Source organism: Triticum urartu, chromosome 5A (assembly GCF_056163025.1).
Source record: "Triticum urartu cultivar PI428250 chromosome 5A, HENAU_Tu73, whole genome shotgun sequence".
In the NCBI taxonomy this organism is placed as follows: domain Eukaryota; kingdom Viridiplantae; phylum Streptophyta; class Magnoliopsida; order Poales; family Poaceae; genus Triticum; species Triticum urartu.
The window spans coordinates 453,631,460-453,701,800 of record NC_141877.1 but is presented as its reverse complement, the minus strand read 5'-3'; the positions used below and the strand labels follow the sequence as shown (position 1 = coordinate 453,701,800).

Below are 70,341 nucleotides of genomic sequence, written 5' to 3'. Positions count from 1 at the left end.
GAAGGCACGCAAGAGAGACGACTCCGGCAAGGAGTCGGAACGGCCATGGAACGCCAACCTCCTTCGAAGATTTTACAGTTGAAAGGCAGTATGTATCACGCTAACTTTTGTATTAAGTACAAGACGATAGGCTCCCCGAGGAGGGCTCGGGGACTGCCATCCCTTATTTATGAATGAAAAGTATCATGCTTATGACCTTGTCGTACCATTTACTTATTCCGTCCGGCACCGAGTCCGACTAGTCGGCTCGGGGACTGGCCGACTGAAGTTATATTAGAAGTCCTACCCGCAATCAGACAAGTAGTGTGCCGGCTCTCAAGCCTTCCCTTGCCAAAAGTCGCAGTTCGAAGAACCGGCTGTCCGGCTGGCAAGGGTTAAAGGTAGGAACGACCGCCCACACGAAAAACGGCTAGGGACTAACGGACTAATATAACAAAAGCCGGTTTTTTCCCACACCGCCGACTGGCTACCAGAGTAACCGGCCGGCCGGTTTCCATTCACTCTACTTTAAATCCAAGAAAGCTCAAGTACTTGCCTCCCCAAAGAGGGAAGGCGGCAAAGGAAAAAGCCTAAGGATAAACAAGCATACGCGAATGGAAACCAAACATGCACATGATAATATTTACATAAAAAGACCTCCAAGAGGCCAGCATTTAACATAGTTTGGATACACCCCCAGTGGGTGGAGCTGCGAAACTTAACAAAAGATTGCTCAAAGACAACAAAGCAGGAAAGATAAAGACGGCAGGTCAGGCTGGCGGAGCGGCCGACTGGTTGGCGGAGACGGTCGCGCCGGCTGAAGGAGCGGCCGGCTGACGAACTTCGGCTTGGTCGCCGCCTCCCGCAGAGGGCGCGCTTCCATGCGCCTCGTTGCTGGAGGCACGGTCGGCCTGAGGTCGGCTGGTTGTTCCACCAGCCGGCTCGACATCTCCGCCGTCGTCGTCTTTGTCTTCTTCGCCCTCGTCGCTGGAGGCGATCTCCTCCACCGAGTCCTCGCCCACCGCCGGGTTCAGCCCGAACCACTCCTCCGGCTGCGCGACACCGTCATCATCGATTTCGGGCGCGAAAACGCTGATGTCGGTGCACTCGGCGATCGTTGAAGCCCGCTGGGCGATAGCCGGCCTCACCGCCTCCAGCTCCGCGTCGGCCTCCATCCGCCAAGTGCGTAGCTGGTCCAGGCTCAGCCCTGGGTACCAAGCCCGGACGAATTCCAACGCCCGCCCGGCTCCGAGGCGGGCCGCTGACGCTTTCCAAGCTCGAAGCGACCAACTGCGACTTCCAGCCAGTCGGCGGTTCGGCTTGGAGTGCGGGGGATCGTCTCGCCGGGCCAGAGGGCGGCCAGCACTTGCGCCCCGGCACGTTGGAGCCGGCGAAGCATCCGATGAGCCGGCTGCAACCGTTCCTAGATAGCCAGAAGCTGCTCCTCAAGGGTCCGGTTTGCATCCGGCGCGATGTCGGCCCCCGCCTGCCGGCGCGCCTCGCGATGGGCCTCAATGCTTTGGGCGGCGAAGGCGGAGTAGCCTGGGAAGTAATCTGCAAGAAACAACAAGCAAGAGCTCAAGATAAGTCAAAAAACCCAAGCGGCAAGTGGCAGGAGGGGGCCGAGGAAGGCAGCTCACCGTCGATCAAGTCTTCGATCCGGCCGAAGCCTTCGTCCAGGCCTCGTCGGGTCTCAGACCAAGTCGCCGCCGCCATCTCATATTCCGCTAGCAAGGTGGCTTCGCTTTCCCGCGCCGCCTGCAGGGCCGTTTTGTGGCTTTCCTCTTGGTCGGCTAGCTTCTTGGCCAGGCGATCTCGTTCCTGGACCAAGGCGGCGCACTCAGCCTCTTTGGCGTAAAGGGCGGCTCTCGCTTCGCCAAGCTCCTTCCTCAAGTCGGCGTTGGCCCCTGAAGACAAAGAAGAAGAAAGATCAATAAGAAAAGAGTCGTCAAGAAAGATTCGACCCGACTGCGCAGCAGTCGGCCCGAATCTCGGGGACTACACCCAGTGGGTGCGCTGACGCGCCCCCGCAGGAAATAAACAAAACCAAGTACTTACTTCGGCTGTCGGCCAGGTCGTCGGTCCGCCGGCTCAACTCTCGAGCCTGGGAGTCGAAGGCGGCAGCACGAAGGTTGTGGTATTCCTGAAAGTTTAGAAAGAAAGCAAAGTAAGGTGGCCGTCGAGAAAGATCCGACCTGACTGCGCAGCAGTCGGCCCGAATCTCGGGGACTACACCCAGTGGGTGCGCTGACGCGCCCCCACGGAAGAAATCAAGAAAGCAAAGCAGCCAGAGCGAAGGGCTCACCCGGACAGTGGTTCGCGTCGACAAGAACTCTTGGTTGAGCTGTTGCAGCAGGGCGGCTTGAGCTCGTAGCCGGCTCCGGACCCCTTGAGCCGCCGCTTCCAGCTCGCCGGTCCCCCCGCTGGGGGCCCACTCGGACACGGCGGTGCCGGCCGCCTCCAGATCTCCAGCCGGCTGGCCTGCGCTCGCGGCTCGACGCAACTCCAGCGGAGCAGCGCCTCCTCCAGCACGCCAGCCCGTCGCCAGCTGCACCTTGAGGCCGGCCCTGCTCTCTGGCTCACCTCCGGCCGGCTCCTCCGGCGCCGCGGACGATTGACCGCCTTGGCCCGCTCCGGTTGGCGCCGCAGGCGGCGCTCTCCCGGCCAAGGCCACGGCCTCCTCCTCCCTCTCCAACAGTGGCGGGTCTTGGATGATCTCCTCCGCCAAGGGCAACGGGGTGTCGGGGGCCACGGCTCGGAGAGGAATGGCGAGCAGCGGAGGCTGGCTGCGTGAGCTTTCCGCCTCCGTCTCTGCGGGAGCCGCCTCCCTCTGGGCCTTGGCTACTGCTTTAGCCTGCCCCTTTGCCGCCTGGGCGGCTGCCTTCTCCGCCGCCTCGCGCTCTTCCCGCGCTTCACGGGCGTTCCGCTCTGTGGCCTCCCTAAGATCGGCGCGGGGGTCCACGCGACGGGAGCTCGAAGACCCTCCAGCCGGCCCCACGACGGAGCCGCCCGAGCCCCGCTCAAGAGAAAGCGGCACCCTGTCCAGCAAGCGAAGGAAAGTTAAGAAGACATTCGAAGAAAAGAGCACAACGACGAGACTGCGGCAAAGCAAGTAAAGACTTACGCCGAGACCGCCTGGGGCTGTTTTACGGCCTTGCGGAAGCGGGCCGCCTTCGCGGCCGCCTCTTCTCGCTTCGTCGCCGCGGCGGAAGGTTTGGACTTCTTCGGCCGACTGCCGTAGAGGCCTAGAGCGGCCCGACGCTTCTGCGCGCCGCCGTCAGCCGGCGCGACGGACGAGCCCGCGCCCTGTTGGTCGGCCGCCGGCTGGCGACTCGGAGCGACTTCGGCTTCAAAGTCGTCCGGCCAGTCCTCGAAGCTCGCGGTGAACCTCGAGCCTCCGGGCTCGGCGCTGTCCCCCACGACGGCGTCTTCCATGGCAGCCGCCCCCAAGTCCGGGTCGTCAACATCATCCACCGTGCGGTCGGGGGCGTACTGGCGTTCGATCCCTGCCGCCCCGGCCGGCGGCGCAAGAAGAGGGTTCTGCACAGAGAACCGGCTGGTCAGAAGCCGGCCGTCACGAAGCCGGCTGACGACGAAAAAGAAGATGAAGAGAGAAACTTACCACGGGTGGAGGATTTGCGCGAGAATACGGCGCCTTGCCGTACTGCCAGTCCCCGCTGAGCTTGCAATTGGCAATGTAGTTGACCATAAGCGCCACCTCCGCGTGGGGAATCTCCCATGTGCTCAGTCGGCTTGGGTCGAAGCGGCCGCTCATCTGACACATCATATGGGGCCGGCTCTGGAGAGGAAGGATCCGGCGCTCCACGAAGGCGGCCACCAAGTCGGCCCCGCGCAAGCCTTCCGACTGAATCAGCACCCGAAGCCGGGAGATGGCGGCGTTCCCGGCCGGAGACAACGACCGGGATTGGAAGCTCCATGAGGGCTGCCTCCCAGCCGGCGGGCCGGCTACGTAAGCCGGCAGGTTGATGTAGTCTTCTCGCTCGGCGACATTCTTCACATAGAAATAAGATCTCTGCCAGACCTTCACCGACTGGATCAGGGGGATAGGCGGGAACGGATTGTTCTCGCTCGTCCTCCTCATGGCGATGAAGGCTCCGCAGGGGGCAGGCACGCCGGCGACGACTGTGCCGAGCTTGCTTTGGAAGAACTCTCCCCAGAGCTCCAGCGTGGGGAGCAGCCCTAAGGAGCCTTCGCAGAGGGAGACGAAGGCCGACAGCAGCATCACCGCATTGGGCGTGAGGTGATGCGGCTAGAGGTTGTAGAATTCGAGGAAGGAACGCAGAAACCCACTCGCCGGGAGGCCGAAGCCGCGCAGGCAGTGCGAGCGGAAGACGACCCGCTCGCCCTCCTCCGGCGCCGGTGAGATCTCCCTCTCGGGCGCCAGGCGGACCTGAACGCGGTCGGCGCCGGGCAGGCGCCGGGTCTGGCGAAGGAACTCCACGTGGTCTTCATGGACGTTGGAGCCGTCCCAGGAGCTTGACAACGCCATGGGAGCGAGGTGGCGTGGAGACGCGACGGCGCTGAGACGGGAGGCTGCGGCGGCAGCGAAAGGAAGAAGACGAGAGTTGGGAGGGACGGAGTGGGAGGGAGCGTGCGAACCTCTGTCGCTCCCCCTCCTCCCCCTACTTATAGGCTCACGTGGCGGAGCCGAGGAGGCGTGGCGTGGGGAAGCGTGGGGGTCGATCGTGCCCACTTCCCACGCCCCGCGATTACCGATCCTTAATGGCGAGACGAAAACTGCCTTGAGAAGGCGAGCGGCCCTGTGGGCCACGGGAAATCCGCGCCCGGACCGAGGCTCGCGAGTGGCGGGCCCAGGCCTGCGGCGGCGTCCCATCGCGCGCGTGCGCCCGCAGGAACCTGCCGCCACGTGGCCGCGAGAGGGCCCGTGGTCAGCATGCAGGCCCCCTCTCCTCCCGCCTACGCGGGGTTATCTGAAGTCGGCGTACGCCCGCGAAGCCGGCTCTTCAGGATAGGAAGCTGACCAAGCTTCTCGTCCCCTTGTTCACCTCGGAGCTCGATCAGCTTCGGGGACTACTGTCGGAGTAAATAGCCATGGGTAGCCTAGCCGGCTTCCCCTGGCACTTCTGAGAAAATTACGAGCCAGCCCGGCTCTCAAGAATCCAAGACATGGGGCCGCCTTCCCCTAGCCAGCTGCGATCAAGGCCGGCTTTCGGAAGGCGGTCCGACTTTAGCCCTCAAGAGAGGGCCGACTCCAAGAAGCCGGCTGTGAGAAGGCCGACTCCTTCGAGCCGGCTCCTCGTAAAGCAGTCAAGACCGTACCCACAAAGTTTGCACCCACCTAACGGCGGTGCGACGGGGCGTGGCTACAGGAGAGCCTGCCACCCTCGAATCCCGGGGCACGCCTGGCACAGTGCGCCGTACGAGGTAGGCATGACCCGTCCGGCGCAGCACTGTTGCCATGTTGACCCTGGCGTCACCCACGACGAGCCGCCAGCGTGGCCCACAGGCGGTGGGCCCCTTAAGCTAGAGAGACGGCCGAAGGCGGCCACGCTTCCAACCAGCCGGCCCGAGACGGAGCCGGCTCCCCGCAGCCGGCTCGCCGCCTCCCTCGAAGAGGACGCCCCATTAAGGAGACAAGACGCGGTAAGGCTACAGCGATCGTCCGACAGGTGGCGGTACTGTAGCCGCGCTTACCACGATGAAGCTCACGTCAGCAAGATGAAGCCACAGTGACCAAGGAGTTGGCAGCCGTCAGTTTGGTTTGGCCTACTAGATTGATCTTTCTTGCAATGGGAGAAGTGCTTAGCTTTGGGTTCAATCTTGCTGTGTCCTTTCCCAGTGACAGTAAGGGCAGCAAGGCACGTATTGTATTGTTGCCATCGAGGATAACAAGATGGGGTTTTCTTCATATTGCATGAGTCTATCCCTCTACATCATGTCATCTAGCTTAAGGCGTTACTCTGTTTTTAACTTAATACTCTAGATGCATGCTGGATAGCGGTCGATGAGTGGAGTAATAGTAGTAGATGCAGGCAAGAGTCGGTCTACTTGTTTCAGACGTGATGCCTATATACATGATCATACCTAGATATTCTCATAACTATGCTCAATTCTGTCAATTGCTCAATAGTAATTTGTTCACCCACCGTAGAATACCTATGCTCTTGAGAGAAGCCACTGGTGAAACCTATGGGCCCTGGGTCTATCTTTATCATATTGATCTCCTACTACTTAGTTATTTCCTTTGCTATTTACTTTGCCTTTATTTTACTTTGCATCTTTTATCATAAAAATACCAAAAATATTATCTTATCATATCTATCAGATCTCACTCTCGTAAGTGGCCTTATAGGGATTGACAACCCCTATATGCATTGGTTGCGAGGATTTATTTGTTTTGTGCACGTGCGAGGGACTCGCGCGTAGCCTCCTACTGGATTGATACCTTGGTTCTCAAAAACTGAGGGAAATACTTACGCTACTTTGCTGCATCATCCCTTCCTCTTCGGGGAAAACCAATGTAGTGCTCAAGAGGTAGCATGCATGACCATAAAAGATATTACTCATATAAATAGAACAACCATTATTCTCTTATTTCAATGAATAGCCGTCTCGCATCAAACAAGATGCAGATATAATGTTCATGCTCAACGCTGGCACCAAATAACAATTATTCAGGTCGAAAACTAATCCCGAAGGTAGATGTAGAGGTAGCGTGCCGACGGCGATCACATCGACCTTGGAACCATTCCCGACGCGCATCATCACCTCGTCCTTAGCCAATCTTTGTTTAATCCATAGCCCCTATTTCGAGTTGCAAATATGAGCAACAAAACCAGTATCAAATACCCAGGCGCTACTACGAGCAGTAGTAAGGTACACATCAATAACATGTATATCAAATATACCTTTCACTTTGCCATCCTTCTTATCCACCAAATACTTGGAGCAGTTCCACTTCCAGTGACCAGTCCCTTTGCAGTAGAAGCACTCAGTTTCAGGCTTAGGTCCAGACTTGGGCTTCTTCCCGGGAGCAGCAACTTGCTTGCTATTCTTCTTGAAGTTCCCCTTCTTTCCTTTGCCCTTTTTCTTGGAACTAGTGGTATTGTTAACCATCAACACTTGATGCTCCTTCTTGATTTCTACCTCCGCAGCTTTGAGCATTGCGAAGAGCTTAGGAATAGTCTTTTCCATCCCTTGCATATTATAGTTCACCACGAAGCATTTATAGCTTGGTGGCAGTGACTGAAGAACTCTGTTAATGGCACTATCATCCGGAAGATTAACTCCCAGCTAAGTCAAGTGGTTATGGTACCCAGACATTCTGAGTATGTATTCACTGACAAAACTCTTCTCCTCCATCTTGCAGCTATAGAACTTGTTGGAGACTTCATATCTCTCAACTCGGACATTTGCTTGAAATATTAGCTTCAACTCCTAGAACATCTCATATGGTCCATGACGTTCAAAACGTCTTTGAAGTCCTGATTCTAAGCCGTAAAGCATGGCACACTGAACTATCGAGTAGTCATCAGATTTACCTTGCCAGAAGTTCATAACGTCTGGAGTTGCTCCTACAGCAGGCCTTGCACCTAGCGGTGCATCAAGGACGTAATTCTTTTGTGCAGCAATGAGGATAACCCTCAAGTTACGGACCCAGTCCGTGTAGTTGCTACCATCATCTTTCAACTTAGCTTTCTCTAGGAACGCATTAAAATTCAAGGGAACGGTAGCACGGGCCATTGATCTACAACATAGACATGCGAAAACTATCAGGACTAAGTTCATGATAAATTTAAGTTCAATTAATCATATTACTTAAGAACTCCCACTTAGATAGACATCCATCGAGTCATCTAACTGATCACATGATCCATATCAACTAAACCATGTCCGATCATCACATGAGATGGGGTAGTTTTCAATGGTGAACATCTCTATGTTGATCATATCTACTATATGATTCACGTTCGACCTTTCGGTCTCAGTGTTCCGAGGCCATGTCTGTACATGCTATGCTCGTCATGTTTAACCCGACTATTCTGCACGTGCAAAACTGTCTTACACCCGTTGTATGTGAACGTAGAGCTTATCACACCTGATCATCACGTGGTGTCTCGGCACGACGAACTGTCGCAATGGTGCATACTCAAGGAGAGCACTTATACCTTGAAATTTAGTGAGGGATTATCATATAATGCTACCGCCGTACTAAGCAAAATAAGATGCATAAAAGATAAACATCACATGCAATCAAAATATGTGACATGATATGGCCATCATCATCTTGTGCATTTGATCATCATCTTGTCAAGGTATTTATTTCCTTATATCATGATAAATGTTTATTATTCATGCTAGAATTGTATTAACCGGAAACATAATACATGTGTAAATACATAGACAAACAGAGTGTCACTAGTATGCCTCTACTAGACTAGCTCGTTAATCAAAGATGGTTATGTTTCCTAACCATGGACAAAGAGTTGTTATTTGATTAACGGGATCACATCATTAGGTGAATGATCTGATTGACATGACCCATTCCATTAGCTTAGCACCCGATCGTTTAGTATGTTGCTCTTGCTTTCTTCATGACTTATACATGTTCCTATGACTATGAGATTATGCAACTCCCGTTTACCGGAGGAACACTTTGTGTGCTACCAAACGTCACAACGTAACTGGGTGATTATAAAGGTGCTCTACAGGTGTCTCCAAAGGTACATGTTGGGTTGGCGTATTTCGAGATTAGGATTTGTCACTCCGATTGTCGGAGAGGTATCTCTGGGCCCTCTCGGTAATGCACATCACTATAAGCCTTGCAAGCATTGTAACTAATGAGTTAGTTGCGGGATGATGCATTACAGAATGAGTAAAGAGACTTGTCGGTAACGAGATTGAACTAGGTATTGAGATACCGGCGATCGAATCTCAGGCAAGTAACATACCGATGACAAAGGGAACAACGTATGTTGTTATGCGGTTTGACCGATAAAGATCTTCGTAGAATATGTGGGAACCAATATGAGCATCCAGGTTCCACTATTGGTTATTGACCAGAGACGTGTCTCGGTCATGTCTACATAGTTCTCGAACCCGTAGGGTCCGCATGCTTAAAGTTCGGTGACGATCGTATTATGAGTTTTTGTGTTTTAATGTACCGAAGGTAGTTCGGAGTCCCGGATATGATCACGGACATGACGAGGAGTCTCGAAATGGTCGAGACCTAAAGATCGATATATTGGACGACTATATTTGGATACCGAAATGGTTCCGGGTGAGATCGGGAATATACCGGAGCACCGGGAGGTTATCGGAACCCCCCCCCCCCGGGATGTATATGGGCCTTATTGGGCTTTAGTGGAAAGGAGGGGAAAGGAGCAAAGGAGGTGGCACCCCCCCCCCAAGCCCAATCCGAATTGGGAAGGGGGCCGACCCCCCCCCTTTCCTTCCTCCCTCCTTCCTCTTCCTTCCCTCTCCTACTCCAAGTTGGAAAGGAGGGAATCCTACTCCCGGTGGGAGTAGGACTCCCCATGGCACGCCCTAGAGAGGGTCGGCCCTCCCCTCCTCCACTCCTTTATATACGGGGGCAAGGGGCACCTCTAGACACACAAGTTGATCAGTTGATCTATTCCAGCCGTGTGCGGTGCCCCCCTCCACCATATTCCACCTCGGTTATATCGTAGTGGTGCTTAGGCGAAGCCCTGCGTCGGTAGCATCATCATCACCTTCACCACGCCGTCATGCTGACGAAACTCCCCTATGAAGCTTTGCTAGATCGGAGCTCACGGGATGTCATCGAGTTGAACGTGTGCAGAACTCGGAGGTGTTGTGCGTTGGTACTTGGATCGGTCGGATCGTGAAGACGTACGACTACATCAACCGCGTTGTGCTAGCGCTTCTACATTCGGTCTACGACGGTACGTGGACACACTCTCCCCTCTCATTGCTATGCATCACCATGATCCTGTGTGTGCGTAGGAAAAAATTTTCAATTACTACGTTCCCCAACAGTGGTATCAGAGCTTGGTTTTATGCGTAGATGTTATATGCACGAGTAGAACACAAGTGAGTTGTGGGAGATACAAGTCATACTGCTTACCAGCATGTCATACTTTGGTTCGGCGGTATTGTTGGATGAAGCGGCCTGGACCGACATTACGCGTACGCTTACGCGAGACTGGTTCTACCGACGTGCTTTGCACATAGGTGGCTGGCGGGTGTCAGTTTCTCCAACTTTAGTTGAACCGAGTGTGGCTACGCCCGGTCCTTGAGAAGGTTAAAATAGCACTAACTTGACGAACTACCGTTGTGGTTTTGATGCGTAGGTAAGAATGGTTCTTTCTCAGCCCGTAGCAGCCACGTAAAACTTGCAACAACAAAGTAGATGACGTCTAACTTGTTTTTGCAGGGCGTATTGTGATGTGATATGGTCAAGACATGATGCTATATTTTGTTGTATGAGGTGATCATGTTTTGTAACCGAGTTATCGGCAACTGGCAGGAGCCATATGGTTGTCGCTTTATTGTATGCAATGCAATCGCCCTGTAATTGCTTTATTTTATCACTAAGCGGTAGCGGTAGTCGTAGAAGCAATAATTGGCGAGATGACAACGATGCTACGATGTAGATCAAGGTGTCGCTCCAGTGATGATGGTGATCATGACGGTGCTTCGGAGATGGAGATCACAAGCACAAGATGATGATGGCCATATCATATCACTTATATTGATTGCATGTGATGTTTATCTTTTATGCATCTTATTTTTGCTTTAATTGACGGTAGCATTATAAGATGATCGCTCACTAAATTTCAAGATAAAAGTGTTCTCCCTGAGTATGCACCGTTGCCAAAGTTTGTCGTGCCGAGACACCACGTGATGATCGGGTGTGATAGGCTCTACGTTCATATACAACGGGTGCAAGCCAGTTTTGCACACGCAGAATACTCAGGTTAAACTTGACGAGCCTAGCATATGCAGATATGGCCTCGGAACACTGAGACCGAAAGGTCGAGCGTGAATCATATAGTAGATATGATCAACATAGTGATGTTCACCATTGAAAACTACTCCATCTCACGTGATGATCAGACATGGTTTAGTTGATTTGGATCACATGGTCACTTAGATGATTAGAGGGATGTCTATCTAAGTGGGAGTTCTTAAGTAATATGATTAATTGAACTTAAATTTATCATGAACTTAGTACCTGCAGATAGTATTTTGCTTGTCTATGTTGATTGTAGATAGATGGCCCATGCTGTTGTTCCGTTGAATTTTAATGCGCTCCTTGAGAAAGCAAGTTGAAAGATGATGGTAGCAATTACACAGACTGGGTCCGTAACTTGAGGATTATCCTCATTGCTGCACAGAAGAATTACGTCCTGGAAGCACCGCTGGGTGCCAGGCCTGCTGCAGATGCTGCTGATGACGTTAAGAACGCCTGGCAGAGTAAAGCTGATGACTACTCGATAGTTCAGTGTGCCATGCTTTACGGCTTAGAACCGGGACTTCAACGACGTTTTGAACGTCATGGAGCATATGAGATGTTCCAGGAGTTGAAGTTAATATTTCAAGCAAATGCCCGGATTGAGAGATGTGAAGTCTCCAATAAGTTCTATAGCTGCAAGATGGAGGAGAATAGTTCTGTCAGTGAACATATACTCAAAATGTTTGGGTATCATAATCACTTGACTCAGCTAGGAGTTAATCTTCCTGTTGATAGTGTCATTGACAAAGTTCTTCAATCACTGCCACCAAGCTACAAAAGCTTCGTGATGAACTATAATATGCAAGGGATGAACAAGACAATTCCCGAGCTCTTCGCAATGCTAAAGGTAGCGGAGGTAGAAATCAAGAAGGAGCATCAAGTGTTGATGGTCAACAAGACCACCAGTTTCAAGAAAAAGGGCAAAGGGAAGAAGAAGAAGGGGAACTTCAAGAAGAACAGCAAACAAGTTGCTGCTCAGGAGAAGAAACCCAAGTCTGGACCTAAGCCTGAGACTGAGTGCTTCTACTGCAAACAGATTGGTCACTGGAAGCGAAACTGCCCCAAGTATTTGGCGGATAAGAACGATGGCAAGGTGAACAAAGGTATATGTGATATACATGTTATTGATGTGTACCTTACCAGAGCTCACAGTAGCACCTGGGTATTTGATACTGGTTCTGTTGCTAATATTTGCAACTCCAAACAAGGACTACGGATTAAGCGAAGACTGGCTAAGGACGAGGTGACGATGCGCTGGGAAATGGTTCCAAAGTCGATGTGATCGCCGTCGGCACGCTACCTCTATATCTACCTTCAGGGATTAATTTTAGACCTAAATAATTGTTATTTGGTGCCAGCGTTAAGTATGAACATTATATCTGGATCTTGTTTGATGCGAGACAGTTATTCATTTAAAGTCACAGAATAATTGTTGTTCCGTTTACATGAATAAAACCTTCAATGGTCATACACCCAAGGTGAATGGTTTATTGAATCTCGATCGTAGTGATACACATATTCATAATATTGAAGCCAGAAGATGCAAAGTTAATAATGATAGTGCAACTTATTTGTGGCACTGCCGTTTAGGTCATATTGGTGTAAAGCGCATGAAGAAAATCCATGCTGATGGGCTTTTGGAATCACTTGATTATGAATCAGTTGATGCTTGAGAACCATGACTCATAGGCAAGATGACTAAGACTCCGTTCTCCGGAACAATGGAGCAAGCAACAGACTTATTGGAAATAATACATACTGATGTATGCAGTCCGATGAGTGTTGAGGCTCGCAGCAGGTATCGTTATTTTCTGACCTTCACAGATGATTTGAGTAAGATATGAGTATATCTTCTTGATGAGACATAAATCTGAAACATTTGAAAAGTTCAAAGAATTTCAGAGTGAAGTGGAAAATCATCGTAACAAGAAAATAAATTTTCTACGATCTGATCGCGGAGGCGAATATTTGAGTTACAAGTTTGGTCTTCATTTGAAACAATGCGGAATAGTTTCGCAACTCACGCCACCTGGAACACCACAGCGTAATGGTGTGTCCGAACATCGTAACCGTACTTTATTAGATATGGTACAATCTATGATGTCTCTTACCGATTTACCACTATGGTTTTGGGGTTATGCATTAGAGACAGCTGCATTCACGTTAAATAGGGCACCATCTAAATCTGTTGAGATGACACCATATGAACTATGGTTTGGCTAGAAACCTAAGCTATCGTTTCTTAAAGTTTGGGGCTGCGATGCTTATGTGAAAAAGTTTCAACTGATAAGCTCGAACCCAAATCGGAGAAATGTGTCTTCATAGAATACCCAAAGGAAAATGTTGGGTACACCTTCTATCACAGATCCAAAGGCAAGATCTTTGTTGCTAAAAGTGGATCCTTTCTAGAGAAGGAGTTTCTCTCGAAAGAAGTGAGTGGGAGGAATGTAGAACTTGATGAGGTAATTGTACCTTCTCCCAAATTGGAAAGTAATTCATCACAGAAATCAGTTCTAGTGATCTCTACACCAATTAGTGAGGAAGCTAATGATGATGATCATGAAACTTCAGATCAAGTTACTACCGAAACTCGTAGGACAACCAGAGTATGGTCCGAACCAGAGCGGTATGGTAATCCTTTTTGGAAGTCATGTTACTAGACCATGACGAACCTACGAACTATGAGGAAGCGATGATGAGCCCAGATTCCGCGAAATGGCTTGAGGCCATGAAATCTGAGATGGGATCCATGTATGAGAACAAAGTATGGACTTTGGTTAACTTGCCCGATGATCAGTGAGTCATTAAGAATAAATGGATCTTCAAGAGGAAGACGGACGCTGATAGTATTGTTACTATCTACAAAGCTCAAATTGTCGCAATTTTTTTTCGACAAGTTCAAGGTGTTGACTACGATGAGATTTTCTCACTCGTATCGATGCTTAAAAGCATGTCTGAATCATATTAGCAGTTGCCGTATTTTATGAAATCTAGCAAATGGATGACAAAACTGTATTCCTTCATGGATTTCTTAAAGAAGAGTTGTATATGATGCAACCAGAAGGTTTTGTCGATCCTAATGGTGCTAACAAAGTGAGCAAGCTCCAGTGATCCATCTATGGACTGGTGCAAGCATCTCGGAGTTGGAATATATGCTTTGATAAACTGATCAAAGCATATGGTTTTGTACAGACTTGCGGTGAAGCCTGTATTTACAAGAAAGTGAGTGGGAGCACTACAGCATTTCTGATAAGTATATGTGAATGACATATTGTTGATCGGAAATAATGTAGAATTTCTGGAAAGCATAAAGGAATGTTTGAAAAGAGTTTTTTTTAAGAAATACCTCAATGAAGCTGCTTACACATTGAGCATCAAGATCTATAGAGACAGATCAAGACGCTTGATAAGTCTTTTCAATAAGTACATACCTTGACAAGATTTTGAAGTAGTTCAAAATGGAACAGTCAAAGAAGGAGATCTTGCCTGTGTTGCAAGGTGTGAAGTTGAGTAGAGACTCAAAACCCGACCACAGCAGAAAATAGAAAGAGAATGAAAAGTCATTCCCTATGCCTCAGTCATAGGTTCTATAAAGTATGCTATGTTGTTACCAGTCCTATTGTATACCTTAGCATGATTCTGGCAAAGGAGAACAATAGTGATCTAGGAGTAGATCACTGGACAGCGGTCAAAATTATCCTTAGAGGACTAAGGAAATATTTCTCGATTATGGAGGTGATAAAAGAGTTCATCATAAAGAGTTACGTTGATGCAAACTTTTTACATCGATCTAGATGACTCTAAGTCTCGATCTGGATACATATTGAAAGTGGGAGCAATTAGCTAGAGTAGCTCTGTGCAGAGCATTGTAGACATAGAAATTTGTGAAATACATACGGATCTGAATGTTGCAGGCCCGTAGACTAAACTTCTCTCACAAGCAAAACATGATCACTCTTTTGGTTCTAATCACATAGCGATGTGAACTAGATTATTGACTCTAGCAAACCCTTTGGGTGTTAGTCACATGGAGATGTGAACTAATCACATAAAGATGTGAACTATTGGTGTTAAATCACATGACGATGTGAACTAGATTATTGACTCTAGTGCAAGTGGGAGACTGAAGGAAATATGCCCTAGAGGCAATAATAAAGTTATTATTTGTTTACTTATATCATGATAAATGTTTATTATTCATGCTAGAATTGTATTAACCGGAAACACAATACATGTGTGAATACATAGACAAACAGAGTGTCACTAGTATGCCTCTACTTGACTAGCTCGTTGATCAAAGATGGTTATGTTTCCTAGCCATAGACATGAGTTGTCATTTGATTAACGGGATCACATCATTAGGAGAATGATGTGATTGACTTGGCCCATTCCGTTAGCTTAGCACTTGATCGTTTTAGTATGTTGCTATTGCTTTCTTCATGACTTATACATGTTCCTATGACTATGAGATTGTGCAACTCCCGTTTACCGGAGGAACACTTTGTGTGCTACCAAACGTCACAACATAACTCGGTGATTATAAAGGTGCTCTACAGGTGTCTCCGAAGGTACTTGTTGAGTTAGCGTATTTCGAGATTAGGACTTGTCACTCCGATTGTCGGAGAGGTATCTCTGGGCCCTCTCGGTAATGCACATCACTATAATCCTTGCAAGCATTGTAACTAATGAGTTAGTTGCGGGATGATGCATTACAGAATGAGTAAAGAGACTTGTCGGTAACGAGATTGAACTAGGTAATGAGATACCGGCGACCGAATCTCAGGCAAGTAACATACCGATGACAAAGGGAACAACGTATGTTGTTATGCGGTTTGACCGATAAAGATCTTCGTAGAATATGTGGGAACCAATATGAGCATCCAGGTTCCGCTATTGGTTATTGACCAGAGACGTGTCTCGGTCATGTCTACATAGTTCTCGAACCCGTAGGGTCCGCATGCTTAAAGTTCGGTGACGATCGTATTATGAGTTTTTGTGTTTTAATGTACCAAAGGTAGTTCGGAGTCCCGGATATGATCACGGACATGACGAGGAGTCTCGAAATGGTCAAGACATAAAGATCGATATATTGGACGACTATATTTGGATACCAAAATGGTTCCGGGTGAGAACGGGAATATAGCGGAGCACCGGGAGGTTATCGGAACCCCCCCCCCCCGGGAGGTATATGGGCCTTATTGGGCTTTAGTGGAAAGGAGGGGAAAGGAGCAAGGGAGGTGGCGCCCCCCAAGCCCAATCCGAATTGGGAAGGGGGCCGGACCCCCCTTTCCTTCCTCTTCCTTTCCTCTCCTACTCCAAGTTGGAAAGGGGGGAATCCTACTCCTGTGGGAGTAGGACTCCCCATGGCGCGCCCTAGAGTGGGCCGGCCCTCCCCTCCTCCACTCCTTTATATACGGGGGCAGGGGGCACCTCTAGACACACAAGTTGGTCAGTTGATCTATTCCAGCCGTGTGCGGTGCCCCCCTCCACCATATTCCACCTCGATTATATCATAGCGGTGCTTAGGTGAAGCCCTGCGTCAGTAGCATCATCATCACCGTCACCACGCCGTCGTGCTGACAAAAATCCCCTGTGAAGCTTTGCTGGATCGAAGCTCACGGGACGTCATCGAGTTGAACGTGTGCAGAACTCGGAGGTGCCGTGCATTCGGTACTTGGATCGGTCGGATCATGAAGGCGTACGACTACATCAACCGCGTTGTGCTAACGCTTCCGCATTCGGTCTACGAGGGTACGTGGACACACTCTCCCCTCTCGTTGCTATGCATCACCATGATCCTGTGTGTGCGTAGGATTTTTTTTGAAATTACTACGTTCCCCAACAGCACCGTCATGATCTCCATCGTCACTGGCTTGACACCTTGATCTCCATCGTTGTCGTCTCACCAACTATTGCTACTACGACTATTGCTAACGCATAGTGATAAAGTAAAGCAATTACATGGCGATTGCATTTCATACAATAAAGCGACAACCATAAGGCTCCTACCAGTTGCCGATAACTTTTACAAAACATGATCATCTCATACAAAAACTTATATCACATCATGTCTTGACCATATCACATCACATCAAGCCCTGCAAAAACAAGTTAGACGTCCTCTACTTTGTTGTTGCAAGTTTTATGTGGCTACTACGGGCTTCTAGTAAGAACCGTTCTTACCTACGCATCAAAACCACAACGATTTTTCATCAATTGTGTTGTTTTAACCTTCAACAAGGATTGGCCGTAGTCAAATTCGATTCAACTAAAATTGGAGAAACAGACACCCGCCAGCCACCATTATGCAACAAGTTGCATGTCTGTCGATGGAACCGGTCTCATGAACGTGGTCATGTAAGGTTGGTCTGAGCTGCTTCATCCAACAACACTGCCGAATCAAAACAAGATGTTGGTGGTAAGCAATATGACTATGATCGCCCACAACTCTTTGTGTTCTACTCGTGCATATCATCTACGCATAAACCTGGCTCGGATGCCACTGTTGGGGAAGGTAGCATGCAATTTCAAAAAAATTCCTATGATCACGCAAGATCTATCTAGGAGATGCATAGCAACGAGAGCGGGAGAGTGTGTCCACGTACCCTAGTAGACAAAAGAGGAAGCGTTCGGCTAACATGGTTGATGTAGTCGAACGTCTTCGCGATCCAACCGATCAAGCACCGAACGTACGGCACCTTCGAGTTCAGCACACGTTCAGCTCGATGGTTTCCCTCGAACTCTTGATCCAGAAAAGTGTCGAGGAAGAGTTTCGTCAGCACGACGGCGTGGTGATGGTGATGGTGATGTGATCCGCACAGGGCTTCGTCTAAGCACTACGACAATATGACCGGAGGAGTAAACTATGGAGGGGGGGCACCGCACACGGCTAAGAGAACAACTGATGTCCTTTGGGGTGCCCCCTGCCCCCGTATATAAAGGAGGAGAGGGAGGAGGCCGGCCAAAGGGGGCGCGCCATGGGGGGGGGGGAAACCGACTAGGACTCCTAGTCCTAGTCACCCCCTTCCTTTCTTTCGGATGGGGGAAAGGGAAGGAGAGGGAGAGGGGAAGGAAAGGGGGGGCCACGCCCCCTCCCCTTGTCCAATTCGGACAACCCATATGAGGGGCGTGCGCCACCCCTTGCGGGCTCCCCTCTCTCTCCCCTATGGCCCATGTAGGCCCATTACTTCCCCGGGGGGTTCCGGTAACCTCCCGGTACTCCGAAAAATACCCGTAACATTCCGGAACCATTCTGGTGTCCGAATACTATCGTCCAATATATCAATCTTTACCTCTCGACTATTTCGAGACTCCTCGTCATGTCCGTGATCTCATCCGGGACTCCGAACAAACTTCGGTCACCAAAACACATAACTCATAATACAAATCGTCATCGAACGTTAAGCATGCGGACCCTACGGGTTCGAGAACTATGTAGACATGACCGAGACACATCTCCAGTCAATAACCAACAGCGGAACCTGGATGCTCATATTGGTTCCTACATATTCTATGAAGATCTATATCGGTCAAACCGCAATGACAACATATGTTATTCCCTTTGCCATCGGTATGTTACTTGCCCAAGATTCGATCGTCGGTATCCTCATACCTAGTTCAATCTCGTTACTAGCAAGCCTCTTTACTCGTTCTGTGATGCATCATCCCGTAACTAACTCTTTAGTCACATTGCTTGCAAGGCTTATAATGATGTGCATTACCGAGAGGGCCCAGAGATACCTCTCCGATACTCAGAGTGACAAATCCTAATCTCAATCTATGCCAACCCAACAAACACCTTCGGAGACACCTATAGAGCATCTTTATAATCACCCAGTTACGTTGTGATGTTTGATAGCACACAAAGTGTTCCTCCGATATTCGGGAGTTGCATAATCTCATAGTCAAAGGAATATGTATAAGTCATGAAGAAAGCAATAGCAATAAAACTTTAACGATCATTATGCTAAGCTAACGGATGGGTCTTGTCCATCACATCATTCTCCTAATGATGTGATACCGTTCATCAAAGGACAACACATGTCTATGGTCAGGAAACTTAACCATCTTTGATTGACGAGCTAGTCAAGTAGAGGCATACAGGGACACTCTGTTTTGTCTATGTATTCACACATGTATCAAGTTTCCGGTTAATACAATTCTAGCATGAATAATAAACATTTATCATAATATAAGGAAATATAAATAACAACTTTATTATTGCCTTTAGGGCATATTTCCTTCAAAACCAAGACAAGATTACTTAAAAAGACGATCGCTAGCCCGGTGTGCACACTATGGGCAAGCAGTTGGCGTTCAACAGACGGGTGCAAATAAAGGAGGCGCTAAGAAGAGCCGCTATACATGGAAATCATATGATAGGTACATAACAATAGGGCCGACTAGTTCGTGTGCGACAACCATGCATAGAGAAAGGAATAGAAAGAGCGCCAACTATCGAGTTCGTTTCGTCTCTCTTTTGAGCCGCTTGTGGTGAATAAGCTCGACCTGGGCCCTTCCGATCAAGCATTGCGGACATGCCCTTTGTTCGGTCGTATCAACTGCGCAGTTAATAAAAGAAGATGACACAATGACCATCTAGGGAGCTGGGCTGCCGTCATCATGATTTGCAGTGAAGGATGGTCATGTTGTATTCATGTGTCCCATGCATTAGCATTCCCGGGATGGGAAATTCCTCTCTGATTATGTATTTCATATTTTGTTTATCTGCGCTTCCGCTTTGTCGTCCTTAGATGACTCTTTTTCACGCAGCTTCTCCCCCTAATCCACTTTTAGGCCAACCGAACCCGACCACCTTCAATGGCATGTCTATGCGAAGGAAGGAGAGGTGTGGCTGCCTCCCACGTTGGTTTCATCGGCGATGAGGGGGGATGGCCAGGATACTTGGGTAGCTCGGTGGGAAAAATCCTTTGAAAGTTCCAATGTACTTTTTTGTCTTTTTCTTGCCAATCAAGCACTACTACCTTTATTTGCTCGCTTCCAGTGAGGTATCCAAATGATTCTTCTCAACAAATGATGTTTTTGTTTTTTGGTACAGTCTAGCATATTGACGTTTCGATATATCTTTTTCTGTTCCTATGTTTTCAAAATATTGGGTAGATATGAGTTCCTTCGTTACTCTTGGTCGCTCGTCTACTTGTGTTCGCCTCTTTGTGTCTCACACCCAAGAACGTTTGGAACGTGTTTGGTTCAAACTTTTGTTACCCAACATTCAATTACATTGTTACCTGATTCTCATAAACATGTTTGGTTATACTGGGCCGTAAATGGGCACCGCACAAACTAGCACGACCCTACTCAAGCCCGGATTCCCCCACCCCTCACCGTAAATAGACCGCTTTACCGGACAAGGGTGAGAGCGAACCCGGGGCTGCTCGAGAAAACCCTCCGCCGCCGACCCCGTCCTGCCTCTGTCCCAAATCTTCTTCGTCTAGGGGCTACTACTCTCCGAGGCCTCGATCTCCCACCCAAGTTTCTTCATGTCACGCCCACCTTGTCATGGGAAGAGCAACGACGGGGCGGGAAGAGCAACGGCGGCCGCCCTTCCCCTTCATAGACAGGTGGTGCTGGCGCTGGATGCCCCTGGAGCTCAGATCTCCCCCTACTCCACAAGCAACCCGCTGCGGAGGAGCAATGACGACGTTGCGCAAGTAGCGGCGGCGACGGCCGATTCCATCAGGTAGCTTTTTTTTCGTGGATCCAAATTTCGATCTTCGTGATTTCTAATGCATGCGCGTAATATGCTTCAAATTCCAAATGTTGAGATTTCTTCTTAATGCTTGTAATTAAAAAAAACAAATCTAAAGATTTTTTTTATGATTTTCAAAGTTTAACACACGTCTATTGTACAGCAGGGACGAAAGCTGTCAAAAGAACATTAATTGTATTCAATAACAAACTGCCAATTTAAACAAAATAGAGTAAAGAATACGCGCATATACCCCGCTGTCACTTTACTATTTACCATTTATACTTACGTCGTTTCCTTTTATTTTTTACATTACCATTTACGAGTACGCCGCTGGAAACAGACAGAGACGCGACCTCGTCCCGGTGCTGCCAGTCAGACCAGAAGGGGCCACCAAAGTCGTGGAGGGTCAAGCGAGTTCCCAGTTGACTCCCAAACTTTTCCTTCACTCCCCTTCGGCCATCCCCACCGCCCACTTCGCCTCCCCTGCCCCCCGCGCCAGCGCTCCCCTCATCTCCCTCCGCCGAAGCTCGCCACCCCAGAGAAATTTCTCCCCATCAGCCCCGCCGTCGGCTTCTTCTCCCCCGTCGCACTGGACTGGCGTGGAGTCGATTCGGTAGGTTTGCTGGCGACGAACCCTAACCGGCTCGCGTTCTGTTCGCGGTAATCCGAGTGTTCATTTTTCTCCAAGGCGTTCAGTTCAGTTTCTTGCGGGCTCGCGTGGCGGCTGACCTTCCAAGAGGTTCGGCGGCGTTCGGCTGGGCATTGAGGAACCATGCTCAACGTCAAGTCCGAACCTGCAACTGCAATGGATGCAGTGGGGTGAGTCGATTTTGCCTTTTATTGTCTGAAAGCCGCAATGTTCTTTGTGCACAAGAGCACATCATACCATTCAGTTTTATGGTTTTACTCCAAATTTGCCTGTCCACTTCAGCATATGGAGTTCTCTAGAGAACGAGAAGGATGCCATTTTAGACTTCATGCCTATGCGCTTTATGTTTTGTTCAATTTTGATCCTTCAGATGTACATGTACATGAACCCATGCTGGATAAGTTAATTCTTACAATCTTGGCTAGGTAGGAGTAACATGGTGAGTGAGGGTAGAATACATTGCTGTCGGTTGTAACGAGTGTCTGTCAGCCGTTGGACACGGTTTCATTCGTGGCTGGTTGTTTCGGCCTACTCTTAGGCTTCTAATTTATATTCGTTCTATCAATGCATTGAGACGCAAGCTCTGCTTTTGCTCGGGAAGATGGTGAATTGTTTGCCTGACAATAAATTAGAATTCAGATGTACATAAACCCATGCTGGAGAAGTTAATTCAGATGTACAATTATACTCTCATGCTCCTCAATTTTGATCCTTCAGAATTCAGATGTACATAAACAATTGTACATAAACCCATGCTGGAGAAGTTAATTTTTACAATTTCGGCTAGGTAGTAGTAACATGGTGAATGAGGATAGAATACATTTCTGTCGGTTGTAACGAGTGTCTGTCAGCCGTTGGACGCCGTTTTATTCATGGCCGGTTATTCCGGCCTACTCTTAGGCTTGTAATTAATATTTGTTCTATCAATATATTGAGATGCAAGCTTTGTATTTTCTCGAGAGAGAAAAAAAAGAGTAATACAGTGAATTGTTTACCTGACATTAAATTGTAAGCGCAGATTATTTTGAACACTAATGATATAGTTGTGAAGTTGAATCTATCTTCTGAAAAAGGACAGCCTGCATTTTTGCTCACAGATACCATTCTGTAGGTCTGTGCTGGACTTAGTTTCAAGTCACTCAGGATGTTACGCTTTACTATCATTTGAAATGGCATGTCGTTTCTTTTTTGCGAGTGGAAGTGTCATACTACTTCTTTTACGAGAAGAAGTGGCATATAACTTTACTAGACCTAGGGCTAGAATAATAAGGCAAAACAATGACAAAATGAAGGAGGCTTTGGTTTTTATGTTTCCGACAGTCATGTACTTTCTTTATATCCTAATTAACCTGAATATGCCACCTCTATTCCATCTAATATTTTCTTTGCCATAAATATTTGAACCTTTTCTATCGGGAATCTTGTGCCATTAAAAGTTTGAGACAAACTAAATACACATGGGCTTCGGAAAAGACAAATTGATACTTCCATGTCACCTCAGGACCAAAATGATCATGAATTTTGAACATCTAGATCTTAGCCCATCCTTGACAGAGCACAGTTACTCATTTGTTACAGACTTTATCTTCTGCTTGTTGTTGCTGTAAGAAATCATGAAATATGATAGTAAGTTCTTTGCCTACTCATGTGCAGTGAACCGGAAATTGAGGAGCATGAACAGAAGGTAAACAGATACCAAGCTGAACTTGCAGCCCGCATTAAGGCCAAATACTTCTCTAATAAGGCTTCAGACGGAGGTACTTCTTAAGTCTTCAGCTTCATGCATTAAATAGATTCACCTTAATAGATGTATATAATCACCTAGTATTCTGAACTTTCTAAAACTTGTTTTGATGTCAGATAGGTTGTTATTTTCGTCTGATATTGTAGCAGTTGTCATTTGTTCACAATGCATCAAATTGCTTTCAGAAAAACTGGATGAAATAAGCAAAAGGAATTAAACCTCGTACTTGTATTGTTTAAGTTTTCTTCAGTGTGGGTCAGGACAAATCCTACATATTAGTTGCTATCTGCTCCACAACTAAGTTAAGAGCAGAATTCTATTGCAAATTTTACTCAAGCCTTGTGCGAACAGAGCTCCATACAATTAAGCACACAACCTCTGCGTCAGGCATCGTATCTTGATAGTAGATCTCGAACTATGATGGTGTTTCTATTTATGTATTTTCTAATGTACGACTTCCAACTATGTAGAGGTAGGGTTGATTTAAGCTCATCTGATTTCGAGTGAGTTACTTGGTTCATATTGTAAATGAAAAAATATTGCCTGTCTTGTTGTTTATCTGCCTGGTAATAGGGAAATAACTTGCGCATTTTCATTCACAAGTCAGCCAGATATCGATAACTGAAAATCTAATGGGAGTACATGATTTTGAAATATCTCTATCTGAAGGTCATATTTTAATTGTTAAATTAGCTAACTTACTACCAGTAATCCTAAGTTTCAACAAGTCAAGAGCTATGGGTCCGTGGCTATGTTTTTTGCCAATGAATGATACCCCCCACATGATATTTTGCATATATGGTATGAACTTTGATTGTAATTATTTATGCACAAGCACATGCTATATTTGATCTTCATGCCTAGTTTGTCAATCTATATTGGCAATGATCCATTGTTTCTTAATATGGGGCCATGTGACTTAGCCAGCATTGTAGTCATGGTATATGGTCATTTGTAAATTGGCCCTTTTATATAACAAGTGATTTGATCAACATCTTGAAGCACTATGAATCTATGGTTATGGGAATATACTATTGAAAATTATTAACAATAGTTATGTACTTTATGTTCACATTTTTCTCAGCCATTTCCTTTTTGACTTTACATATACTTCACTAGTGTCTACTAGCAGACTCCTACTTAAATGAATTCTCAGGGGAAAATAGTATAGAAGTGACTTTATTGAATGGGACATCTCATTACTGAGGTGGTCTTTTAGGTCAATTTGCATGTTTGCATTTTTTTCAGAACTCGGTAGTGATCGCTAGTCTGCAAACTTGTGTAAATGACTGATAATTGTGTTCAAATTTTCTTATTATTATTAATTATATGCTGGTCCTTTTTGCTGTTAGACCGTGTCAATGTTCAGTTCCTCATATTTGTTTTGTTAATAGGAAAAATCTTTGAAGAAGAAACTATTGTTGAAGGCGAAACCATCCATTCAAGCAGGTGCGTTTCCTGTGTGCTTTTGTGTAAATGTCTCAAATTTGAATAAAACAATCATCTCCTTTTTCCGTTCTTAGGTGGCCATGCACAAGTTCGTATGCGAACCCGGTAAATTTTCTCCGAGAGAAGAACAACCATGAGAGGAGGGATTCTCCATCTTCAGCAGCAGATTCCTCTGCCAAGAACGATTCTCCATCTGTGGTAGCTGAAGCCTCGCCAAAGAATAATGCAGGTGTTCCGGCAACAGAAAACAATCTAACACCTGCCAAGAGACAGGCATCCAAGGAGACCTGATGGGATAACAGTAGGCTGGTGGGTCGTTGTACGTTCTCCAGTCTGAAGACGTGCAACAACCCGAAGCATGCAAGTATCATGAAATAAAAATCCGTCCAGCAGATGTATGTAGGCGATGCTTGATTCATTTCGTCGAACCGGTTTCAGCGTCTGTTGGGAACAGTTTTTTTGTCTTATGTCTCAAGGTATATGCTACCTGAAGCTTGTTTTTTTAATAAAAAAACTGCCCTGCTTGTTTGTAGGCGATGCTACATTCATTTCATTGAATCTGTTTCAGCATTACCTGTTGCGAAGAATTGTTGTATTTTGGATATGTTATTTGGTTGCTTAGTATTTGTGATAAAACATTAGCCAGCTGCTACTCTGAGTATCAATATGCACTTTGAATTAAGTTTTGCGGGTATCATGCTGTGTTATCCCTCTGGCGGTGAGTGGGGAGAAACCCTAAAACCGCTGCCACCTTCCTTTTACGTCGGGCCAGCTCTAGGGAAGCCGGCGGCACAGTGTTTCCCTGTTGGTCGTTTTCTCCAACTAGCGTGGTGGCCTAGGACGCCCGAGGTCACGAAGTGGAGGTGCACCTCCGGGCCGCGTCCTGGTTCAGCTCTCGGGGCAAGACTGCGATGCTGTGGGTTGTGCTCCGACCAGGATGTGAGGAGCTCCAGGCTCCAGATATCTGATGGTGGGGTGCTTCCATTCCATGATGTTGTCTCGACTGTAGGTGTGCAGCTTCTCTAGACGGAAGTCCTACTCGTTGCTAGTGATGACAAGGCCCGTGGGTGTTATCATATTTCTTTGTTGAAGGTGTCATCAAGGAGATTCGCCCCCTCTCCCGTCCTCTAGTTCTAGTCTTTGGGTGAAAACCTAAATCTGCCTTGTTGAATTGGCTTTGGCTACACCCTTGACGTTGTTTCTTTGATATAGAAGCATCATTTTGGAGATTAAGGGTTAGTTTGGTTGCCTTCCTCACGATTTCGTGCCTGGCCACAAGTGTGCCTGAAACCTGCCTGAGACATGTTTGGATAGTGCCCTGAGCGTTTGACACAATGCCTGGCCTGAAAAAGCTGTCATGATCATTAGCTTGGGCAAATACAGGCACCACCATTAGCCTGGGGCCAGGCGAAGGATTCCAAACGCCTGGTGCATGCCTGGTAACATATTAGTGTTAAAATATTCTGTTGGTACAGTTGGCTCCACAGCTGTACATACCTTTGACCCTATAAAATATTCCCTAATGTTTTTCAGGCCAGGACATCATCCAAACGTCCTCCCCTCAGGCCAGCCTGCCCAGGCATAGAACACATATGCTCCCAGGCCTATTCCAGGCACTGACTTTTTTCAGGCACGGTGCCCAGGACACAAACCAAACAAGCCATAAACCTCTTGACAGGAACACCTGGGTTGCGGCCGAAAGTGGTTGGTCAGGAGCTGGTGGTGATAAGGTGAGGGTGGTGTCTCCGGTGTTTGGGGCCGACCATTGGTTGTCAATGTTGGGCAGAGAGCACACTTGACATGTATGCATCGTTAGACGAATCAGGTTGGCCGCCCTCTCAAGATCGGAGCGACACATGTCCACCTTCTATTGGCTATGTCTTCTCTCTCTGGTGTCGATGAGGTCGTTGAACATGATTGTGGAGGTCTTGTCCTTTGCGATAGGGGCAGTGCTCTTCGGTGAAGTTGCAACGAAGTTGAAGCCGTCAAGGCCTAGACCCGGTTGTTAATTATTGACCGGAAGGTGTTACACGCCATATTCGCATATTATCAAACCGACTGGGTCACATGCTTAATGGTTAGTGGTTTGATAAAGTACTTGGAGATCATAGGAGAACGAGAGAAAGGCACTGAAAGTGTTATGAATGTTTTTGAAAATGTTATGGGAGTGTTTCGAAAGGCCCTAGAAGGTTTGAGAATATTCTGAAAGGGCATGTAACTTTCTCAAAGGTTCTAGAAGGTCCCTAGGAGGGGACCGCCCCTCCTCCAAGTCGCTCCCCTGTCCATCTATAAATAGAGAGGAGGGGCGGTCCCGAAAGACACATAATTCCAATGTTGTGCCTCTCTCCTTTGTGCAATCTTTCTCTCACGCCGGATGACAAAGTGTTGCCGTATCACTGATATGGTACACTTGGATAACAGAGGGGTCGTATGTTCGATTCTCGATTGGGGAAAATTCTCGCAGCTAGGAGGTAATACCTAGTTGCGGGAATCTGCAAATCTTTATCAACATCTACTTCATCTTTGTTGAGTTGTGTTGGTGAGACTGATCTATCCATACATCTTTATAGTGTTCCTGGGTGCGTTTGTATGGATCGTATTTTTTAATTTTGTACTATGTTCCCAATAAAATGGTATATTCCCCTTTTTATTTTTATTTTTTTGTTTTCCATGCACCGTAAAAAGGTGGGAATACAAGTTGCAGCATGATGCGCAGGGTGTGCTCCATGGCGCATCACATGCGTGCCCCGTTGTGCATCACAGGGGAGTACATGTTGCACTACTCGGGTGCACATGGGAGAACAAGGTGCACCCCGCATGAAGCACAAGTTGAACCCAGAGTACACATTACATTGTGCAGGAGGTACATGTTGTGTCGAGGAGTACAAGTTGTATTGTAATAGAAACACAAGTTGCAGTACTCGGGGAGCACCACTTGTAGTACATGGGAGTACAATTTGTTGCGGCATGAAGCACAAGCACATTACTTTGAAAGTGCAAGTTACACTACTCTGAAAGCATAACTTGCAGCAAATGGGACTACATTGCCCGTGGGGGAGTACCACTTTGTTGCAGCATGAAGCACAAGTACATTACAATGGGGCCACAAATTAGTTTTCGATGGAGCGCATAACGTCTAGAAAAGAGTTCATCAAAGCTTGTCAATATGGGATATAATTTCGGAGATCTCGATGTGAGGAATGCAACTATGAGAATAGTTTGAAAGCTCGGTTTAAGAGACATTTCATTTTAAAAATCAGATCTCACAAAAAAAATGTGCACGACACCCTCCCATCCTCCCATGGTGAAAAAATTCCAACAAAACTCTCTCATACCGACAACCAATGCAAATGTGCAACGTCATTTGCCATTATCGGAGTAATTTATGGGTAACCATTTTTATGGTGACTCTGGAGGTAAACCTTTGCAAGGTACCCCATAATTGAGGGTTTTTTGACAATTTTGTTTAGTGAAAGAGATGTCACACCCTATGATTTCATATAGTAAAACCAAATGGTTCAGGTGACAAACTACAGACATGCAGGACCACAAAGGAAACCAACCTAATTACAATCATTTAGATATGAGGGTCTAGATATATATAGCAAAAGGACCAGGCATGAACAACTCCAAGTCTCAAGCCAAGATAGGCTGGATCCCAGACTCTAAACCACCAAGGATTACACTAAACAAGTATGGTAGAAGAAAAAGCGAACTAAAGCATGCATGAAGAGACATCATACATTCGAAGCAACAAGAGGCACCCTAAAAGGGAAGCACCACTGGAGATCAGCCACCAATCCTCAGAACTCCTGGCCGCAACCACTGCGAACCATGATACACCTCATTTGCTACTCACTTGACGAGTTTTGCCCCAAGCGGCATCTCCCTTTCTCCTTCCACCTTTATGTGCAAAATGGACCAATCTGCAATCCAATGACAAATCAGGTTTACGACTGTCATAGATCACTAATCAGTTTCCTCTGAAATACAATGTCATTTCTACGTCTATATATAGTACATAACATTGTTGGCAGAATTACCCTAGTGCAGGCTTGTTTAACTAATATTGCTCTTTTCATGATGTTTTTCAATCCCGTACTTGTTGGGGTTAGAAAAAGCATCGTTCAGCAGCCTCCCTTGCCAACATCAGCATCTACTCATTTTTTATTTATTCCTAACATTAGACTGACGTAAGCCTAAATATTTCACATGAACGGAACCCAACTCGCAAGTAAAAAAATCTTGATACAGATCAGATTTTTCAACGGTACCCTGTATAGTCAAAACTAGACATTTGATCAAAAGTTTTTTTACAGCTATGGTCGAGTAGATCATTATGAATGCCCACAGCTGCGCAAGCGGCCCAAAGGGCCACAACCTAGCAAGAAACAGTTGCTCCCCCCATCTCCCAGCGTTGTTCGATCCGCCCACCGAAATCACTAATTAAGGAATACTTGTTGCAAAAAGCACTTCACTTTCCCAAGTCGCGACAAGTGGCGCACATGCAGCACGCCACTTGTCGCAACCTGGGAGCTTTCCCTTTTTTCATAGATCCGTTTATTCAAAACGTTTTATCTCTTAAACCGTGCGTCCAAATCTCGAACCGTTTTCACCGTTGAATTCCTCGCGTCGAGATCTTCAAAATTAGATCCCATGTTGATAGGTTTTGACGAACTTTTTTTTCACAAAAAAACGGACGAAAAAAACCGGGCGAAAAAACCGGACCGGGAGCATGGTTTTTTCCCTGTCCGAAAGAGGCACGTCCGTGCCTCTCGCGAAATCACAATCGTGCCTCTCGTGGAAGCAAAACCGTGACTCTCGTGGAAGGAAAAAAACAGAAAACGCGTTTTTTTTTCGTTTCCGAGAGGCACGGCCGTGACTCTCGTGAAAGCATAACCGTGCCTCTCGCGAAAGCAAAACCGTGACTCTCGCAAAAGAAAAAAAACAGAAAACGCGTATTTTTTCCCTTTCCGAGAGGCATGGCCGTGACTTTCGAGAAAGCACAACCGTGTCTCTCGCGGAAGCAAAAGCGTGACTCTCCCGAAAGAAAAAAATAGAAAACGCGTTTTGTTTTTCCCTTTCCGAGAGGCACGGCCGTGACTCTCACGAAAGCACAACCATGCCTCTCGCGGAAGCAAAACCGTAACTCTCATGAAAGAAAAAAAAACAGAAAACGTGTTTTTTTTCGCTTCCGAAAGGCACGGCCGTGACTCTCGCTAAAGCACAACCGTGCCTCTCGCGAAAGAAAAACCGTGACCTCCGCGAAAGGAAAAAAAAAGAAAACGCGTTTTTTCGCGCAAAAAAAATTCAGAATTTTTTTTATCGAAAAGCTAAAAAAGACAGAGGGAAACCAAAAAAAATCGTTTAAAAAGCCGAAAACACGTGCGGAAAAATAAAAAAAAAACAAAATCCGTAGGAAGCGTCCAGAGCGCGACACGTGGCAAATGGCTGAGAGCGCGCCAAGTGGCGCTGATCGTTGCGAAGCTACCGAAGGAGCGCTCGTTAACTAGTTGCTCCCCGCCCACACCTACAAACCACGTAGCCGCCAGGCACCCGATTCCTAATAGCAATCGCCTACGTGCGACAATAACAGGCCGGCCCATTTTACCGCGCGTAGGTTCGCTTGTTCCGGCTCATAGCGGTCATTGTAGGTCTGGTTTACTACTTTTTTATTTTTTTTCTTTCATGTTATTTGTCCTTTCACCGGTTTTCCTTTTTTTCATTTTGTTTTGGTTTTCTTTGTTATGTCATTGGTCTTTTATTTCTTTTGTTATAATTTGGTTTTTTTGTTTCTTTCTTGTTTTTATTCATTTTTTGTTGTTCCTTTTGTTTCTTTGTCGGTTTTATTGCATCCCCCCGCCCACCACACACACACACAATTCTTCCTTTTACTCAATACATAATGTACATTTGTAGAGCACATGTGAAACATTTTTATGAAACAGTTTGGAAATTTTTTCAAATACATTATGTACATTTTTTAATAGACAGTAGCATTTTTTCCAAATACATGTTCTATATATTTTAATAAAAATAAAAAAAATAACAAACAAGTACAAATTTTACATTGTACAAACATTTGTAAAAATGTCAAAACATTCTTTTTTGAATCGACAAATTGTTTCTGTAAACTGTCACGTACATTTTTTTTTAATCATGCAATTTTTCTACATTCTTTTTTTAATGTCATAAAAAAATTAAACTCTTGAACATTTTTTAAAATGGTTTGCACATTTTTTTAATGTACAAAACACTTTTTTAATTAGTCGAATATTTTTTGTACATTGTATAAACATTTTTCTAAAATGGGCCAAACATTTTCCGTACACATGATTAACATTTTTGCATACATGTTTAAAAAACTCAAATGCATGATTAACATTTTTGAAAAAAATGTGCACACCATTTTAAAAGGAAAATATAAGGAAAAAAGTTAAGCAAAACCGGAAACAAAAATATGAAATAGAACCGAAAAACAGGGTGACGGCGGCAGGGGGGTCACTGGGCGAAAACTTACGTGTCTCTACGGCCAACAAGAACACAAGACGACGGTGGAAATGCGCGAGGAGCAGAGCGCATGCACGGCGAGAAGATTGTCCGATTCGCCGTCGCCTTCGCTGGGGGTTTGCGATCGTACCGCCAACCGGGATCGAAATATAAATCGCTGCACGAACGGCCCAACCTCCAACAGTCGAGTTAAAGAAAAGGCGTCCACGGGACCGCCTTGCGCCAATGTTTTCGACGTGTGCAGGCTGCAGGCACAGATGTATGTAATCGTGTAAATGGGATGCAGCGCCCCCTCTCGTTGGAGGAATCTGATCATGAACGTGCCAAAACCCCTTGTCCTGGCAGGCAGGAAACCCCTAGCGACGACACGACACCGGCAGAGCAGAATACACGCACCCCCAAAGATCGACCTGCTTTTAGTAGCAATGTGCTGTGGCTTGTGCGCGCCCGTGCGCGTAGCATTGTCCGCTTCGGCGTCAGCTACATGCGCTGGGCGCCGTACGACCGTGCATGCGAGTGGATCAACGAACACGCTACGCTGCGCATAGGAGGACGAGGTAACTCGATGGCTAACATTTTTGCTCGCCAGGAGCACCGAGCTAATCAGCGGAGACGTTTCATCATTTTACCATTCTTCCGTATACAGGTGGAGGTTTCCGTCCAACGTTTGAACACCACCCGCCCCCCAAGTTCTAGGACTGATCCTGAGCATCGAAACGGAGCAACACAAGTCACACGGAACAAATTCTACCCAACACAAACCCCCCGCATTGCATCATGAGACGAGATATCCTGCAGCAGCAGCAGCAATTCATCAGCTGCTGCCACCGCCTCGTGCGCCACACATAAATGCAGACAGAGCACAATTCCCATCCATTCCACGCCACAGGATTTCATTTCTCCCCGTGGGGCTGCTCGGCCCCCTTTTTCCAGTTCCAGCCCCGAATACAACAAGAACACGCCCGATCCATCCATGGATCGATTTACACACGGCCACGCACGCACGGCGCAGTTAAAGGCTCCAGCTGTGCACTGCACGCACGCACGCACGGGCGGCAGCAGCAGCGGCAGCAGCTTCAGTGGTCATATTGCTCGTGCATGTGGCCTCTGCTCTGCTGCCCGTCCCGTTGGCGGTCAGATGATTGATGGCTAGGCCTAGGCCAGCTAGCTGGACAAACAAACTCGGGCCGGGTGGCTCTTCAGGAGGCTGGCTGGCGATGGCATCAATCACATTTGGTAGGCGTCCTGGGACGGCCTGATGCTGAGGTCCTGCGAGTGCGAGTGCGAGGAGCCCATGGACGGGTACGCCATCTGCGCAACGTGATCGCTGAACGGGCCATTCAATGCGTGGGCCATCTGCGCGATCCAAACAACAAAACCAAACGGAAACATTATCAGCAAGCAACCAATCTATAGCTTCAACGTGTTAGTAATTCATCATCCACATGTTGTTTATGCATGAGGCTGCCGCACACGTTAGCTATGTAAGCATGCATGCACGTACATGTTCAAATTATTCATTTCATACTCCTACTGGCCAGGCCAGGCCAGGTGAATGGATCTAATAGGCTGCTAGCTGCTAGCCTACAGGCATAGGTCTCGGTCACACTATGGTCTATCTAGCACATTGGTAGGCTGTGGATCTTTGGGAGCTGTTGACTCCCGAGGTACTATAGTTTTGGGGGCAAATTAAATTGTTTATCTTAATGAGGTGTGTCATCCTCTACCTCGTTGCTGGAGTAACTAAACACGGTATGCATACCAGTATATGTCAGTCGTTGAAGAGACGCTAACCTGTGAATGGGATCCATCTTTTGCTCCTAGTTGCGCTTGCATGATTCTTCTGAACACGTCCGAGTTCGCCATGGCGGCGGCGCCTCCCTGCATCAGCCCCGGCTGCGACAGCTGCAGCTGCGGGTGCATCATCTCCGGGGAGAATCCCATCGACGAGGAGGACACCCCAGGGAAGCGAAGAAGCTGTTGTTGACAAGGGACCGTTGGGCATGCATGGTTAGTTCGACACTCCTTGAAAGCAGGCAACTGGTTGTGGAGGGAATTCATATATAAGCGATGATGCTCTTACATCCTTTGAGAGAAGCCCTTCTATGTTGAGGTCAAGCCTCGGGTTTACTGTCGCCAGCTTCATCGATAAGAACTGCAGATTGCAAAGGGAGTGAGTGTCAAAACTCTGCGGTGGTTTACCATCACTGACGTGCCAGTTACTAGAACACACTACTGATCAGTTATCTGTATCCACTGATCACTGAAATGCTAGTTACTAGAGCAAAGTACTCAGTTATCTGTACCCAGTGATCACTGACATGCTAGTTACTAGAGCAAAGTATTCAGTTATCTGTACCCAGTGGTTGTACTTCTTCCCTTGCACCTGACACGCAGTATGTTCAAAGCTAAAATCCTACTAGTATGCTCAGGTTGCCTAGATAGATTCTCAGACGAATTGTTGGTCGTTACCTCGACTTGTCTTTGCAGGGACTGAACATAGTTGATGATCTCGTCGAGCATCACCGCCTTCCCGGTGACCTGAATTCAGTCCAAGACACAGAACATCCTTTACATTTTGCTACGAAATACTAGGACTGATCAGAAACACGTAACTTCTTTCGGTGGAAAAAGGAAGTACCTTGCTGCAGCCGGGAACAAGGTCCTGTAGAAGCTTCATCCTCTCACTGATCTTCTCCCTTCTCAGCTGCACAAAGGATAAAAACATCCATGGTTTCAACACCACTCGCGTGCTCAAATGCATACATACTGCATCCATGCTAATCAAACGAGGAAGCGGTGAGCAAAATCTGTGTACCCTTTCAGCGAGGCTGTGGCTGTTGGTTGCCTGCCCGCGCCGGGCTCGGACATGGATGTAGTCCTCCTTCTCGGAGCTCTCCTTGGCACCCTTCCCCTTGGACTTGCCGCCGGTCGTCGTCCCCGTCGCCGGGCTGCTCTCCTCGCCTTTATCTTTGCTCTGGGCGCTCTCGTTTGCGGAGTCAGCGGCCACGTTGGAAGACTGAACCTGATCACCTCCCATCACCTGAATGAAGCACAGGCTCGTTCTTGAACACCTGACTAAAGTACTGAACTGAAGCTGGAAACACGATGAACAACAGGCAGTATATACCTCGCTGGGCCTTCTCCTCTTCTTGGAGTCGGACCCTTTGGACGAGCAGTCTCCGCCGGCTGCCTCCGAGCTCGGCACGCCGCCGCTCCCGGCGAGCTCCGGCTCGGCCTTGTCCCCGCCTTCCTTCCTACGATGATCCAAGTACCCCTCCCCGAAAGCGCTGCCCATGTGCTGATCGCCCGCGCCGCCAAAAGCGCCAGCACCCATCATCCCGCCACCGGAGCCAGGACCGACGAAGCACGACGATCGCGCGGCCCGCTCGATGAAGCCCGAGTCCACCGGGAAATGGCCCCCGAGGCCAGGCGGCGGGAGGAAGCCGGGCACCGGCGCCAGGAACCCCGCGCCGTGCTGCGAGGCCGCCGGCCACATGCCGGACGCGAAGGAGTCCATCATATGAGGATGCTGCTGGTGATGGTGCGCCGAGAAGCCGCCGCCGCCGCTGAATTGGCTCTGCCACTCCACGGGGATGCCGCCGCCGGGGCCAGAGGACCCATTGCCCTCCATCCCTTTCTCGCTGCTCTCGTTCATGTCCATGGCTCCTACCTAGCTGCCTGCTCCAACAACAAGCGTAGCAAATGGATTCCTCCGCTGGCCGAAAGAACCCGAGAGGCAGACGAGAGGGAAGACGAAGTGCTCTGGTCGGGCAGGGCCGTATGGGCAATGCGATGGGCAAAAGCTCTTAAGGCAGCGAGGCTATGGACAGAAACGGCAAGAAAAGGAGAGGCGGCCGCTGCAGATTGTGGCGCTAGGTGTGCCGGCGAGAGGCGTAGGAAGAAGATGAGCTAGGAAAAGAGGGAGACGCATAGACCATGCTTACATAGCTAGAGGGAGAGTGTGGAGGCAAAGGCTTGTGGCATTTGTAGGACTACACTGCTAGTACTACTACTAGTTCTTCTTGACCACCACCACCACCAGAGGCCCTACTAGTTTCTGTGCATGGTTAACCAGAAAGAGAGAGAGAGAGAGAGATTGGGGCAACAAACCGCTTTAGCCCTCTGCTCCTCCTCCTCCTACTCCTAGTCACAAACTGGGCACCACCGCCATCCACGGCCAGTTTTTTGTTTTGTTTAACAAGCTTTAAAATGTGTTAGGGCACCTTAACCGTCCCCGCTTTACCTTTCCTTTGTTAACAGCCCTTTAATCATGGTGTTTACCTTTGCTTTCCTTCAGTTACGACCCCCTCCGCCTGGGTTACTTACTTGCTCGGCATCGCACCGCACCGCACCGCTCATAGCATAGCAGGAGCAGAGGAGAGGAGCAGGCGTAAAGAGGCATCCCTGACATTGCCAACCCTCGCAGGCATTAGTTTATGCTCGCTTTCTCAAGGTGCCTGCCTGGCTGTAAAACTTGTGCACCCACCCCGCTCATCATTATTTGACTGTTTGCACTTCTTTAATCGGGTGGACACGGGCAATTATTTACACGCCCTCCATGATCGCCATCATTAGTTTTTTGCTCAAGGGAAAATTGGTGGTCAACATTAGGAGGGGCTGCGATCGAGGCCTCGCCGTTTTGCCCCCCACGGCAAAGCAACGCCGCTTTCGTTTCGTCCCATTTCATTTCACTTCATCATTGATAGGGTTTAGGTGAGATTTGTTTGGGCTTTCGAGCGGCGTAGGAAACTCATACTAGGAATTGTACTAGTGTTTCTTTTTCTTGCGAAATTCAGAGATGAAAATAATGAAACCTTTGCTTGATTGATTAGAGGAGGAGTCGCGGTCTGCCCCGGCTGCTGGAGATGCTTTTTCTCGCAGGGCAGAGTTGAGATTCTCCTAATCTCAATCTTTCTGTGGCTGCAGTAGGATAAAAACAATTCGTTAGCCTCGGGGTTAGCGAAGGCTCGAATCTAGCTTTAGATTAGTTAAAGCCTACCACCCATGCAATACTTTTATTCACTCCAAACACGCTTTTGCCCCCCCTCCCCTTCCCCTTCCCTCCTCCTTAAGCTTTCAAAATCCGGGCTTAAGAAAAGCATCAGCAAGGAAGGAAGCAGCAACCATCTGCGCTGATTAACACTGCAAGAAGTGAACTGCAAGTTATTCCCCTGCACTGCAGCTAAGCTTACCTCCTCCATTCCTCTTTATCTTTCTACTCAGCGCAGCAGCGTCCCTCCCTCGCTCCATGCCTTTCCCCTCCTCTTCTGCCTAACATTAGTGGAGCCATTAGTAAACTGTTCACCCCAAAGCGGGAAGGAGAAGATAAAAAGAATTTAAAAAAAGCAAAGGCACGTACGTACGTATACGTAGCGAATCTTGAGAGAGAAATGCCGGGCGGGCCAAAGACTGGAAAGGATACGACTTCAAACTGCCCAGGGCATGGACCACGAGCTGCTGCTGCTGCTACGTAGATAACAAGCCTCGATAGATAGATAGATAGATAGATAGATAGATAGATAGATAGATAGATAGATAGATTCCGAGACCAGTCCCCTCCCCAGCTTAGCTCTGCCTCCGCTTTTCTTTTTCCCCTCCTCATCTTATCTTTGAGAACGAGAAGGAGAGGAAGACCGTGAGGCAGCCTCGTATGGTAGACGGGGGTTGTGTTTTGTTAGGGTAGCCCCTACACATGGCCTTCGCCGTCCACGACCCGGTGTCCGCCCACACGCGCTTTGCCAGTCCTGTGCGCGGCAGCGCTGGCCGGGCTCGGCACAAGGCATTTACCCGTGCCATGCCATGCCACCCCCGTCGTGCACCGCAGTCATTGAGGAATGGAACTGGACCCGACCGCCCACCAGATTATCTTCTCCTGCATCATTATGCTCGCCAGAAAGGTTGCCGCAGATCTATGTCTCCCTTCTCCAATCATTGCCGCACAAATTCATGTGTTGCAGTACCATCCGTCCGTCCGTCCGTCCGTGCTCTCTCGCGCCAATGCGAGTGCGCCTGCATCGCATCACGGACGGACAGCGCGCGAGAGCAGCCTATCGACGGACGACGCGGAAGGGGCTTGCTGTCAGCAGGCACGGAGGATGAGCTGAAAACAAGAGCAGCGTTTTTGTCAACAGAAATAATTTAGAGCAAATAGGCGGTACTGATGTGATGAGAGTGACTACATACATGAGTTTAGGTCCTACATGTTGGCAGCAGGACAATCCATCCATCCGTCCGGTGTGAGTGAGAGCAGAGGATTGATTCCTGCAAACAAAAGAAGCTCCAACAAATAGCAGCCAAAGAGCTGTAAGTAAACAAATGGAATAATGTCTGCGCGAGATTAGCTGGCAATCGTCTCTTTAGCGGGTAAGTCTAAAGCTAAAATACACACCCCCTGCTAGAATGGGGTAAGAGTTTTGACATCGGATTCGTTCATCTCACAGAATCTGCTCCCTGTATTGACTATCCTGCTTAGCAAGTTCTGAACGGATGTCTTTTTTTCTTCCCAGGGAAAAAAATAATCACAGCTTTGCCTTTTGAAATTTGAGCATCATCAGAACAGCATACAGCAAATGATTTAGGTTTTTCATTAAGAGAAATTATCTATGATCCACAACAAATATAAAGGAAACAATCCACCATGCCTATCATAGTTTGTGCTAGAACATGCTACAAAAGTTTGTGCAGACACTTGCTATAAAGGGATTTGATTCGAACATGCTAAGCTTCCTCAAAGTAAAAGAAAAAAGAAAACGACCAAACAATCCACCATACCTATCATGGTTTGTACTACATGCTACAAAAGTTTGTGCAAACACTTACTACCAAGATGTATCGAGAAGCAAAGAGCACAAAAGCAGTCTTAACGGGATCATTACCAAGGATGAATGATTTGAGTTGAACATGGATGATTCGATTACATGGCAAGTTGGCCCATAGTATCTCCACATTGTGAGTACACCTCTGTGTTAATTCAGCATTTGTTCCCATGTGCTAGGGTACAGGATCTCTAATTGTGCTTAGGAAAGCGTATGTTACACCTTTCTGTAAACCATAAACAAAGCACAGTCCATGGCAAAGCCAGCTGCACGCGAGATGCAAGTGAGTATATTTTTGGTAAAGGTCGATGTTAGGTGAAACCTTCCTTGTGGGCTATGATTCATACAAAGCAGTAAATATTACCGATTATTCTAAACCCTAATTATGCATTATGGCGTACGCTAATGGTCTTATTATACTCTAGAGCAGTGATTAGAGCTACAAACTAGGGCTTAGGGTGCAAAATACAAAATGCATATCTGGGGAACACTAAAGAACTTCCCCCAAGAGGAAAATAAACTAATAGTGTTGATAAGGGCAGCAGGCTGTTTATTAAGGCCAACCTGTTAATGATTGGCGTGGAGCTAGGGCATTCTACACTATCATATAACATTATGTGCGTGTGCGTATGTGCATGCATGCGTGTGTATGTTGCCTTGTGTGAAGAGAGAGAAAAAAATCAATTTGTAATCATAATGTACCACATCTGGTCGCTTACTAATGCCGTGTAGAACTTTCTGGTGCCTAAGGGAACATATAATAGTATAAACAATAGCTATTTCTAATACCCCTCAACATAATCTTGGATGAATGCAAAACACACTGCTCAATTGTAGAGAAAATGTTATCTATAAATTGTCGAAATAATGGCTCAAAGACTCCGCACCAAAGTGGTCGTTTGTATGAAAGACAGCTTGGTTTGTCTTTGGAGTTCTCTCCCCTTTGCCTCACCCAAAATCAGATGCAGCAAGGCTTTGAGATAACCAGCGTCACACTATTGGAGATTCCCGTTCGATTATCAATCAACTAACATGTAAACTACCCATTCGAATGATAATTCACATAGAAGATAGAGCTACCCAGCTCTGTTCCTCTTAAGAATTCAGTTTCTTACAAATGTTAGAATGTCCCGTTTTACATGGGACAAGGTTGATTAGATTAACTGTTGTCCAGTCTCTCTAAGTCTGGTGTTATCTATAAAGCAATGGCAAACATCATATGATGTGAAGAGTGAAGATGTATGATGCTTTACATCCTTCCTCTTTACAATTAAGATGTCCTTGCAAAATATCACATACAGATGCAAATGTTAATATAATTGCAGAGATAAGAGTAAACATTAAATTTTGACATCTAAGAATTAAACTTTAAGGTTAGTGGCTTTGATGCAAACATGCAAAGTTTCGCTAGCAAAGACAACTACACCTTCAAGAATGTGATACTTACACCTAGGAAGCCTTCCTGTCAGACAGCACCCATGCTATAATGCCAAATAGGCATGCGTTTGCATCATCCACTGTCCTTCCGTTCAAAAGCAAAGCTCCTACATCCACCAGACCACCAGGTAGTAATAACAAGAGCACGGTGGAAGTGATTACTTATATCCAATAGTGTTGATCTTTGTCCTCGTTACCAATCTCACTCTTTAGATGGTTCATAAAGTTAATAATTACTATCACTTGTGCAGAACGCTTCGTGTCTCTTCTGAAATCAACAACAGATAGCAAGGGAGATAATAAGAGAGAAGTGCATATTACACCCCTCAACTCTAGCCCTAGTCTAATATACAACCTCCAACTCCAAAACCGTCTAATCTGCAACCTCCAACTCTTAAAACCGGCCAAAATTCAACCCTCCTCTCCCCTTGACCGGTTTTGACCGGGTCTGACCCGTTGACTGATGAACAGTAAATTTGAAAAAAATGGAAAATTCAGAAAAATGTAAATTCAAAGAATAGTTGGGAACAAAATTTTAAAAATAATTTCGACTTTTCCACCGTGTGAACAGTAATTCAAAAAAAATTCGAACTTTTGGAACAAAAATTTTCCCTCGGTCACTGTTCACGCAGTGAAAAAATGATTTTCCTGATTTTGTTACTTTTTTGAATACTGTTCACGCTGTTTACAGTAATTCAAAAAACAAATCCCGGCGAATTTTGTTTCCAATTTATTACCTCCGGGTACATGTAAAAAAACTGAATTTTTAATACTGTTCACCGGTGAAAAGTCGAATTTATTTTTAAAAAAATTTGTTCCCAATTTTTTTTTGAAATACTGTTCATCCAGAGGCAAAAAATGCTTTCTAAAATTTTATTTTTCTGAATTTTCATTTTTTCCGAACTTACTGTTTATCAGTCAATGGGTCAAACCCGGTCAAAACCGGTCAAGGGGAGGGGAGGGTTAAATTTTGGCCGGTTTTAAGAGTTGGAGGTTGCAGATTGGACGGTTTTGGAGTTGGGGGTTGTATATTAGACTAGGGCTAGAGTTGAGGGGTGTAATATGCACTTCTCTCAGATAATAATACTATCACAAAAGTGGTAGTAGGTAACTCCTATCCCAGGAGTTAAAAAATTTAGTACATGAGTTTCTGATGCCCTCAAGGGCAGTTACCGAACGAAGGACACAACAGCAAGTTAAATCCATCAAGCTCAGCCTTCACCAAAGAATGTGCAATCAAATGGCTTATGGAAAATCTGGAAATCTAGATGTACCTACACCTACAACGTAGACGTATCTAATAATGTGCAAAATAGTATAGCATAAAGGCTAATACAAGGGGCTGCATGCATCTCTCTGATGCAGAGGCCGGGGGTAATCCTCCTTTTCTAAATAAATAATAAATAAAATAAAGGCTAATACATGGTGTGAGATGAAGAAAAAAAAATGTATGGACAAGGTCTCAGTTCACAGGCCAAAACTAAAAGTAAGGCTACTTCCTCGCAGGAAGAGCAGAAGGCCTAGTTGGTTCTGTGGCTCAATTTCTCATTCAAATGTGAGTTTATGTGAAGCAGTCATCCTCAACTGTATGATGACAGTAATGAAATTTGGAAAACAGCATTAAGTATGTATCAGGTAATTAATGATTTCTAGTCCCTACCATTTGAAAGGATGTATAATTATCAGAATTTAATGGCACTTTTGCGTAGGGCATACATCTCAGATTCATGTTCAGTACTGAATCATGGGGACTGAAAAGTACAATAATTAGGTTTCAAGTTGCTGAGACACAAGAGGGTGGTCATCATGGTGTTGGTTTATGGGTAGCTTAGCATTTAAGAGACATGAAATCGAGTCAAGAGCTTCATGGCACATCTAAAAATCTTTCTCAAATGGACAAGTATAGTCATTGCCAGAACATTTCTAGCATGCTATATATTTCTGTGTAACAAGAAAACTAAACGGAACTGAACTGCAGCTCATCTGAAAGGTTACCAGTAATCTCCGCAAGAACAAGACCCTTCTCTGAAACGATGAAATCGATTCGCATCCCTAACAATAATGCACCTTCCATAAATCTTGCTTAGCAGTTTTATCGCATTATGACAGTCTCCACAGACCCGGAGGTTCTTTACAATCCTAATAGGTGTCCCAGGTGCAGTGCTAATCAGCCCAAAGGCAAGTGCAAGCTTCTCGCTGTGAAGAGCAAGTGAACTCTCTTTCACATCCTCATCATCAATATCTAGCAGCACTTGGGAAGTGTCTGGAGCATATCCCGCAATTTTCAACTGCTGGCATATCTCGCTTAGCATCTCATATACCTCCCTCTTCCTTGAGTGACTTTTATCTCCAGATATGAACTCATGAATAACACCATCAAGCTCTATTGAGCTGCTCCCAGGTACCTTCTGCACTCCACAATCCAACATCAGCTTCCTCACCTTATGCACTCCTTTCCAGTTGCCATCCAGCGCATAAATGTTGGATAGTAACACATACCCTGCATGATCATCCGGTGCAGCCTCAATAAGCCTGTGGCCTGCCTTCTTTCCCAACTCGAAGTTGTTGTAAGTTCTACAAGCACCAACTACGGCCTTCCACACAGCAGCATCTGGCTCCATTGGCATCATCTGAATCATCTCCTCTGTCTTCTCAAATAGCCCCGCGCGGCAAAACAGATCCACCATACAACCATAGTGGGCAATGTCGGGATCAATACTATACGAACTTGTCATTCTCTCAAAATAACCAATACCTTCCTCAACAAACCCCCCATGGCTGCAAGCATTCAGTAAACTGTTAAACGTAATTTTGTTAGGAACAAACCCAGATGACTCCATTCTAGTAAAAAGCTCCAAAGCTCTTTCACTGCAGCCACTTGCTGTGAAACCAGCTAGCATCGCATTCCACGTATCCACGTTCCTCAGTGCACACGAATTTTCAAACACATAAACTGCACCCTCAATGAAACCACACTTGGAGTACATGTTTATTAGAGCTGAGCTCAACTTCTCATCGACCTCAATCTCTTTCCTGCAAACATATGCATGTGCCCACAGCCCCTGCGCAAGTGCTCCCAAGTACGCAATTGCGGAGATTACGCTCACCAATGTCACCCTATCAGGCTGGCACTCATTGCTCGCCAGCATCTCCTGGAACACCGCAACTGCCTCCTCGTGCTCCCCATTCGCAACACACCATGCAATGACCGTGTTCCAAGAGACCGAGTCTCGGGCTGGCATCCGCGCGAAGAACTCCCGGAGTGCTCCTGCGTCCCTGCCCTGCGCGTACCCTCGCAGCAGGCAGTTCCAGGCGATCATGTCCACCTCGGGCCCATAGTCGAACACCTTGCGCGCGTCGTGGAGCATCCCGCAGACGGAGTAGGCGTGGATGAGCCCGTTGCGCACGCGGCGGTGCGAAGCGGCCCCGCGCTTGGCGGCGTGCCCGTGGAGCTGCGCGGCGGCGGGGTGGGCCCGCTCCCGCGCGCAGCGGGCCAGGGCGAGCGCGTACGCTATGGGGTCCGGGTCGGCGCCGGAGCGGAGCAGGTGGTCGAACAGGCGGAGCGCGAGGTGCGGGTTAAGCCGCATGCGCGCGGTGTACGACGCGGCGAGGGCGTCGGCTGGGGTTTGGGCGCCGCATGAAGGCGGCTGCGGTTGCGATTGCGCCGGTGGCTGCTGCCGTTGCGGTTTCGCGGCGGTGGCGAGCGTGGTGGAGGTGAGGAAGAAGGGGACGATGGGAGGAGGCATCGCTTGTGGCAGCGAGCGTGGAGGAGGAACGAGCGGCGTGCAGCGAGCGTGTCACGGCCGGCGAGGGCAGTGAAGTGTCGTGCGCCGGAGGCGCGGCGGGTGCGTCGCGTCGTGGATGAGGTCGAAATGGGATTCCGGCCCGTGCAATCCCTTTTTCGGCTGTACAATTATATTGGGCCATACAGTAGCTGGATCTCTCACTCGTCGTACTACTGGGCTTAGGCTTTGCTGGATTGGTACAGCGGGTAGGCCCAAAGGTAGCAGATGCGTGTAGTACTTTCAAATTGGGTCATACTGGTAAAAAAAAAGTGTCTACCGCCAAAAAAAAGTGTCTAAAAAAACTGGTTAGTTTCAAAAAAAAAACGCTGATAAAAAAAGGGAGGTCTTATTGGTCATCCATCACGGGAACATGGTTCTCAAGATGAAGAAAAAACATGTCGGAAAATAATTTTTTGCTGAAGATAAATGGAGTTCTTCCCCTAAAAAGGAAACATGGGATTTGACTCTAGCAGGTTGTGCATCTTGTTTGTAGTATGTATTTTATTTTTTAAAAATAAATATTTTAATGATTCTTTGTGAGGCAATGAGATGTTACAACGCACTAGACTTTAGTTTTTGGTTGTACCAAATTTTCTATCTATAAATAGAATAAAAAGATGATTTATAAATTTTGCCTGCTTTCCCGCAACTAAAAAGCACTCGTTGAGAGCTCGCAGGCATCTCTAGCCCTTCTCTTGAACTTTAACTCCTCAACAACCTTCTGAGGCAGAACTTGGCGCATGTATGGAGGGTATTTCTCTTGCAATACAAAGGTCGGACCTGCCGATACTCATGGAAATGGACTCAACAGTGACAGTGACATGATTAATAGCCATGACATAGATAGGTCTTTTTTTCCACTTCCCTGGTGGCCGAGATCAAGCATTTGGTGTCAACTTGCACACCTAGAGTTTATTATGTCAATCACAGCCAAAATGTGGTTAGCAATTTTTTAGCAAAATTCGCATGAACTAAAGGTAGAACAGTTGTTTGGTTCGGCTCCGGCCCCCGGAGGCAGTGGACTTGTGTAAGTTGGATTGTGATCCTTCGAATCCTTGATTAGTACAAGTCTTACCCGTAAAAACTTAACTCCTTAATTTTTTTAGAAGTTAACTTTTGTTGTGTCTACCCCTTCCCTCGAAACTAACTTCAAATACACTCAGGTTTCACTTGAAAGTCTCCCCCTCCCCTCTCCTTTATTCCCCAAACTAAGGTCCTCATCACCTCGGCAGCTTCTGCATCAAGGGCATCACCGTGCGGGGCCCTTTTCGGTATCCACTATGCTAGGAGTACGTCGCCAACATCAAGATGTCCCACCTTGCGACAATGATATTTTTTTATTATTGGTTCTTTGTCATGTATCGAGAATTCGAGATGACGCAACCACACATTTCATATAAAAAATCCTAAAGACGATTATTACCTCTATCCCAAGGCGATCTAGGTTCCACCTCCGCCGTCACTCTCATCCATCGATACATCACCGACCTCCTCCTATGCTGGCTCTGCCAATGGCGATGCGCTTGGGGGGGGGGGGGGGGGTCTATTGGTGGGAGCCATAATTTCCCCCTTGGGGGCATTAGGTAGGTCTCCGTTCAACACTGGTGGGATGATGGTTTCGTCATCGGCATGGAATAAGATCTTCCAGCCTCGCCCTCGTTTCGATGATGCTTCCATGTATCGTCGAGAGGCATCTAGAAGATGGTCTATAATCAGATCTGATTCTTCTGGTCAAGCATTTTTTTCCTACGGGTTTGTCTTGGTCATGTTGTCTTGCAGAGCAAGCAACATGGTCGTACGTCTTGGTCCTTTCGCTCCAGTTCTGCCCGATGAAAGTTGGCCAGTCCTAGACTCATCGGAGAATGTGCGAGGTTTGTGTCCCTCAATTTCGTCATGCCAAAACTTGGGCATTCTACACGCCCTCTCGGTGTTTTCTTCTCGAGGGCGGCAGCCGCCGACGTCTTCTAGTCTACGTCGATGACTTCTCGACTACTGCTTCTACAATCTCTTGGGTTTAAACAAGTTTTCTCCATTGAGATGGAGACCTAGAGGCGGCAACGAACTTTGCTCACAGCACACCGTGATGCAGGAGGAAGAAGACTTCGACACCCTAAAGAATTTGAATGTATTTTTCAATTTCTATACGTATGTTTTCTTGTAAGGGCTTGTGTGCCTTTGATCTTTTACATAAAAAAAGATGATACAGCCACAAAAGAGTTTGGCTTCCGTGCGTTCCAAGTTTTCTGCTGATAAATATATGATGACTCTACCGTATAGTGCTAGCTACTATCGCATAATTGTTTCTAAAAAAACTATCGCATAATTCCAACGATAGACATTTGCCATGGGAAGATACCGCCATATTGGCAACAAGCTAGTACTCGACCTAGGAGGAGGAAATGCATGGGCATTTGTCGACAAATTTTGAAGGATTTGAGTGCATGAGGTGCGTGCCAAATTTTAAAGCATTTGAACATCCGAGTAGCTCTCAGAAAAAAAAATAAAACCAGGGCTGAACAGTGCACAAACAATAAACTTTTTCAAAGACCCCAAAGTTGTCTTTTTTTACTAAGAACTATCTGACATCCAAATACTCTGAAATTTATCACAAACATGACGCACTCAGCCATCTTTCTCCACATAGAAATTCAGACTTTTTAAATCTTATTTAGTATTTTTAACGATTTATTTGTTCACTCTCGGGCTCTTCTGAGCCCAGGAGCCAAAACACCCCGTGCAATCATATATCTCTTTTATTGTTTCTTTGTCATGTAGCAAGAAGGTGCGGCTACAAAAGATTTTGTCCATCGTGTGTCCCAAGTTTTCTGACTATAAATAGAATAAAAATGATTTGTAAAGTTCACCTGCTAAGTTGTTGACTCTACCGTATAATGCTAACTACTACTCCCTTCATCCGAAAAAGCTTGTCCTAAGCTTGTCTCTCAAATAGACGTATATAGCATTAACTTGATGCTATATACATTCATTTGAGGGGCAAGTTTTTTTGGACGGAAGGAGTATCACATAATTCCAACCGTAGATACCCATGATGTTTGCAACAAGCTACTACTCCCTCCGTTCACAAATATAAAATGTTTTGGATATTTCAATATAGACTACATAAGAGCTGAAATGAAGTGAGCAAACGCAGCAAAATGTGTCTATATACACCTGATTCAGAAACAACATCTTATATTGGTGAACGGAGGGAGTAGTAGCTAGGAGGAGGAAAGCTATGGGCATTTGTCACATTTCGACACATGTCCCTCTTCCCACGCAAACGGCGAAACTGAGATCAAGCCATGGTGTTTTACATGGGGCCATCATCAGGCGCCTTTGATTCCTCGCCTAGTGTTGTAATATTGCCCTGGCACTACTTTGCTAGTGTTGGGCAGGCACTTTGTTTTACTTTCGTGTCACACCCTCGTATGCCTCCGAACACAACAAAAAATAGGAGTAGATCAGGCCAGCATAAAACAACTCGGTGTAGGGCTGCAGGCCGTGCAGCCCGCCAAAAGCTCACCCAAACCACGCACCCAAAACGGGAAACGCATATGATAACCGGAACCACCGGAGAAGAAAGGATACCAGCATTGCGGGCGACGGAAGAAGAGGCGTCTCGGGGTCGAGACGTGGCTCGTTGCGCGACACCTGAGAAGCACGCACCATCGTCACGCGCGCGGCGAGATGCGGGGCCGTGCGTCAGCCCGACGGCGACCCCCGCCCACGGCTGTTCCCCGTGCCGTCCCGTGTCGCCGCCGCATAGGCCCGTGCCTCCCCGGCCCCGCCCGCCGGCGACCCGGCCGTCGATTTTCGCCTTAGTTGCGTCGACGCCATGGAGCTTAATTAGCTCGACGGCGACGGGGGCTAGTGTTAGCTTAATATAATCGCGACGTGACGTGTGCAGTAGTAGTAGCAGCACCCCTGATCATTGATCAGTGCTGCTAATGGCCTTCGTTATCCGGCCTCCATCATATATCCACATCGAGCGCTGCGCTGGTGCGCTGACGAACTTAGTTTGGTTTCGCCGAGCAAACTACCGCAAAGCGGGTACGTACGTACGCAGACTTTTGCGTGCGTGCCAAAGCTCGTTTGCGTCACCACGGGCGACCAACTTGCACGCCTTTGTTTTTTCTATTACGTGCATCAGAGGCTTTTGTTATTCTTAATGCCAATTTGATAGTGCGTCAAAGTTAACTGTCAGATTTAGCCGAACATTCTCGAAGATTTGGAGATCTACTAGCTAGCTTAGCTTAGTGCGCCCACCTTTGTGTTGTGCTGCTACAGCTTAGAGGGATTGGGCATTATTGGAGTTAACTGAGATGCGTATAGTTAAGGAAGAGCATGGTCAGGGCTTATCCATATCGGCCCAATCAGGGAAGAGGGTTCTTTTGCGGAAAATGTGCATGCATGTACATCTTAAACTGGTAAATTATTAAGCTGGTGTTTGCTTTATACCAAGAGTGGTGGTTGTGCACCCGCAAGATGCAACGTATCTCAAAAGGTGGGATGTTTAAACAGGGTTTTAATTCATTCGGGAGAAAATTCGACTTGCGTACCTCTCAAGATGTTACTACTGTCGACATGGCTGGTATGAAACCTCTGTCGCGACTATGGAAATGCGCCAGAGTCTAGTAGATTTTCCTTGGCAATCAAGAATGTAAAGTGCACTCCGGTAGCTCCAAATACAACAATCAACTCTTTTTTTAGAAGATCGCTTATACCCTCTCACGAACCTGATGAATCGATCTCGGCTTAGGCATGTCCTTGATTTGGCTCATGCAGACAAACATATGGTTCAACAAGCAAGTTTGGAGGCTAAGCAAGCTTGGCATGAATGTTTCCTTCTCAATTACACTATCTTGGATACCAAGATTCGAGGAGTTAAGATAAATATGCTTGACCAGCTAGTCAAGTAAAGTCTATCTATAAAGCTCTCAAAGCTAGACAAGTTGTTTGTCCTTTAAAAGATATTTGGTGTGTTAAAATTTCCCTAAAGGTTAAAGAATTTCTATGGTTAGCTAGTAAAAATAGTGTGCTGACAAAAGATGTACGTACTTATTCATAAAGGTTGGCGGTGTGAGGCTAAATGTATGTTTATTAGCATAAATGAAAGTTTAGATCACCTGTTTTTCACTTGTCATGTGACTAGCTATACTTGGAATTAATGTGATAAAATGTGCTTTTGGACAGCGTGAAACTCCAAACTCACTTAGTAACATTGCTAGTTGGTCAATGATTTTTCTGATAATATTGCATGAGTAATTGCTAGTGGTATATCGGCAATTCTCTGGGTGTTGTGGAAAACCAGGAATAAGGCATGTTTTAATGGTGTTATTCCTTTTTTTAAGAGAGCACCCTCTCTGATTTCCATTAACAGAAACCACAATGTCTTGATTACAGCTACTCAAAAGAAAAAACAACAACAAAGAACAACAAACGAAGAGATAAACATCTTCAGATTGGCGCCCTGTAGAAAGCCTTGGAGATCAGCCGCCATGATCCTGCCAGCTCCAGCTCACCACCCATGCGCCGCTTTGAAGACTTCTCCTGCTACCTGTTCAACCTGCCTCACGTCCGCCGTTATTCGCCTTATTTTTCTTGGTTTGTCTGCAAGATATTCCATTCATGTAACCATTTTAGAATCATATTCACTGGAACACAGGGATCAGTGACCCTGTTGTTATAAAAACGACCCTATTTCTAAACTTCCATAAAGTCCAAAAGATAGTAGAGATCCAACCACCACTAAATCTATATCATTCTTATTGTTTTTTTCACCCAAGAATTGAACAAATCATGAACAGTGGCAGGTATATCAAACATGTCAAAAACACATTTCATAATGTTCCATAACAATTGTGCAACAGAACAATGGAAAAACAGGTGATTAACAGTTTCTTCTCTCCCACAAAAAGAACACTTACTATCACCAATCCACCCCCTATGCGACAAATTATCTTTGGTAAGAATGCAATTTCTTAGAGCCAGCCAAATAAAAACTTTGACTCGTGGAGGCATTTGAACTTTCCACAAAAAAATATGTGTTTATTTAGAGCCAGTTTGAATCATAAATCTATAATAAGGTTTCTCCATGTACACCCCATTGCCGATCAAAGCCCACTTAATCACATATTTTTATTCATTCAAAACCACAGAAGCACAAACTTCTTTAATGTGATCCCATGGCTCCAATAACTCACCATACAATGTTCTTCTAAAACTAACATTATCCAAACCTTTACCAAACATCTCCGCTACACATTTGTTTTTATCAAAACAAACATTATTCAGACTAGGAAAACTGTCTTTAAGAGATTTTGGTCCAACCCACCAATCCTCTCAAAATCTAACATTTTCCCCACATCCAACTATAAATTTGCACAAAGAGAAGAAATGTTGTTTTGTGTTTGAAAATATCTGACCATAACTGAGAATCACCCTACTTAGGTTTGATTCTATTTAGACATGCATTTTTCTTGCATTTCTTCAGAATTAAGCTTTTCCAAAGACCCTCAGTATTATATAACTTTCACCACCACTTGCACAACAAAGCTTTATTCATTAAAGCTAAACTTTTTATACCTAATCCCCCCATGTCTTTTGGTCTGCACATCTCAAACAATTTAATCAAATGATATTTTTTTTCTTATTCAATTTTTCCTACCACAACAATCTAGTCCTAAAGAAATCCATTCTCTTGTTAACCCCTGCAGGCAGCCCATAAAAGGACATCAAAAATAGGGAATGCTAGTCAATGAAGACTGAATCAGAGTGATTCGGCCTGCACTAGCCATCAGCCTCCCGACGTTATTCCTTTAGATCATACTGGTATAGTTATCCTGAGCTCATTAGCTTATGTACTGGTCTGGACTGGAGAGACCAAAGGAACAAAAGTGTTGTCGCAACGCGGCAAACTTACTGGTGGCGCGTGATTTCTTTAACATGAGGAAAGGATGGGTACATATACATGTGTGGTGTTTCCTGTAGCTGGTTTATGTGTGCGAAGAGCACAATTTCCCAGTGATGTTTCTCGTGGACTCTGGCTGGGAACATCTGCTACTTCGCTCCCCCAAAAAACCAGCCAGTCAAGTAGGTTTGTTAATCACGAAATCAAGCAATAATCTTGTGATACAAGATTGCTTGTGAAGTACTCCCTTCGTTCCAAAATAGATGACCCAACTTTATACTAACTTAGTACAAAGTTGGGTCATCTATTTTGGAACGAAGGGAGTAAGATATTAGATGCATAGAGACATGTATACAAATACCCCAAGTGTCGAGGAGCTTTAGAGTTTCTCTCCCCAAATTTGGTGTTCGTCGTCCTGATGTTTGTTGTTCTGGTGTCAATGTCTGCACAATGAGTTCATAGATGGTCAAACCTAGTAATGTCAATTCGATGTTTTAGATACAAATACTTTTTATTTATAGATTGTCAAACTCAAAAATGTCTAACTGATAAAAGAGCGAGAATTAACTATCGGTTTGATAGGTGGTGTGCCATTTGTACTCCTAGCACACCAACATGAAATGATGTTCCCGCCGTGATATCTTTGTTAATTCAAAAGATTAGAGTCTTTGATCATCAACATACTTTGTGCGAACCCATGTGCAGGTGTATGTGTGCGACGATATAATATGAGACCATAATACAGGACCGTCTCTACGTGAGTCTGAAAAATTTATTTTGGATAAAACGATTTTTGGGGTATTAATTTAAAATCCAACTGTCGTCTTTCTTTCTTCTTCCTCCAACTGTTTCTTTTCTCACGAAACTGACTTATCCAAATTCTAAATTCAGTCAACTTATAGATGTTGTCATGTACTCCCTCTGTCCGGAAATACTTGTCGAAGAGATGAATACAAATAGATGTATCTAGAACTAAAATATATATAGATACATCCATTTCCAGGACAAGTATTTCGGGACGGAGGAAGTAATAAAATTAGCACTCGTGTTCGAAAAACTGCATTTCAAATCATGGAGGATCTGAGCACGCGTGCGTGATTCAACAAATAAAGGAAAATGCCGTTTACTATTCGCGCCGGGTCTGCCCGGTGGAAAGGCAGGCAACGAGCCAAACGGAAGTGACCGGCCGCCTCGCGTCGCCACTGGCCGGGTGCTCGGGTGGATGAGTGGGCGCGCGAGGCGCAGATATTTGCGCGCGCGCCGCGACGTTACGCGCCGTGGTTGGCCGACGACGCCGCGACGCGGGGTGCGTGGGGCTAGCTCCTTGTCTTGTCTCCCCGGTCTCCGGTGCCTCGCCCTCCCCCTCCTTCGCGCTCCTCCTCCTCGCCGTGGCCGGCAGCGGGGCTCCGTTACGCGACCCCGGCATCCGCCGGACGCGACGCCCCGTCCTCTCACACTTCATTCCGGCGCGTCCTCGCCCGCACTAGCGCCCATGCCAGGCGTGTGCCCTCGGCTGGTGACCACCGGACGGGACGCGCCGGACGTGACCTGCGTGCCACGAGTACATGCGTGGACATATTCCCTCCGATCGTGCGTGCGCCAGTGCCACGGCCACGAACTTTCCTGGCCCCACGACCTGGAATTGGATGACGGACGCACCGGCGCCGGCGCCGGTGCTCGCGCGCACGATGCCGTACGGCGACTCTGGCTGCGCATGTCCTGTCTGAATTAAGTACGCACCATCTTTTCTTCCCCTCCTCTCTCGCTCGGAGCTGAAATGTGCACTATCTAGACATGATTAGAGGAGTATTATTCGAGTGTGTTATTATAATAATAGAGATACATGGACGGAGCTGCACCACACAAAAAAAGACGGACCGGCTCGCCACGATTGCTTGCTCCTGTGATTTGACCACCCTCTTAATTCGCTTTGCATCATATCCTGCTCAGTTTAGGTCATGCTACTAGATCACGCCGCTGTTTTTTGCACACTATTTTCCTTTTTTTTCCCCCTGATCAAAAATAGTCCAGCGTGCACGCACGCACGCACGCACGCATGTGGACTGAACATGTGGCTGATTAGTTTTGGCCTTGGTGCATCGGATGGAGAATATTATACACCGGCACGCACGAGCTTATCCTAGCCTTAAATAGTTAAAAAAAAAAGCAGCCGCCAGGGCACTATTTCTTGTGCCTATGAGCAGCCAAGAACACGCGTGTGCTTCCAACTCGGATTAGTGATGTATCGCCACGTTTTCAACGGGTGCCTGTAATGTTGTGGTTCATGTTCAGGCATTTTTAGAACGAATGAAAGCACAGAAAGTAGCTGTACCCCCAAACTCCATTTTCGTAATGAAAATGAGGGCCGTGTGGCCCCTTTGCTCGAAAAAAATTTAGAGCGAATGAAAGCACAGAAAGTCCGAAAATATCATGAACAAAAAAACTTTTTCCAAGCGATCAATTACACGAACAGGATTTTTTTTCTTTTCTTAAGCGATCAATATCGTGAGCAGGAAACTTTTTCTTATCATATCCCCAAAGGGAGAAAACAAAAGCGGACCTTTTTTTTACAAGAATGAAAGCACAAGGGACCGGCCTAGCTTGTGCACCACACTATTTTGTTTTTCGTCCTGATCATAACAGTCCAGCGGCCGATCCGTCTTCTATGTAATCAACTGTTATCTGGTCCTGCGTCCGTGCACGAAGCAGTGCTGTAATTAAATCCGCACCGCAGACAGCGACACATGCATGCATGCATGTGGATTGAACATGTACTTCTACCCTTAACCAGTGAAAAGAATGCATTCAGCCGCCAGGGAACTGTTTCTAGTGTCTATATATGAGCAGCCAAGAACACGCATGCATGCATTTGGATAGAACACACTGGGATTTTTTCTATTTTTGACAATCAGAACGTACTGTGATTTAATTTAGCAAAGGGCATGCACGAGCTAATTCTAGCTTTAATTAGTGCATCTGATGGAGAATATTATACACGGGCATGAGCTAGTCCTAGCCTTAGTTAGTGAAGCGAATGCAGCCGCCAGGGCACTCACTATTTCTAGTGTCTATGATCAGCCAAGAACATTGTTTAGTCCGGAGCAGAGGAGGGTTTTGCCGCGTTTTCAACGGGTGTCTGCGGGGTTAAGAAACCCAGCCCTCTAGCTCACGCCTCCACTTTATGAGATCAACTTCGTGAACAGAAAACTTTATTTCTTTCCAATCGATCGGTTTCGTGAAAAGGATGCCTTTTTCAATCAAAGGGAAGAACGAGCGAAAGCAGACATATATAGGAGACCGGCCGTATGATGCAGCGTTTTCAACCTGGCCAGCCCTAACAGTGGCGGGCAAAGGCAGCCAATGGAACCAACCGCAAATGTGGCAACACGAGTGCTTACCGCGACCCGATCGGCATCTCGCCCGGCATATCGTCGTCTGCCTGATGGGGAGCCCTCTTTTCCTTCCCTTCACTCATGGCCTCTGCAGCTTTGCCTTGAAGTAGACCGCGCCGTCTGTCGGCCTCCTCCAAGAACGAAATTGCACAAATACACAAATATTTGAAGCTGAGGTAACGACAACCCTCGACTCTAGGGATAGTCACTAACGGAAACATAAGTTGCTCTGATTAGTCACTTGATGAGAAGTATGACATGCGGGTCCCTTGCGTTAAGCTCTTTGGGAAATTTGAAATCTTCAAAAATTTATAAAAAGAACTGATTATTTTAAAACAATTCAAAAAAAATCCGAAAATTAAAAAAAACATGAAATACATTCCAGTAATTCAATCCATCTTTAGTGATCAATCTGAAAGATTTTCAGCCTATTTTCTTTAACATTTTAAATTCTGGGCAATGTTTGCAAGTCAACTCATACATGCACGGGTTGTAAAAAAATGATGGAATTTTAAGACCGCTAGAAAAAATAGACTAATCAAACATGGACTAAACTACAAGACTTTTTCAAATTTTTTTATGAAAATTCTAAAAAATCAGATTTCATGAAACTTTGAAAAAAAAATCATATTTCTCATTAAGTGACTTATTAGATCAATATGCTGTTTTTTTCTTGATGGTTAGTTAGAGCTTAATTTTTTGTTAAAAATCCCCTAGAGTTGTGGTTATTTGTTACCTCGGCCCCAACAGTTGTGTATTTGTGCAATTTCCTCTATTTTTTGTAGAGGAAGTCATGATGGCAGTTTTTATTCATTTGGTGGCTTTCACGAGGCATGACTTGTGATAGAGGCCTCTTTGTCGGTGGGCAAGGGCGGCGGTGGTTGGTGGGCTTGTCGGCACTAGTGCAGGTTGATGTGTGCCCGTGGTTATGTCGGAGGCTTGGGTGAAGACCATATCTTGACTTGGTGTCGTGACCAGTGATGACGGCAACTACAATCGTCATTCACCTTCCTGAAGTCATCGCTACACTGTTGTCGCACCCCTACCGCGTGTATCCGGTCACACTGCAGCTTCGAGGGGGGCTCTTGATCTTGTTTGATCGAACGATGACGGCGCTTTGGTGCCGTTTTCCCCTTGGGGTCTTCGTCTTTGGAGTTGGGCATTAGTGGGCGGGACCTGTGAAAGGTGACGGTGTTTGCGTCTAGGCTTATGTGGCAATGATGATGGGGGGAGTGTTTTCGGAGACACGGCTATAGTTGAGGTAGTCGGCTCTTCTCCGACGTGTCCGTGTGATCGCCTTAGCTTGTTTGTTGCTACGAAGTCAAAAATGCAGTGGCGGGGTCCCAATGACGTGCGATGACGGGTTCATGGGCAGCATGTGGTCCGTTGGGTGATCTTCCACATCGCCAATGGTGCCTAGTTCTCCTTCATAGTTCTCCGTCAAAGTCAGAGTTAGCAGTCTAGTTGTGGATGACTGAGTTCTGACGCGGATCTTCATATAGCTCCACACTCTCTCTATAGTGTGTGTTGGGTCGACGATCGCCTATGCGAAGTCGGAGTCATTTGCCCAAGGTTTAAGGATGGGCCTGCTGGGGGAGGAGTGATGACGATGTCACATGCGTATTGTCTCAAAATATGATTCATTGTGTTTGATTATTGTATAATTATATTTTCAATTAAATATAAATAACATATTATAATAGAAATTCTCATGCATGTTTGCATGTTGAGGTGAACCTTTTTCGGGTGAGGCTCACATGCAGAGCTTCCATCAGGAATTATTGTGCAGGGTCAGTAAATGGATGACATGTGTCCTCGCGGGTCAACACCTCACCATTTAGGTTAGATTTTTATCATGGGAGAGGAGAAGATGCACGGCCGAATTTTCTTTCTTTCTTTCTTGGAGTTGACTCGCACAAAAATGCCAGGCCCAAAAATGTGGCGGCAACTAATGGGTGTCCCACAATCAGAAAGTGATGCTACATTATTGTACCTACCACAATTCTTTCTCTGCACCACTTTTGCAAGTGCAGGCGCAGTTCATCTGCATTTCACGGCTCGTTCGTTTGCAGGGTCCAATCGGGATGACATGAGCGTTATCCATCCACCCCCCAGACACGGGACGGCATCCGGTTCTCCGGCTGCTCGATTGGAATCCCGTTTCTCCGGGGCTTCCCAGATATGCTAAGGCCAGACGGGACCTATATCTGGCAAGCAAAACCACATACAACGACCGAGCCAGGTGACCCGGCAGGCGATCCTGTCTCACACTCACCCTCGGCGCGCATATATTCTTGTTTCACCGCCTCGTGTTGGGTCAAGACTTGACGTTGCTGCATTGCATGGAAGTTGTGAGAATTGGCGTACGTGTTTACGGGTGGTTGCAGAGAAGAAGCGGACAAAGCAGAGCAGGCATAAGGCTGCAACCAGCCAACCAGGCAAAAAGCAAAAAAAAAAAAAAACCAGAAGCATGCACAGAAGCATTTTAACAACTGGCAAAGTGGCTCCTCTATTTTATTTTATTTTAATTCAATTTCCTAGTAGGCAACTAGAGCCAAATTGCTTGGAACCTTCTCTGTTCTTTCGCCAGGAACGCTCAAAACCAAGGCTTACTACGTGTCGCTGCATCGCCATTGTGTTGTGCTGGTGCAAAAATGGTCCCTGCTTTCTCATTCTAGATAGGCAAGCTCATATTTTAATTACTCCGTTAACCCACCTTTTGAACCATATGATGGCCGTTGGCTCCAGATCCTTATCTCAGTTTTGAGGCTTTGATGCTCCGTTTCTTCTTTATTTATACTAATAACTAGCACCACGAAACGAACTTAGCCACTGTTCGGGCTCGCAAAAGCCAGATCCTTGTTTATTTATTTACCGAAAATTTACGAAAAGCCAGATCTTTGAGCCGCATAACTAAAACGTACGCGCGCACGCAGGCGGAGATACACAAGAAATCATAAAGGAAAAGAAACAAAAGAAAGGCGAAAACGACGCATTCGGCAAGCGCATCCCGGGGATGCGAGTGCACAAACCGCTTTACGTATTATTCGTGGCGATCGATGGTGCGTGGTTAAGTGTCGTACTACTAGCAGCAGCACTAGTGGCCCTCCCTCTCGATCCATGAACGGAGTGCTGTGCTGCGGCCAGGGCCGGGCTGCCACTCGATCTGCCAGGAACGGGAGCCCAACGGCTGTCCGCCTGCCTCCATCGGCGTCGCCTCAATCATCCAAACTCCTCTGCTTTCTACAAAGCGATCGCCGGGTTCCGTTCGTTCGTATGGCGTCACCTTTCCGACCACCCAAAGCCGGTCGATGAGATGCTGCTGCCACAAATCTAGAGCAACAGTGTTTCCGGGTCTGTGGACAACGCAGAGATAGAGATGCGTGCCATTTGCTTTGGGTACATGCCCGGCTGCATGGCATGGGTATCTGAAACCTGGGTCTGGTTGTAGTACTAACGAATACTCCCTCCGCATCTAAATATAATTTTTTTCTAGAGATTTTAATATGGAGTACATACGGATGTATATAAACATATTTTTGAGTGCGGATTCACTCATTTTGCTCCGTATGTAGTCTGTATTAAAATCTCTAAAAAGACTTATATTTAGGAACAACTCCCTCCGCAAACTAATATAAGATTTTTTAGATCACCATATGTGCGTAAACTTGTTAGATAGTACATGATATTTCATATTTGAAAGTTGAAACAAATTTTGGTTGTACCATCAAATGTAATATAATACTAATATAATATAGTACTCCTTCTGTAAAGAAATATAAGAGCATTTGTTTACGGAGGGAGTACATGTCTAGAGTTGAATCATTTGACAATGATTTTGCTATTTTTCCATGCCGACCGAGAAATAACTATTTCTGAGTTACCCCGAGAACCAAGTGCAAAAGGAAGAGAAGATATTGATCAGACTTTTCCAAGTCGACGGAGCCATAATAATTTTCTTTTGAAAACCCCCATGAGTCTATTTTCTTGATTTGGTTGCCATGTCATTATTATTTTCATTTTATTTCTCTGCTTTTCCCGGGATTTGTTGTTAGTTGTCAAATAAAGGTGTGATGGAGGCATCTTCCCCTGTTTAACTTGATTTTCTATGTGTTTTAGTTGTCAACTAAAGGTTTTGTGGGGCCACATTCCCTGTACCAATCTTTTATTCCCAAAAAACTAAAGACAAACAGTGCTGAAAGGCGTGTATGATATGCATCTCATCCACCATGTTGCTAGTTTATGTCAATGGATTTGGAAAATCCCTTTATAATCGATTTGGTACCTCAAGAGTTATTGGAATAAAGCGTGTCTACATAGACTAGATGTAGATACTAATAGGACCATGATACAAGTAAATTGTGTTAGTATTCAGTACTACCTAACTCAATCCCTTCAGATAAAGACAGGGAATTTCAGCTAACATCATGCACGCCTTATGCTCCACAGGGAGAGGGATTGTGCCTAACCCTTCCCTGTCTAAATAAGCCCTAAAATGCTGTCGCGTCCCTCCTGAATATACCCAAGGTATATGGCAAATCCGATCAAGATCTAGCTTTAGTTTTTCTTTTGGAAATCAGATGCAGGAGATAATAATATACCAAACCACCATGCATGCGTCCTTGCTCGTAGGCTCGACACCATGCTAGTGATCCAAAGTTGGGTTTACTAATCAAAGGACCTGGGATTCCCGAACAAACTCATAGGTGTCGAACTTGCAAGGCCCGAAACATTGTATAACGCTAATCTAATGGCCGAGCGCGAGTTGATCTACTTCACTGGCTCTCTAGTGGCCTAACTATTTCTGTTCGGTTATTCCCACAGTGGCTACACGTCCTGGTGTCCATCATCATCCATCAAGCAGATGTCTTGTCCCTGTGGTGGATCTCATGCCACTCTAACTGGGCGCAAGAGTTTAGTTCTGTCTCTAAGCTAAACTAATGCGGGTGACGAGAAAAGCTAGAGGCCGACCGGGCATCTAGTTGGGCCACTGATTGATGAAAAAAATTAAAGCAGGGTTTGGCGTGGATTAACTGGAATAATTAAAAATGATAATTGCGGTAGACAAGACTACTCAGGCAAGTCAAGTCATGGAATGTGCAAGCATGAGTAAATTAAACCGCAATGTTCTCTTCGGAAAGCAAAGGTTAATTGATGGAGGATTTAAATATAAGGGGCATAGTATTGTTTTGGATATAGTTGGCCCCGAAAGGAGAAAGGTGGTGGTAGTGTGTGTGCGCCTCATGGCCATGTACCAAATCGACAAGACGAAAGCCGCGAAACTCTAGAAAAAACAATGGAGAAAGAAGATGGCTTCTCCCTCTGGACTGAGGCAAACTGGCAAAGCAGGCAGAGCCGCCTTGGCTGCCAGGCTATAAAAGGAAGGCCCTCGCACCAACCCGGCCATTGCCTCCTCCGCTCACCCAGAGCTAGTTAAGCAGCAAGCAAGCCCGTCGAGAAGCGAAACCGAGCCACGATCATCGATCTGCTTTCTGGCTCCTGAGCCCAGCTCTCTCCACTCCCCATCGATCTCCACCGATCAAGCGACCATGCTGCACCATTACCACCATGGCGAAGTGGCCAGCCTGCACTGCCTCTCGCCCCCGAACCCGCCGTTCCACACCCACTACCACCACCCCGGCATGATCGCCGCCAGCATGACGCCCCCTCCGCCCTTCCACTTCTCACCGGCAGCCTACGAGTATGAGGACGAGCCTATGCTGCAGGAAGCGCTGGCTGCCATCGGCAATAACAGCCCGCCCGGCTCCGGCGGGGCTGGTGATGACATCCATGGCCAGACGCTGGCTTCGGCGGCGGAGGAAGAGCGGAGGCGGCGGAGGATGGTGTCCAACCGCGAGTCAGCGAGGCGGTCGCGCATGCGCAAGCAGCGGCAGCTCAGCGAGCTGTGGGCACGGGTGGCCCACCTCCGCGGCGCCAACCGCCGCCTCCTCGACGAGCTCAACCGCGCAATGAGGAGCTGCGGCGACGTCCGCCGCGACAACGACCGGCTCAGCGCCGAGAAGGCCGAGCTGGAGGCCAGGCTCGAGCAGCTCATGCAGCAAGCACAACAGAGCAACAACGCCTCCTCAGAGCCATGCGAGAAAAACACCACTGCTGCTGCTGCTGCCGCTGCTGAATAAACCATTCTTATCTTCTCAATTTAACTACCAGGGTCGTTAATTATTACTGTAGTATACTCAAATAAGGCGTGCGTTGAGGGGTTTGATCGGCTTAATCGTTTCTTAATTTTATTAAGATTGGGGTAATGATACATACCCTTAGCTACGTACTACTACTGCCCATTACTGTCATCTTTTTTGGCAAGGTGCAAGTGGCTAGATGAATATGGATTGGGTGTTACTGACGAGTTGCCATCAGTGGACAAATTATAGTGCAACATGATCATACGGATGATGAAACAAGAAACCGCTCGAAACCAGTGTGTAATGAGAAACCATACAATACCATTGGTTTCTTCTTCCAAAGAAAAAAAAAGCTTTCCACTGATAATGATGTGGTGACTGACGAGTGGACTAATGGCCTGTACTTGCAACAAAGCTGTATTTCCATGAAAAACAGGGGACCAGATTGTTTGGATTAATTCATGTTATCTTGAGTTTTACCCCCCAAAAATTCAGTGACTGTGTGTCTGAGAGTTGAGACAAACCAGACCCTTGTTTTAACTTCAGCGGAAAAATCTATAAGCTAAATTATGAAATTGCTGAAATCTGAAACAAAGCTAAATTCCCCTAAAAAACAACGCTAAATGATCTCACACGCAAATAAGGAACTGATAATAAGGCTTACGTACCAAATCCAGTGAGCTCATGGAAGATTCAGATATCCCAAATCAGGGTATAAAACAGTTTTGCCATTATGCGCCCTTTCAGTAGCAAGTCTCGAAGATACAAAGTCCTAAACAAAAGTGTGCAGAGTCTTGAATCAAAAAACAAGAGTCAAATTTGTATGTACGTGCCAAGAGTTAATATGAAAATTATGCAGTAACATGGCAGAGAATATAGAACCAAAAACCATACCAAAATAAACAGGATTCAGGTGCATTGCAAAATCTGCAGTTTGCAAGCTGTCATCAAATCAAGTGTCCAAGCCTGCGTGAGCGTGTGAATACAAAATGGAAAGGCATGGACCAGTGCGAGGTGCTCACGTCACAGGGACCCTGCAAAAGTGACCTGAATTGCTTCAAAAAGCAAGAGCTTTGACACATAATATACTTACACGGGTTGGGTGGACAGCCGGGGACAAGCACAATATACTGTCTTTGCGGTGGTGATGATGGAGCTTTCATCTAACAGGACAAGAACAGGAAGGAACTGCATTACCTCAAAAAGCTGTTTAAATAGAGTTAACTTTCGGATGTTGCCTATGTATATCCAGTTCTGTCTATGGTTATGTAGATAAGAATAATTGCTAGCTCAGTGCACAGGTAAATCAGGGAAAGGAAAAGGCAAGTGTTCAAATTTAGACATAAACAAGAGATGAAGGGTGTTCGACGAAGAACCGAGATGACCAATAGTAAACATTACAGTGAAATGTGAATATCACCACCATCAGCATGCTTCCCATTTGGATGTCACAAAATTAAATTCAAAGTGCATAGTGCAATCATTGTTCGCAAGAAATGCTGCTGAAAAAAGATTCGATGAAATGAATCTAGCATCGCCTAACATGCAGGACAGGCTATTTTTAAAAGATAACTTGCATGCCTCAGGTAGCATATACCTTAAGACTTAAGGCAACAAATTGTTCACAACAGATGCTGCTGAAACTGGTCCAACGAAATGAATCAAGCATCGCCGACATACATCTGCTGGACAGATTTTTATTATATGATAACTTGCATGCTTCGGGTTGTTGCATGTCTTCAGGCTTGAGAAGAACATACAACAACCCACTAGCCTGCTGTTATCCCATCAGGTCTCCTTGGATGCCTGTCTCTTGCCAGGTGTTAGATTGTTTGCTGTTGCCAAAACACCTGCATTATTCTTTGGTGAAGCTTCAGCTACCAAAGATGGAGAATCGTTCTTGGCAGAGGAATCTGCTGCTGAAGATGGAGAATCCCTCCTCTCATGGCTCTTCTCTCGGAGAAAATTTACCGGGTTCGCGTACGAACTTGTACATGACCACCTACAAACGAAAAATGGAGATGAATGCTATATTCAAATTTGATATATTTACACAAAACACAGAAAACACACCTACTTGAACGGATGGTTTCGCCTTCAACAATAGTTTCTTCTTCAAAGATTTTTCCTATTAACACAACAAGGGTGAGGAACTGAACGTTGACATGGTCTAATAGCAAAAAGAAGGGACAAACTTATACTTAATAATAATCAGGAAATGTGAACATAATTATCAGTCATTTACACAAATTTGCAGACTAGCTGCTGTACCAGTGTTCACTACTGAGTTCTGAAAAAGGCAAATATGCAAATTGACCTAAAAGACCACCTCAGTAATGAGATGTCCCATTCCATAAAGTCACTTCTTTTATCCTCTTTTCCCCTGAGAATTCATTTAAGTAGGAGTCTGCTAGTGGACACTAGTAAAGTATATGGGAATTCAAAAAGGAAATGGCAGCTTATCAGAAAATGTGACCATAAAGTATGTAACTATTCTTAATAATTTTCATTAGTATGTTCCCATAACCATAGAACCGTAGTGCTTCAACATGTTGATTGAGTCACTTGTTAAACAAAAGGGTCAATTCACAAAGTGTAATCAATAACCATATACCATGACCATGACTCCTCAGTGCTAAATTGCTGACTAAGTAACATGGCCCCATACTAAGAAACAAATGGATCATTGTCAATATGGAGTGACAAACTAGGCATGAAAATCAAATATAGCATGTACTTGTGCATAAATAATTACAGTCAAAGTTCATACCATATATGCAAAATATCATGTGGGAGATATCATTCATTGGCAAAAAACATAGCCATGGACCCATGGCTCTTGACTTCTTGTTGAAACTTAGGGTTACTGGTAGTAAGTTAGCTAATTGAACAATTAAAATGTAACCTTTGGTAGAGATATTTCAAAATAACGGATCAGATTTTCAGTTATTGATATCTGGCTGACATGTTAATGAAAACGCGCAAGTTATTTCCTTATTACCAGGCAGCTAAACAACAAGACAGGCCATATTTTTTCATTTACAATATGAACCAAGTAACTCACTCGAAATCAGATGAGCTTAAATCAACCCTGCCTCTACATACTTGGAAGTTTTACATTAGAAAATAAATAAGTAGAAACATCATTATATTTTGAGAGCAACCATCAAGATACGACGCCTGATGCAGAGGTTGGGTGCTTATTGGTATGGAGCTCTGACCCCAAGGCTTGCGGAATTTAAAATTCTGGTAGATGTTGATTAGAAACCATGTTTTTATTGACACGATGAAACCTGAATGTTTTTCAATTCAACATGTACTACACAATGTCCCGTTGTCCACTTAATACAATGATATAACTGGATTTAGAAGGCGTAAAATTTGCAACAGAATTCTGCCCTTAACTTAATTGTGGAGCAGATAGCAACTAATATGTAGGATGTTTTTTGTCCTACCCACACTGAAGAAAACTTAAACAATACAACTATGAGGTTTAATTCCTTCTGCTTATTTCATCCATTTTTTTAAAGCAACTTGATACATTGTGAACAAATGGCAACTGCTAAAAGACCAGACGAAAAGAATGGCCTATCTGACATCAAAACAAGTTTAAAAAAGTACAGAATACTAGGTGATTAAATCTAAAAAGGTGAATCTATTTGATGCATGAAGACTTAGACTTCAGAAGTACCTCCGTCAAAAGCCTTATTAGAGAAGTATTTGGCCTTAATGCGAGCTGCAAGTTCAGCTTGGTATCTGTTTACCTTCTGTTCATGCTCCTCGATTTTCGACTTACTGCACATGAGAATGCAAAGCATGTATTCATGTTTCATGATATCTTACAGCAACAACGAGAAGAAGATAAATTCTGTAACAAATAAGTAACTGTGCTCTGTCAAGGATGGGCAAACATGTAGATGTTCAAAATTCATGATCAATTTGGCCCTGAGGTGATGTGGAAGTATCGATTTGTCTTTTTCGAAGCCCATGTGTATTTAGTTTGTCTAAGACTTTTAACGGTGCGAGATTCCCGATATAAAAGGTTCAAATATTTACGGCAAAGAAAATAGTAGATGGAATGGAGGTGGCATGTTCAGATTAATTAGGATATAAAGAAAGTACATGACTGTCTGAAACATAAGAACCAAAGCCTCCTTCATTCTGTCATTGTTTTGCCTTATTATTCTAGCCCTAGGTCTAGTAAAGTTATATGCCACTTCTTCTCCCAAAAAGAAGTAGTATGGCACTTCCACTCGCAAAAAAGAAGCGATATGCCATTTCAAATGATAGTAAACCATAACATCTGAGTGACTTGAAACTAAGTCCAGCACAGACCTACGGAATGGTATCTGCAAGCAAAAATACAGGCTGTCCTTTTTCAGAAGATAGATTCAACTTCACAACTACTCCCTCCGTTCCAAATTACTTGTCGCAGAAATAGATGTATCTAGAACTAAAATACATCTAGATACATCCATACCCGCGACAAGTAATTCGGAACGGAGGGAGTATATCAGTTGTGTTCAAAATAATCTGCGCTTACAATTTATTGTCAGGGAAACAATTTACCACGTTACTCTCTTTTTTTCTCTCTCTCGAAAACAAAGCTTGTGTCTCGATGCATTGATAGAATGAATATTAATTACAAGCCTAAGAGTAAGCCGAAACAACCGGCCATTCAAGACAAAACCGCGTCGAATGGCTGACAGACACTCGTTACAACTGACATCAAACGCAATTTTATCCTCATTCACCATGTTACTCCTACATATTCAAAATTTTAAAGATTAACTTCTCCAGCATGGGTTTTATGTACAATTGTTTATGTACATCTGAATTCTGAAGGATCAAAATTGAACAAAACATAAAGCGCATAGGCATGAAGTCGAAATGGTATCCTTCTTGTTCTCTAGAGAACTCCATATGCTGAAGTGGAAAAGGCAAATTTGGAGGAAAACCATAGAACTGAATGGTGCGCTCCTCCCGTTGTGCACAAAGAACATTGCCGCTTTCAGACATCAAAAGGCAAAATCGACTCACCCCACTGCATCCATTGCAGTTGCAGGTTCGGACTTGACACCGAGCATGGTTCCACAATGCACAGCCGAACGCCGCCGAGCCTCCTGGAAAGTCCGCCGCCACGCGAGCCCGCAAGAAACTGAACTGAACGCGTTGGAGAAAAATGAACACTCGGATTACCGCGAAACAGAACGCGAGCCAGTTAGGGTTCGTCACCAGCAAACCTACCGATCGACTCCACGCCAGTCCAGTGCAACGGGGGAGAAGAAGCCGACGGCGGGGCTGATGGGGAGAAATTTCTCTGGGGTGGCGAGCTTCGGCGGACGGGGGTGAGGGGAGCGCTGTCGCGGAGGGCAGGGAGGCGGACTGGAGGGTGGGGAAGGCCGAAGGGGAGCGAAGGAAAGTCCAAGAGTCAACTGGGAACTCGCTTGACTATAGCTGGCCAAATGGGCCATGCGAGCACGCTCGGCACGGCCTGCCATGGCGGGACCTCCTAATCGGCGCCTTCTGCGCCGGTTAGAGCTTCCGGCGCACACGCGCGTGGACATATGGGCCGGCCCATCGCGCGAGACACCATTAATTGTCTCGCGAAAAACACACAAAAATATGTGTTCCTACAAGGAGTCGAACTCGCGCCGCGCAACTAGAAACTGACGGAGTGTTTGGCTAACCACCACACCTGCTGAGCAGTTGTGATCCATAACAACGCGAAAACTTTAAGAACCATTTTATACGCGCTATTTATTAGATTTTTGAGTTATTTGATTTTTTTTGAAAAAATTACATTTTTTTAATGAAAAAGGGTTCATCAAGTTTCGAAAAAGTTCATGAATTTTTAAGTGAATTTAAAAAACAGTTCATCAAGTTTGAAAAGAGTTCATCAATTTTAGAAAAAGTTCATCGATTTTAAAAGAAGTTCATCAATTTTGAAAAAGAAAGTTCATCGGTTTTGAAAAAGAGTTCGTCGATTTTGAAAAAGGTTCATCGATTTTGAAAAAGACTTCATCGATTTTGAAAATGTTCATCAATTTTGAAAAGAGTTCATCGGCTTTAAAAAAAGTTCATCAATTTTGAAAAAAGTTCATCGGTTTTGAAAAAAAGTTCGTCGATTTTGAAAAAAGTTCATCGATTTTCGGAAAAAGGTTCATCGATTTTGAAAAAAGTTCATCGATTTTGAAAATGTTCATCGATTTTGAAAAGAGTTCATCGGCTTTAAAAAAAGTTCATCAAATTTGAAAAAACGTTCATGAAATCCGCTTAACTTTTTGTATTGGATTAGAAAAAGAAAAAGAAGAAAGAAAACAAAAGAGAAAAATAATAAATAAAAAGAAGAAACAAGAAACAAAAAGAAAAGAAAGAAAAGGAAAAACAAAAGGATTAAAAGACGGAAGAAGCTGTTCCTGGTCAGATAAGTCGACTGCCTGTTGTGGTTATCGCAAGTTGCGTCGAAACCTGGTGCGCGTGTTCGAGTCCTGCTTGGCACCAATTTTTGCTGTTTTTTACGGAAGAAAAAAAATGAACATGGGCTGGCCCATCACGGAGGAGGGGTGCGCCGTGTACCGTTAACCCTGTTATGGGCGCTACGGGCGTCGTTTAGGATTCGCCTGCCATGGCCAGGCACGACACAGGCTAAACGGGCCGGGCCCGGCACATGGCACGTCCTGGGTCGTGCTTGGGCTGGTAGACTGAGCACGCGGGCCGACACAGCATGGCCCAATTATCTTCTTTTTATTTTTTTTATATATCTCCATATGGCCCAAGAGGTAAAAAAGGCTAAAAAACCGCCCAGTGCGCCGAAATAGCAGGCAGACTAGCGGGCTAAACGGGCCGGGCCCGGCACATGGCACGCCCTGGGTCGTGCTTGGGCTGCTAGACTGAGCACGCGGGCCGGCACGGCATGGCCCAATTATCTTCTTTTTATTTTTTTATATATCTCCATATGGCCCAAGAGGTAAAAAAGGCTAAAAAAACCGCCCAGTGCGCCGAAATAGCAGGCAGACTAGTGGGCCTGACGTGCCGATGGGCCGTGCCTAGGCTGCAGGCTGCAGCACGCGGGCTGGCACAGCCCGTATAATAATCATGCCTCGGCGGGCCGGGTCGTGCCAGGCACGCTTAGGATAGGCCGGGCCGGGCCAGGCCGTTTGGCCAGCTATGCGCTTGACCCTCTATGAACTTGGTGGGCCCTTCTGGCCAGACCGGCAGCACCGTCAATGAGGTCGAGTTTCTTTCTGTTTCCAACGGCATACTCGAAAATGGTAAGGTCAAAAAAGAAACGACGTAAATGGTAAAGAGTAAAGTGCTAGCGGGGTGTATGTGCGTACTCTTTACTCTATTTTGTTTAAATTGGCAATTTGTTATTAAATACATTAATTATTTTACAGCTTTCATCCCTACTGTACTATAGATGCGTGTTAAAATTTGAAAATCATAAAATAAATCTTTAGATTTGTTTTTCAAAACTACAAGCATTAAGCACAAATCCCAACATTCGGAATTTGAAGCATATTACGCGCATGCAGTAGAAATCACAAATATCGGAATTTGGATCCATGGAAAAAACGCTACCTCAAGGATGGAATGCAATCGGTCGTCGCCGCCACTACTTGCGCAACGCTGTCCTTGCTCCTTCGTGGCAGGTTGCTTGTGGAGTAGTGGGAGATCCGGCTCCAGGGGCATCCAGCGCCAGCACCACCTGTCTATGAAGTGGAAGGGCGGCCGCTGCTGCTCTTCCCGCCCCGTCGTTGCTCTTCCCATGACGAGGTGGGCATGACATGGAAAAACTTGAATGGGAGATCGGGATCTCGGCGAGTAGTAGCCCCTGGACGACGAAGAAGAACTGGGATAGAGGCTGGATGGGGTCGCGACGGAGGGTTTGCCCGAGCAGTCCCGGGTTCGCTCTCACCCTTGTCCGGTAAAGCGGCCTATTTACGGTGGAGGATGGGGGAATCTGGGCTTGAGTTGAATCGTACCCATTTATGGTCCAGTATAACCGAACTTGTTTATGAGAATCTAGTAACAATGTAATTGAATGACAGGTAAAAAAAGTTTGAACCGAACACGTTCCAAACGTTCTTGGGTGTGAGACACAAAGAGGTGAACACAAGTAGACAAGAGCGCCCAAGAGTAACGAAGGAACTCAAATATGTACCCAACATTTTGAAAACATGGGAACAGAAAAAGATATATTGGAACATCAACATGCTAGAATGTACCATAAATCAAAAATATCATTTCTAGAGGAGAATCATTTGGATACCTCACAGGAAACGAGCAAATGAAGTGAAGGAAATATGCCCTAGAGGCAATAATAAAGTTGTTATTTATATTTCCTTATATCATGATAAATGTTTATTATTCATGCTACAATTGTATTAACCAGAAACTTAGTACATGTGTGAATACATAGACAAACAAAATGTCACTAGTATGCCTCTACTTTACTAGCTCGTTGAATCAATGATGGTTATGTTTCCTAACCATAGACATGAGTTGTCATTTGATTAACGGGATCACATCATTAGAGAATGATGTGATTGACTTGACCCATCCGTTAGCTTAGCACGATGATCGTTTAGTTTGTTGCTATTGCTTTCTCCATAACTTATACATGTTCCTATGACTATGAAATCATGCAACTCCCGAATACCGGAGGAACACTTTGTGTGCTACCAAAGTCACAATGTAACTGGGTGATTATAAAGGTGCTCTACAGGTGTCTCCGATGGTGTTTGTTGAGTTGACATAGATCAAGATTAGGATTTGTCACTCCGATTGTCGAAGAGGTATCTCTGGGCCCTCTCGGTAATGCACATCAATATAAGCCTTGCAAGCAATGTGATTAATGAGTTAGTTGCGGGATGATGCATTACAGAACGAGTAAAGAGACTTGACGGTAACGAGATTGAACTAGGTATTGAGATACCGACGATTGAATCTCGAGCAAGTAACATACCGATGACAAACGAAACAACGTATATCGTTATGCGGTTTGACCGATAAAGATCTTCGTAGAATATGTGGGAGCCAATATGAACACCCAGGTTCCGCTATTGGTTATTGACCGGAGACGTGTCCCAGTCATGTCTACATAGTTCTCGAACCCGTAGGGTCCGCACGCTTAATGTTCGGTGACTATCGGTATTATGAGTTTATGCGTTTTGATGTACCGAAGGTAGTTCGGAGTCCCGAATGTGATCACGGACATGACGAGGAATCTCGAAATGGTCGAGACATAAAGATTGATATATTGGATGACTATATTCGGACATCGGATAGTTCCAGGGGTCGCCAGATAATTATCGGAGTGCTGGGGGGTTATTGGAACCCCTGGGGGAACTAATGGGCCAACATGGCCTTGTGAGAGAGAGAGGAGGGGCCATAAGGCTGCCCCCCCTTGGGAGTCTGAATTGGACAAGGAGGGGGGCGGCGCCCCCTCTTTACCTCCCTCTCTCCCTCTCTCCCTCTCCTTCCTCCCCCTCCCTCCTCATAGTTGGACTAGGAAAGGGGGAGTCCTACTCCTACTAGGAGGAGGACTCCTCCCCCTCCTTGGCGCACCCCAAGGCCCGCCGGCCTCCCCCTTGCTCCTTTATATACGGGGGCAGGGGGCACCCTAGGACACACAAGTTGATTGTTTCCAGCCGTGTGTGGTGCCCCCCTCCACCATAATCCACCTCGGTCATATCGTAGTGATGCTTAGGCTAAGCCCTGTTCCGGTAGCATCATCATCACCGTCATCACGCCGTCGGGCTGACGAAGTTCTCCCTCGACACTCTGCTGGATCGTGAGTTCGTGGGACGTCATCGAGCCGAACGTGTGCAGATCACGGAGGTGCCGTACTTTCGGTACTAGGATCGGTCGATCGTAAGATGTGCAACTACATCAACCGCGTTGTCATAACGCTTCCGCTTACGGTCTATGAGGGTACGTAGACAACATTCTCCCCTCTCGTTGCTATGCATCACCATGATCTTGCGTGTGCGTAGGATTTTTTTTGAAATTACTGCGTTCCCAACATAAAGGTACTAGTGCTTGATTGGGAAGAAAAAGACAAAAAGGTACATTGGAACTTTTAAAGGATTTTTCCACCGAGCTACTGAAGTATCCTGGCCATCCCCCCTCATCGCCGATTGAACCAACGTGGGAGGCGGCTGATGCGTCTTCAACGTATCTATAATTTTTGATTATTCCATGCTATCATATTATCTATTTTGGATGTTTTATATGCATTATTATGCTATTTTATATTATTTTTGGGACTAACTTATTACCCTAGAGCCCAGTGCCAGTTTCTGTTTTTTCCTTGTTTTTGAGTTTCACAGAAAAGGAATATCAAATGGAGTCCAACGGAATAGAACTTCACGATGATTTTTCTTGGACCAGAAGACACCCAGGGGACTTGGAGTCCAAGTCAGAAGAGTCGCGAGGCGGCGGCAAGGGTGGAGGGCACGCCCTAGGGGGGCGCCCCTACCTTGTGGCCCCCTCGAGGACCTTCTGACCTAGCCCTTCATCCTATATATTCACATATATTCCAAAACTCTTCAGGGGAGCCACGAAACCACTTTTCCACCACTGCGACCTTTTGTACCCGTGAGATCCCATCTTGGGGCCTTTGTCGGCAATCTGCCGGAGGGGGATTCGATCATGGAGGGCTTCTACATCAACCCTATTGCCCTTTTGATGAAGCGTGAGTAGTTTACCTCAGACCTACGAGTCCTTAGCTAGTAGCTAGATGGCTTCTTCTCTCTCTTTGATTCTCAATACCATGTTATCCTCGATGTTCTTGGAGATCTATCGGATGTAACCTTCTTTTGCGGTGT

General features: G+C 46.1%; 5 protein-coding genes across 10 annotated transcripts; 2 read left to right on the top strand and 3 right to left on the bottom strand.

Annotated features, from left to right (window-relative positions):
* The first annotated feature begins 20,340 nt into the window (after positions 1-20,340).
* On the top strand, positions 20,341-25,064 carry LOC125509642 (uncharacterized). 3 transcript variants are annotated; one of them, XM_048674658.2, is made up of 5 exons: positions 21,078-21,282; positions 21,358-21,488; positions 22,972-23,075; positions 24,457-24,511; positions 24,586-25,064. In XM_048674658.2, the coding sequence occupies exons 2-5, from the start codon at positions 21,442-21,444 to the stop codon at positions 24,800-24,802; spliced, it is 423 nt and encodes a 140-aa protein (XP_048530615.1). In that variant the 5' UTR covers positions 21,078-21,282; positions 21,358-21,441; the 3' UTR covers positions 24,803-25,064. The 3 variants fall into 3 exon arrangements, with proteins under 3 accessions (XP_087382519.1, XP_048530615.1, XP_087382520.1); XM_087526393.1 differs by lacking the exons at positions 21,078-21,282; positions 21,358-21,488 and adding an exon at positions 20,341-20,657; XM_087526394.1 differs by having other exon boundaries at positions 21,078-21,488.
* Positions 25,065-31,887: 6,823 nt separating this feature from the next.
* Positions 31,888-38,806, bottom strand: LOC125509641 (transcription factor bHLH76). The gene is made up of 10 exons (XM_048674657.2): positions 37,208-38,806; positions 36,384-37,124; positions 36,024-36,295; positions 34,152-35,944; positions 33,840-34,064; positions 33,663-33,728; positions 33,494-33,562; positions 33,105-33,176; positions 32,816-32,998; positions 31,888-32,377 (listed from the first exon to the last, which is right to left on the bottom strand). The coding sequence occupies exons 4-10, from the start codon at positions 34,683-34,685 to the stop codon at positions 32,249-32,251; spliced, it is 1,278 nt and encodes a 425-aa protein (XP_048530614.1). The 5' UTR covers positions 34,686-35,944; positions 36,024-36,295; positions 36,384-37,124; positions 37,208-38,806; the 3' UTR covers positions 31,888-32,248.
* Positions 38,807-41,126: 2,320 nt separating this feature from the next.
* Positions 41,127-43,351, bottom strand: LOC125509640 (pentatricopeptide repeat-containing protein At5g48910). Its single transcript, XM_048674656.2, has one exon. The coding sequence runs from the start codon at positions 43,020-43,022 to the stop codon at positions 41,268-41,270; it is 1,755 nt and encodes a 584-aa protein (XP_048530613.1). The 5' UTR covers positions 43,023-43,351; the 3' UTR covers positions 41,127-41,267.
* Positions 43,352-48,419: 5,068 nt separating this feature from the next.
* On the bottom strand, positions 48,420-64,930 carry LOC125509639 (uncharacterized). Of its 4 annotated transcripts, XR_015604886.1 has the most exons (9): positions 64,754-64,930; positions 64,547-64,669; positions 63,198-63,301; positions 61,580-61,634; positions 61,104-61,508; positions 60,401-60,669; positions 60,175-60,278; positions 50,333-50,414; positions 48,420-48,671 (listed from the first exon to the last, which is right to left on the bottom strand). XR_015604886.1 is itself a non-coding variant. In XM_048674655.2 (5 exons), exons 2-5 carry the CDS (start codon positions 64,591-64,593, stop codon positions 61,295-61,297), a joined length of 420 nt encoding a protein of 139 aa, XP_048530612.1. In that variant the 5' UTR covers positions 64,594-64,669; positions 64,754-64,930; the 3' UTR covers positions 60,923-61,294. The 4 variants fall into 4 exon arrangements, 2 of the variants coding, with proteins under 2 accessions (XP_048530612.1, XP_087382518.1); XR_015604887.1 differs by lacking the exons at positions 48,420-48,671; positions 50,333-50,414 and adding an exon at positions 52,083-55,696; XM_048674655.2 differs by lacking the exons at positions 48,420-48,671; positions 50,333-50,414; positions 60,175-60,278; positions 60,401-60,669 and having other exon boundaries at positions 60,923-61,508.
* LOC125509638 (uncharacterized) lies at positions 58,580-59,648 on the top strand. The gene has a single exon (XM_048674654.2). The coding sequence runs from the start codon at positions 58,913-58,915 to the stop codon at positions 59,501-59,503; it is 591 nt and encodes a 196-aa protein (XP_048530611.1). The 5' UTR covers positions 58,580-58,912; the 3' UTR covers positions 59,504-59,648.
* Positions 64,931-70,341: the final 5,411 nt, after the last annotated feature.

Coding starts and splice junctions, on each gene's coding strand:
- LOC125509638 (XM_048674654.2), top strand. CDS start 58,913: ATGCTGCACCATTACCACCATGGCGAAGTGGCCAGCCTGCACTGCCTC.
- LOC125509639 (XM_048674655.2), bottom strand. CDS start 64,593: ATGCTCGGTGTCAAGTCCGAACCTGCAACTGCAATGGATGCAGTGGG. Junction 63,302..64,546: donor ACTGCAATGGATGCAGTGGG/GTGAGTCGATTT, acceptor TCTCATGTGCAG/TAAGTCGAAAATCGAGGAGC. Junction 61,635..63,197: donor TAATAAGGCTTTTGACGGAG/GTACTTCTGAAG, acceptor TTGTGTTAATAG/GAAAAATCTTTGAAGAAGAA.
- LOC125509640 (XM_048674656.2), bottom strand. CDS start 43,022: ATGCCTCCTCCCATCGTCCCCTTCTTCCTCACCTCCACCACGCTCGCC.
- LOC125509641 (XM_048674657.2), bottom strand. CDS start 34,685: ATGGACATGAACGAGAGCAGCGAGAAAGGGATGGAGGGCAATGGGTCC. Junction 33,177..33,493: donor CCCTGCAAAGACAAGTCGAG/GTAACGACCAAC, acceptor TGCAATCTGCAG/TTCTTATCGATGAAGCTGGC. Junction 32,999..33,104: donor AAGGGCTTCTCTCAAAGGAT/GTAAGAGCATCA, acceptor TGTCAACAACAG/CTTCTTCGCTTCCCTGGGGT.
- LOC125509642 (XM_087526393.1), top strand. CDS start 20,458: ATGTCACGCCCACCTTGTCATGGGAAGAGCAACGACGGGGCGGGAAGA. Junction 20,658..22,971: donor GCGACGGCCGATTCCATCAG/GTAGCTTTTTTT, acceptor ACTCATGTGCAG/TGAACCGGAAATTGAGGAGC. Junction 23,076..24,456: donor TAATAAGGCTTCAGACGGAG/GTACTTCTTAAG, acceptor TTTTGTTAATAG/GAAAAATCTTTGAAGAAGAA.